Source organism: Dendropsophus ebraccatus, chromosome 9 (genome assembly GCF_027789765.1).
Source record: "Dendropsophus ebraccatus isolate aDenEbr1 chromosome 9, aDenEbr1.pat, whole genome shotgun sequence".
Taxonomy (NCBI): domain Eukaryota; kingdom Metazoa; phylum Chordata; class Amphibia; order Anura; family Hylidae; genus Dendropsophus; species Dendropsophus ebraccatus.
In genome coordinates, this window is record NC_091462.1 from 119,035,882 (window position 1) to 119,107,285 (window position 71,404).

Here is a 71,404-nt window from a genome sequence, read left to right on the forward strand (position 1 = left end):
CCAATTTTTCCTTTTTTTTCTGTTAAACCATATGCTATTCACTGACAAGTAGCATGTCCTGAAGGATTGGCAGGGACAGACCTTTGGCCGTCCGCAGCCGCAAACAATAGCTGATCAGCTAAATCAGCGCTCATTTGCATTGCCTTTATATGGCCCATCTAATGGAATGGCCAGGCCGCACGAACGGTCCCTATGTCGCTCACATAGCCATTTATACTGTCACGACGGGAGTCGTAGATCTGCTGTACCTCCGCTAGTGAATGCCGTAAACCGCACCAGGGAGCAGAGTCTAAGGGGCCGCTGGTCTTCAGCAGTGCCTGCTTCAAAGTGGGATGGGTATGCTGCAGCAGGCGACCCCTTGGTCACTACCCCTAGCTTGGCTTGCTAACGGAGGCAGGCGAGGTGCAGCTGGAGACACGTGGGCAAGCAGGAACACAGCAGGACTCACTGCAGGAACCGCAGACAGCAGAAACCACGGGCAGAAGCCACAGGCTGGAACAATAAAGAGCTGGGACCACACGCTAAAGGAAGCATGAAGAGGCTCCAACAGGGGAGGTCAGGACAGGTGTGTAATTTATAGGGGAGGTAATTTATATTGGTGCAACTAACCAATTAGGGACGCACTGTGCCTTTAAATTGAAGCAGAGCCTGTGCACATGCATTCCCTTGAAAACAGGGATGCGCACGCCGGACCATGCATGAGGAGGAAACACCAGGTAGGACGGGGGAAGACCACATGCGGCAGGGGACACAAGCACTGCTGCAGCTCAGAGGGACACGGAGCAGCACGTATCTCCTCTCGCAGCCGCACCCCCTCTTCTGGCTGCAGCTGCGGTGCCTCTCAAAGCTGCAGCCTCCCTAGTGTCCCCCACCACATGGGGTCCTTCCCCAGTGCTGCCTGGTGTCTCCTCCTCCCGCATGGCTGGTACAAATTTATTGTCCTGTTTGCACTGCTGGTAAATGATGATTTGAAAGGCTTTTTAAAAGTCTCTTCACCAATTAGAGACACTCCCAGTTGCATAAAAGGGATAGCTGGAGCAGGCCTGGGGGGTCAGTCAGTCAGTTTTTCCTATGTTCAGTGTTACTGTATAGAACTGCAGCTGAATCCAGAGCCAGAGAGAAAGTCTTCCTACCAGGAGCCTGGCCGCTGGCCAGTGCTCGTCCTGTCCCTGTACTGCTGTATTCCTAAGTCCCATGCTGTGCTAATCACCTAAGGTGTGCCTACCGCGGAGGTTTCAGAAGTGAATGCTGCAAGGTTCATTCATCTCTCAAGTCTTAAGTCAGGATTTGGAGATGTTGCATTTAGACAAAGGCCCCCTGCTCTGCCAATCCTACTCCTGGCTTGTGACTAAGGACGTCATCTTGGTGACTATGCTCCTGCATACTGTATGCCCCACGGGTGTGACAGCATTGACGGAGTTCCCTGTGAGTTCTGTTTTCTCTTGTCTTTTTTTGCAGTTTAGCCAAGACTGTACAGGGCCTTAAAAGTCAGAAAAAGTGGAGCAGTTCCCTCGTATAGTCCTCCTGAGTGGGAAGGGATGATCACTTTCCCATCTGAGGAGACTATTGCCACCTGTGGGTTTACGATTCTTGTGTCCAAGCCCCCTTTGGGTACTGTTCTGTTGCTTATCCGGAAGCATAAAATTTGACACCCCCTTATCTGCCCTTTATCTTCCCCTCTTACTTGGCTAAACATGGTGGACATGGTCATTTCGTAATCTTACTATGTAACTGGCTCCTCTTTCCCTCCTATAGATCTTGGCTCTCTGCTTTCACTACTTTACATGTTTCATCAGACAGACAGACAAGAAGACATTTCTTAACCAAAACACAAAAGGCAGAGACTGTAGAATTTGCATCTTCCACCCTCTTCTCGTACACAGCTTCCTCCTCTGTGAGCTGTAGAGCTCCATCTTCCTCTGATCAGCCCTGACTATGGATGCAGCTCCAAGGCTGGTCTGTATCGTCTATCTGGTGATCAGCTGGATATCTGGGACCATTCTCAATTCTTGGGTTGTCCTCACACATCTCCAGGACTGGAGAAGACCCAGAAGTGTTGGTATTTGTGACCAGATCACTTTCATCACGTCCGTCATCAATGTGGTCCTGCAGTTCTTCCTCACCATAGATGGAATGTTTGAGCGCTTTGATCTTTATCTTCAACTTCCTAAATATTTCTACTTATCTGTTTACACCTTCATCTTCTTCCTCTGTGACATTAGTTCCTGGCACACCACTTGGCTGGCCATCTCCTACTTCCTAAGACTGGTCAGTGTGTCTCATCCTTTCTTTCTTCGGCTGAGGTCCTGTTTCCCGTCCTCAGCCTTGCCCTTACTCCTCGCTTCTGTCCTGGGCTCCTTCCTCATTAATCTTCCTATTTATTTCACCACTCATGTTGACTTACTAAGATTTCCTACCAACGAGTCCTCCAGAGCCGACTACACAGAGGAGCTCCACCCATCCAGCATCCTCCTTCACGTTGTATTTAGCTGCTGTCTGCCCATAATCTTCACTCTCCCCTGCATTGGTCTCAGTGTCAAGTCTCTTCTGGGTCATGTGTGGAAGATGAGACAGAGCTCCTCTCAGTACAGCTTCTCTCCTCAGCTCCAGGCTCTGGTTCAGGCGGCCGGGACAATGATTCTTCGAGTAGTCGCAGAACTGACCTTCAACCTCATCATCACCGGTATCCTATCTACATCATACAACATGCCGCCGACAATGGTGACCATCGTATGGTTCTATATTATGACTTTCCCCACAGCTCAGTCTCTCATTTTAATAATGGGAAGCCCCAGACTCAGAAGCCAACTGCTCGGACATGGAGAACGCTCTACAAAGTGACATGATTCCTGGCTTTATATGAGCTCACTGGTACATCCACATAGAGATTTGCAATCCATCTCTTATATCTGAATTCTGTCTGCATTAAAATGATTAGAACTGATTCCTTATTGATTTTTGTTAACCCTTAAGCAGTTGCTTGGTCTGTTATGACCCTCATAGACGTTCAAAGTGACGGACTCTGTACTAAGAAACTGACTGTAGCTAGAAATGGGCAAAACAAACTGATCAAATACCAATTGAACCCGAACTTTAAAGGGGTTGTCCGGTATTTTTACATAACCTAGCATTGCACTGACCTCTGTGGTGCTGTATCCTCTATACCAGAGCTTCTCAAACAGTGAGGCGCCCCCTAGTTGTTGGTGAGGCCCAGCTCGGGAGCCAGTTTTTATACAAAAGTAACTATGATCTGCACAGTCCTCCAAAATCTCCATTTTAGCAACATTATAAATTTATTTCATACTTGCTTTATTAGTATATAGAGCTTGGGAGGCAGGTGAAAGGCGGCCCTAGCATTATTTTCAGCTTTTAAATGGACTTTCACTACAGATGGTGATGCCCAGGCGCCCTCTTGGTCAGTCTGGTGAGGCCCGGGCATTGCCTTGGTCTGTTGGGTGAGGCTCCAGTAGAAAAAGTTTGAGAAGCGCTGCTCTACACACACTTCTATACTTTATTTAGAGCTTATTGTGTTCTCAGGCTCAGTCACATGACCGCTCTGCCTGTGTTTTCTGTACTTCCTGTGATGTCACATGACCGCTCTTCCTGGGTTTTTTGTACTTCCTGTGATGTCACATGAGCGCTCTGCCACCCAGCTTCTTGTAGTCAGTAAGATGGAGATCATCCAGCTTTCCCAGCATCCTGTAGTCAGTATTGTAGCAATATGTATATGCTGTGTATGGCAGAACAAGTATGATGTGGTCACCCAGCTTTCCCAGCATCTTGTAGTCAGTATGATGGAGGTCACCCAGCTTTCTCAGCATCCTGTAGTCAGTATGATAGGGGTCACCCAGCTTTCCATGCATGGAGGTCACCCATCTTTCCCAGCATCATGTAGTCAGTATGATAGGGGGTCACCCAGCTTTCCCAGCATCTTGTAGTCAGTATGATGGAGGTCCCCCAGCTTTCCCAGCATTTTGTAGTCAGTATGATGGAGGTCACCCAGCTTTCCCAGCATATTGTAGTCAGTATCATAGGGGGTCACCCGGCTTTCCCAGCATATTGTAGTCAGTATCATAGGGGGTCACCCGGCTTTCCCAGCATCCTGTAGTCAGTATGATATGGAGTCACCCAGCTTTCCTAGGAGTATTGGCACCTCAGTATAAGCAGAGGTTGGGGAGATGAAGCATAGGCACAGTTGAAAACCTGGGAGAGCTGGATAACACTCTTTTTATTGGGGTAATATGCTGATACTGCTGTATGTAATATACTGGGGACACTAATACTTCTGTATAAAATATACTGGGGACAATAATACTGGAGACTGTAATGCTCCCTCTGTATTGTCCTTATTGTAAGGTCCATATAATGAGGACAATATAGGGACAATTCTCCCCCCCATGACAAACCACACCCACAATAGGCCACACCCCACTGAGGCCACACCCCTTTTTGTCAAAGCTAAAGTGTCACAGGAAAAAAATAATTTCTTATGTTGGCAACTATGCTGTAGTGTACATGTAATCCAGGACTACAACTCCTAACATGTACAGGTGTGCTGGGGTTTGTAGTCCTACTGTCCTATAGGACACATATCGCACTCTGATAGGTCACAGGGGAGGATGGACACCCAGGGATACAGGGGAGAATGGACGCCCGGGGACACAGGGGAGGATGGACGCCCGGGGACACAGAGGACGATGGACGCCCGGAACACAGAGGATGATGGACGCCCGGAGACACAGAGGACGATGGACGCCCGGAGACACAGAGGATGATGGACGCCCACTCTGATAGGTCACAGGTCAGATATCCCACTCTGATAGGTCACATTCCACACTCTGATCGGGGACACAGGGGAGGATGGATGCCCAGGGATACAGGGGAGGATGGACACCCAAGGTTACAGGGGAGGATGGACGCCCGGGGACACAGGGGAGGATGGATGCCCGGGGACACAGAAGAGGATGGACGCCCGGGGACACAGAGGATGATGGACGCTCGGGGACAGAGGATGATGGACGCCCGGGGACACAGAGGATGATGGACGCCCGGGGACACAGAGGAGGGAGGAGGTCCAGGGGACACAGAGGAGGGAGGAGGCCCTGGGGGACACAGAGGAGGATGGACGCCCGGGGACACAGAGGAAGATGGACGCCCTGGGACAGAGAGGTGACAAAAGGTCAGAGAAAATCACAAAGGGAAAGGGACAGATTACAAATTATTCCCTAATCTATTAAGAAAGAGATGTTGGACAACTGCTTTAAGGTTGTCTCCCCGGCCTGCTGACTACAATTACTTGGCCTGTTCCTCGCTTCCTCGCTGCCTCGCTCTGACCAGCTGCTGTTCACACTGGGACCAGACATGTGAAGCCACCTGGTGTCCTCTAGCCGCAGAAGTCCAGCATCCTGGAGCAGGAGAAAGGCCTTGAGGGTCTGTTACAACCACTCAGTACTGCCACCCTATGTCACCCCGATAGGGACGTAGTTCTAGGCTCTCTTCTACACTTAGTCCAGTTCAGTTCTGCCCCCCCCCCCCCCTCACACACACACACACAGACACACTCACACTTTGACTATATAGGGATGTTGTTCTAGGCTCTCTTCTATACAGCCCCTCTATTCCAACCATCTCTAGGGCCACAAGGACTTAGTGAAGTTGGGGGTTAGTTCATACCCTCAGCTATATCATGGACTGTTTGGGATTTACCATGCCCTATGGGCCCCAGCATAGTGGTTATATGTGACCTCACTCTATATAACAGTAGGTATTGGCAGCTCACTGGTTATTTCCATTATTGCTTACTCCCCTAGATTATAACCCACACAGGATAAGACATGAGACATCTCTCGACTATCTTAGCAGTTACTGTCGGCCTTGCAGGTGTTGGCATTTGTTAGGGCTTTAGGCTGGTGACCTGGGGGCGACCATGTGTGTTTATGGATTTTTTAGTGTAGCGCCTGTTTTACGTTTTTTCATTGCAGTTGTCATCTTAGCATCTGCTTTGGTATTTTCCACATTGGTGGAATAGTGAACATTAGATAAGTTATATGGATAATGTATAGGGGATGTGTTAGAGCTCATGTGAAAATAAATAAAGTAGTGGGCAGGTTTGTGGCCAGGAATGGGGGTTTGGTGGTGCATCACGCTGATCTAGAAGTGTCTTCGAATGAGTTCTTGTGTGCGGATGGAATTCACCTAAACGCCTTGGGGGTTGGATTTGTGGACTTTGGTGATTAAGGAGGCGATGGAGTAGGACCTTGAGTTGTGAAGGGATGATCATGGGTGAGGAGTCACCAATGTTCGCTTTGGCAGTTGTGGGAAGGGGATTTCTAGGCACCTCTAAAAGTGGGATACAGTTTTAGGTTGTGTGGGGAAATATTTTACCTGTAGTTAGTGAGTGAGAGATCCTGTGACCAAGGTCAGAGAGGGGAAGTTTTGGCTTCAATGCATTATGTCCATGGGTCAGATGGTTACGAATGGGGTAAAGTTGGTGGCCTCCCTGGTGGTTAGAGACTGTAGTTATTTGTATCTTCCCCCCTCTTCTCCTTCACAGCTTCTTCCCCTCTGCAACCAACCGCAGAGCCTTGTCTTCTTAGAATGAGCCTTCCCTATGTTTGTGGCTCAGGACATCATCTTACTGGTGTATCTGGTGATCAGCTGTATATCAGGGACCATTCTCAATTCATAATTCATAATTTACTTCCAGGACTGGAGAGGACATAGAAGTGTTGGTATTTGTGGTCAGATCACTTTCATCATGTCCTCAATGTGGTGCTGCAGTTTTCCCTCACCATGGATGGGATATTTTAACTCCCTAAAGAGATCCACTTATCTGTTTATACCTTCACCTTCTTCCTAGTTGACTTGTGACTCCCGGTGTCTGATTAAGGCAATTTTTGGTCTTATCAACATTTTCTACCCTCATTTTAAAGCCATTTTTGTGGCTCAAAGTTCAGATCCCCATTGACTTCATTGGGATTCTGGTCTGTTTGAAAGTTTGGGTAAAAGTCTAGGTCGACAAACTTTTTTTATTTGAGGTTGAATATCCATGGGTGCGCTCTAGTGATCACCACGATGTGTAGTAGGGTATATGTGATCACCACGATGTGTAGTAGGGCATATGTGATCACCACGATGTGTAGTAGGGCATATGTGATCACCACGATGTGTAGTAGGGCATATGTGATCACCACGATGTGTAGTAGGGCATATGTGATCACCACGATGTGTAGTAGGGCATATGTGATCACCACGATGTGTAGTAGGGCATATGTGATCACCACGATGTGTAGTAGGGCATATGTGATCACCACGATGTGTAGTAGGGCATATGTGATCACCACAAGTGCCTGGACGGCATGAGCTCTAACTGTTGCACTTAACAGCAGGCAAATCAGTGCTAAATCTTTGTTTGGATAGTCAAATCCTGACATAATTTTTTGCACAGCACAGAGTAACCAAGATGAATGTTCTCCTGTTACCTCCCGAAGCTTCATCCTTTTACATGCATCATCTGATCAGACAAGTATTAGACTGGGAAATGAACAGCTGTCAGACAAAGGGAGACAGTGAAGGCAGAAGCTTGGACGAAGGGATCTAATAATCGGTGGCATCAGTGGAGACGTGTCCTGTCCTCTCACATAGTGGAGAAGTGTCCTGTCCTCTCACGGAGTGGAGAAGTGTCCTGTCCTCTCACGGAGTGGAGAAGTGTCCTGTCCTCTCACTGAGTGGAGAAGTGTCCTGTCCTCTCACAGATTGGAGAAGTGTCCTGTCCTCTCACAGATTGGAGACGTGTCCTGTCCTCTCACGGGGTGGAAACGTGTCCTGTCCTCTCACAGAGTGGAGAAGTGTCCTGTCCTCTCACGGGGTGGAGAAGTGTCCTGTCCTTTCACAGATTGGAGACTTGTCCTGTCCTCTCACGGAGTGGAGACGTGTCCTGTCCTCTCACGGGGTGGAGAAGTGTCCTGTCCTTTCACAGATTGGAGACTTGTCCTGTCCTCTCACGGAGTGGAGACGTGTCCTGTCCTCTCACGGAGTGGAGACGTGTCCTGTCCTCTCACGGAGTGGAGACGTGTCCTGTCCTCTCACGGGGTGGAGAAGTGTCCTGTCCTCTCACTGAGTGGAGAAGTGTCCTGTCCTCTCACAGAGTGGAGACGTGTCCTGTCCTCTCACAGGGTGGAGAAGTGTCCTGTCCTCTCACAGATTGGAGACTTGTCCTGTTCTCTCACGGAGTGGAGACGTGTCCTGTCCTCTAACATTTTACTGACTCCTTTTTTCTCTCCTCTGATCTATAAGAGAGAGTTTTTCTGTAGAAGGATTCTTCGGCTTGGACACAATGATTTCTGCTCTGAGGATGTTCAGGTTAGCACTCATGATCCTCTCAGGTGTGTTTGGGACCTTACTGAACTTCTCCATTGTGGTTGTGTATTTCGACCTCTGGAGGAAGGTGGGTGATGGGTGCAGGTATAATGTCATCCTGTTGATCATCGGCCTTGTGAACCTCTCCTACCAATGTTGCCTCACCATCGATAATGTTTTCAAATTTTCTCAGATATATGAATTGTTTGACAAAAAGTTTTGTCTGTTGCTCTTCAGCCTCCAATTTGCACTGATTGGACTAAGTCTGTGGAACACAGTGTGGCTCTCTATACTCTACTGTGTGCGGCTGGTCAATTCCTCCCAATGGTTGTTCCTTAGGATAAAGGAGAAGTTCTTCTGCTTTCTTCCTCAGCTCATGGTGGGGTCCGTGCTTTGGTCAATATCCATTGCTTTGCCAATATTCTGGGAGACCAGCATGGAAACCCCCCAAAACAACACTGATTATATGACCATCTGCAGCTACAACATGAACGTCTATTATATCATCCCCAGCCTACTGCTCGGAGTCGCCATTCCTGTTTCCATCACCTGCTTCTCCATTGGCCTCAGTGTTCGGACTCTGGTCAGACATATTTTTAGCATGCGTAATTCCCACATCACGTCTCCGCAGCTCCAGGGACATTTCCAAGCTGTCAGGACATTGAGCGTACGCGTGTTCTTAGAAATAGTTTTCTTTATTGTGATTGTAATGGTAACGTTTACATCGCTGAGGTCTAATCCCACCATGGAAGCCATCTGCTGGGTCAACATCATGATCTACCCCACCTCCCAGGCTCTTATTTTAGTCTTTGGGAACCCGACCTTGAAGAAGAAGTTATGTGATTGTCTTATGATTTGGAAAAGACTGTAAAAGGTTTCGATTTTCAGGTGCACCAAACAATAGAGACTGTTAGTATTCTAAAGAGTAAGGGCTGGACTGTGACAGTCTCTATTGTTTGGTGCACCTTACAGTTCAGCCATGCGTTCCTCTAGTGTGAATACACAATCTTTCTACCTGTATTTTTGTGTAAATTGCGCAGACTGGATCCCGTCCTGGGGACATTTCTGCCTCTTTGCCTCACATTGTACTTTGTGCCGTTATTCTGCTTGTGCTGCATTGTATCTTATGATTGTTACTTATCATATGTAGCTGTCCTGTAGCTGTCCTGTAGCTGTCCTGTAGCTGTCCTGTAGCTGTCCTGTAGTTGTCCTGTAGCTGTCATGTAGCTGTCTTGTAGCTGTCTTGTAGCTGTCCTGTAGTTGTCCTGTAGCTGTCCTGTAGTTGTCCTGTAGCTGTCCTGTAGCTGTCCTGTAGCTGTCCTGTAGCTGTCCTGTAGCTGTCCTGTAGCTGTCCTGTAGCTGTCCTGTGGCTGTCCTGTGGCTGTCCTGTAGCTGTCCTGTGGCTGTCCTGTGGCTGTCCTGTAGCTGTCCTGTAGCTTTTCTGTAGCTGTCCTGTAGCTGTCCTGTGGCTGTCCTGTGGCTGTCCTGTAGCTGTCCTGTAGCTGTCCTGTGGCTGTCCTGTAGCTTTTCTGTAGCTGTCCTGTGGCTGTCATGTAGCTGTCCTGTGGCTGTCCTGTAGCTGTCCTGTAGCTGTCCTGTAACTGTCATGTAACTGTCATGTAGCTGTGTGCTGTGGTATTTTCAGAAATATATGATGCTGGGCACCTTGAAGCTCTTTCCATCCTGCTATCTGTAAGGACAGTTTTTTGATGGATCGCTCCTAGATCTGGTCTATATGATGAGTTACTGGAGACTGAAATAAAGCAATTAATGTTATTGTATTATTGTGCCTGATGCTTTCTACTTCTGGATTCTTCATAATCTTTGAGATACATAGTAACACAGTCCTTTGCTGCTCCGGTCACCACTTTAACCTTCCTCAGTCGGACCTCCTTCCATGACGGAGGGTCACACCATGAGTGATGTCATCGCCTGCCGCTACGTCAGGACTCAGCCGTCCTCTGTTACTCCTAGCTTCTTATGTTGCCTTTTATACTAGGTGACGGCCTTCTTAGTCAGTGACCGGCTACAGTGGTGTCCTGCTTCAGTCAATGATTGGATTCGCTGATGATCACTGATCAGACAAGCTCACCTCGAAAAGCAACAAGTGGGGGGCTGGAAGACATCACACTGGCTTCCCTGAGGGGGTGAGGTGGATCAGTATAACTATATCTATCTATATATTGGGTCTATAAATATTTGTTGGGGGACTGTCCGTACGTGGCCAGCACTTGCTTTGTCCAAGACGGTTTTAGGGGATACACTGAGACAGTCGAACATTCTCATTCCATAGACTATTGCTGTCTATATAAGTAAGAGGGATTGTGGGAAAGTTTATAAATCACTGCACAGAAACAGCAGGGTCACAGTTTACAGAGGAAACCAGGAAGTGATCAGATCCATGGGGGAGAAGAACAGTACATGAATGTAAGTTATTCTACCACCTTTGCTTTCTGGAGAAAAAAAAACCTTTAAAGGGAACCAATCATCGCAAAATTGGCCCTGACCCTATAAACATACCATAATATAGCCAGCAGCATTGTTCCCAGACAGATAAATATTCTGTTACTGTGTTACACATATGTGGTAAGAAGCCGCCACACCGTACGTTGTCCCTGCTGTGCTGTATGAGTGTGCTGTGGTGAGCTCTCCCTGGTAGACCGAAGCCACCATACCGTACACTGTCCCTGCTGTGCTGTACGAGTGGGCTGTGGTGAGCTCCCCCTGGTGGCCATAAGCCCCCACATCATACGTTGTCCCTGCTGTGCTGAACGAGTGTGCTGTGGTGAGATCCCCGTGGTGGCTGGAAGTCGCCATACTGTACACTGTCCCTGCTGTGCTGTACAAGTGTGCTGTGGTGAGCTCCCCCTGGTGGCCGGAAGCCACCATACTGTACACTCTGTCCCTGCTGTGCTATACAAGTGTGCTCTGGTAAGCTCCCCCTGGTGGCCGGAAGATGCCATACTGTACACTCTGTCCCTGCTCTGCATGTAACGTGAATTCTTCTTCATGGAAACATAATACATCCCCTGAAAATTTCCCCTAGAATTCTCTTGGGAATATACTTCACAGCTTATCACGGGTAGACCAAACATACTGTCTCTGTATGCTTTAGACTTGACTTTACTTACCTGACTTGAAGTAGTGGGAATGTAGACTGATGGCTGCTTAAGCGTTAGTGGGGCCTATCCAGACCCTAAGGTTTTCAGATATAGGGGCTTGACTAGGGGCTTGACTAGAGGCATTGTAGAGCCCAGTCGTAAACCCAGCTCCACAACTCCAAAGACGGGAAGAAACCTCTTACTTCTCTCCCCCCTTGAGATACGAAGCCCACCCCTGGACTATTCTCCCCCAGCCGTCCACCTCCCGGCTCGGAGGCTTCAAGCCAAAACTTTTGGCTACCACACTTTACCAACTCTCGGTTGTTATACCATAAGAGAGCCCCAAAATTGCGCCAGCCGCGCACAAAGTTGCTACCATAATCGAGATAGGGGAAGTCATACCCTGTGATGCCCCCTCCCATCCCTCACCAATTTACCACCAACTTCAAGGACCTCCCCCACCATCACGAGCAGGCCTTGACACCTCATGCCGCCTGCGAGTTGCCTCACACCACCAGCGCCCTCTCAATTCCTTCCTGGAGACCTAGCGCCCACAGAACCGATCCCACAACGTTTAGATGGACCCCTTCCCCCAACCAAAATGCCCCTCTACCATCTTCTAGATCCACATGCCTTACCGCCAAGCCCCCATTCCGGACCACAAAAGCCGATACAGCATGATTGACTTTTATGCAAGCCTTGTTTAACCTCTCCACCGACCTGGCCGTTCACCAGCACATCCGAGGGACAATCTCGGACCAAACTATGATCAAACCTGGAAACTGAACCCAAAGCCTCAGAAGATCATGCCGTATGTCCCTGATTAACTCCCGTATAGGGCGGACACCCAGATCATTACCCCCCCCCCCCCTAAGACGTCGGGGGCACGGTCCTGGACAGCAAAACGGTATACCTCTGAGAGAACTCTGTTCCAGACCATACCTCTGAGGCCCAGCCAGCGCACCACTGCAGTGTTTCTGGAAAACCCGAGCTGCTTTCCGTCCGGCCGTATATCCGCCCGCCAGGCCCCCCTAGCCACGAAGGAATGGCCCAATATCCACACCAAGCAGAGGCTGCCATCTGAAAAGAGAACCACAGCAACACAACCAAATCACCATTTTATAAAGCAAACCAAGAGACCCCCCCCCTTAACAACATTCACTCCTACCGCCACATAACCGTGATACTAACAACAGCAACTGTGGACGAACATAGGATCTGTACCTGCTAGATTCCCACCTCCCAATGCACCGGACCACATCAGCCTCCAACCTCCATCCAGCTGCTTTGGTAGCCGCCGATTCTGAAGGAGTGGGGCGCAAAACAGGCACAAAAAACTGCTGTGAATTGATACCGAGACAGGGACAGGGACAGAACAATGGTGACACCCCCCACCCCCCCACCTGGGTGTACCCGCAAGTAATCCCCTAAACAGCGGACCGGACACATAACTGCCCCCTGCAACGATCCCAGCGTAACACGCGGCCCCCTACCCAACTGATCCATTTTTTACTTCTGCAACCAAAACTCCAGTCTACCCGGATACAGCACCACCCGCCCGCCACCTTCTTACTAGGGGCCACCAACTCACCCACTCGCATAGCCCCAAAAAACGCAAGGGAGAATGCCACCCGAAATAAAACAGCTTCAAAAGGCGAGCTACAAACAGCATCGAGAACCCCACCCACACGCTCCAACAACTAAAAAGAAACAGGCCTTCGGGAATCCTGCATCACCCTACCCCGCCTAAAACCTCTAAGCGCTTGGCCGACCACAAAATCCTTAGTAATGTTCCTCATCCTTCTCAATTTAAAACCACAAGCCAGCCCCGCCATAACTCTATTCAGCCTTGCTACCGACCATCCTTCCCCTGACACATGCCCCAACCAACGCAGCAGAGCCACCACCCTCTCTTCATCACTATCCCCAACACCCAATGACAGCACCCATTCCGACCACAAACCCCAAGCCACCTCATAAGCCGCCCACGTACCCGACGACAAGGAATTACGAATCAATCCCCCTGCTGCTCGTAGGGCAATCTCCACAGATGCCCCAGGCACACCATCCCCAACGGCCGCGTCAGTGTACAAGTCACAGTCCGCATTCTCCACCACTCCAGTCAGCATCATGGATCGGCCATTATAGTGTTCAAGGAAAACAGCCAGGCCATCCCTATGTTCCCTGGTAAGACGCACAAAATGGTGCGCAGCTTTCACACCCGAAGTTGCCCCAGCCAACCTCCGGAAAAAAACCCGTCCCATAGGGATGATCCGGCATGCAAAGTTTAATTTCCCTAGCAATGACTGCAAGTCCCTGAGCAGGATCTTTTTGAGGCCACGCTCCCTTCTCACCTCATGCCTCAAGGACACCAATTTGTCCTCCGGCAGCCGACATTCCATTTTTTCAGAATCAAGAGTAATTCCCAAAAAATTCAGGGACGTTGCAGGCCCTCAGTTTTTTCCGGGGCCAGTGGAACCCCAAACGACTGAGCCACCCATTCCACGGTACTCAGCAGCATGTGACACACTGAGGAGCTAGCAGGACCTATGCACAGGAAGTCGTCCAGGTAGTGGATAACAGACTTCAACCCCGATCTGTCCCGTACCACCCACTCCAAAAACGAACTAAAAGTCTCAAAGTAAGCACATGAGATAGAACATCCCATGGGCAAACAACGATCGGCATAGTAAGCATCGTCCCAGTAGCAGCCCAGTAAGCCCACGCTGTCCGGATCGACAGGCAAAAGCCGAAACGCCGTTTCCATGTCGGTCTTGGCCACAAGTGCCCCTCGTCCATCTCACCCATCTCACGGCTTCATTGAAACATGTGCATACCACGGAGCAAAGCTCCGGGTCTATGCCATCATTAATCGACATACCCCTGGGATGAGAAAGATGATGGATGAGCCGAAATTTATTCGGCTCTTTCTTGGGCACCACCCCCAAGGGAGATACCACAAAATCTGCCACCGGCGGAGCAGCAAAGGGCCCAGCCATCCTATCCAATTCAACCTCCTTCCTCAGCTTGTCAGACACAACCCCTGAATGCAAATAAGCAGACTTCAAATTTCTAATCGTAGGAGGTACGTGTGCTGGGGCCAGAATAACAAACCCATCCCGAAAACCCCGTATCAACAAATCCGCCTTCTGCCTATGCGAGAATCTAAGTAGATGCAGGAGCATCGCGGCAAGAATCACCGGCGTCACCTCCTTTTGCAGCACTACCTCCTCCAACCCTCCCCTTGCCTTTTTTTTTTAAAACATCTCCCCGAACCTTGGGAAGAGGCATTACATGTCGAGCAGGCATGTTTGAACTTACAACTGGCGCCAAACTTACACTGCCCATCATTAAATTGCCAGCAGAAACCGGACTTCTTTCCACCCTGCTGGCCACTCTGGGAAGTCGAGGAAGTGGCTTGGCCGGCCGAGCCGGCCCCCGCTTGAAAGGGCTGGTCATACCTCACAGGAGCCATGACTCTAAGCCATTACCCTATATCCTTATGATAACATTTTATGCCTGACCGAATTGCCCTCCGCTGCCTGAACTGCTCATCATAACGGAGCCATGCCTGACCTCCGTATACCCGATGAGCCTTGCTGATAGCGTCCATGTAACAAAAAAGGGCCGAACTCTCCAATGACGCTCGCCATAATGGCAAACGCCTGGAGCCAATTCATAAAAGTTTGTGGAATAAGCCTCCACCTCCTCTTTTCCTCCTCTTCTTTCTTACTGTCTTCCTTCTTTCCCTTATCAAGATTAAATTTCTCTAAGGGCAAAAGGGAAAAAATTTCGACGTACTCATCATGCCAAATCTTTTCCCTTGCTTCCTGTTTCAAATGGGCGCCCAATGCGCCCTCGAAACAGACATGTACCTCGCCTCGGGCCCTGTCATCTAACTTAACCAGATCCCCTTCCTGCTCCTTTTTTTTGTCTGCACCCAAACGGCCACCCCACCCCGAGCGGGCCCACTCCCCAGACCAGCAGCCGAAGCTTCCGACCGTTCAGGTACCCACGTAGCAACCGGGTTACCCCCTCCCCCCAAAGCACTCCCCGCTTCACAGCAAGCCAACAACGCACAAACACAGCTAACCAATTCACCCACACTCTCACTCAAACTAGTCGCCCCTTCACCCGCTGCAGCTGCAGTCACAGACCCCGAACCTAGCAAGGAACTAACCCCCACACCCTGAGACATAAGAATTGGGGGAAACGGACAAGACAGGGACATATACTCACCAGGCTGTGCAGGGGCTGTGGGCCCGCCTTCCGACGAAGGAAACTCCAGACGACGATCCTCCAGCACCACAGGATCCACGTGGTCGGAAAGCAGCAGCTGTTCTCCCTCACGATCTGCGTCGTCACTGGCAGCTGGGCTCTGGGACACAAGTAGGCCCTGGGGATCAGCCAGGCCATCGGGCCGGTAATACTGTGGGGGAGGGGCTACACAGTCCTGCACCCCGGGTTCCTGCTGCCTGGCGCCGGATGTCATGGGCAGGGGAATGGGGTGGACTTCTGCTGCCACCTGGATCATCTGGCGTGAGGCAGGCTGCCTGGCCGGCACTTCACCAGGCACCCCCGCAGAGGAGCTGAGGGGAGACTATGCAGAGGTGGAGGCCGATCGTCCCCTGTGGCTGGAAGGAGGACTGGACATCACCGCTAGGCCCAGCTGCCGTGTCAGATTTCTCCTGGTCCGGGACCGGCGCCCGTAAGCGGAACGCTGGTTACCTGGAACCGAAGGGTCCCTTTTGGGGCTCTGTGTGTGTGGCCGGGATCTGGGCATGGCAGGTTCCGGACTCAGTCTGACGGGAGGCCGGGACCTGCGTGCCCTGCACCGAGGCCCTGGGGATGGGGGATCAGGGACAGAAGGCGCCTCAGCGATCAGACCTTCCAGACGCCGCTGCAGCAATCCTTGGTCACTGCCAGCAGCAGCCCGGAACTGCTCCAGGAGGGTATCGATCAACGCCATAGCTGCTCTGCAGGGGAAGGTAAGGGGAGGTGCAACTCACGGCTCCCACTCAACTGAGGCCTGAGATGCGAAGCCAGCCCTTTTATTAACTATCCCCCGCCCCCAGGCCCCCACCACGTTATCAGGTCCTGCCTACAAGCCCAAGTCATGCGGGCCTGCACGCAGGCCTGCTGCCACGCTCCGGCCCTTCTTTAGAGAATGAGTGTCTGCCCCCACCGGTATGAACTTCCACCTAATGCTGTCAGTTGGCACAGATAGACACAGATTTGGGAACGTAGGCCCCACCTTGTGGGAAGAACTAGCCATTAGGGAGACCCCTAAGGAATACAAAAAGTAAAGTATAGGTGTCTCTTGTGGTCCTATAAATCTCAAAAGATATAGCAACAAGAATATAAATAAGTCTGTCCTAAAAGTGCCTTGTGAATGGCCCAATACTTTAATCTAGACATATAAATTCACATAAAAAAAGCATACAGCACACCACGAGACCCCTGTGATAGTATTGAAATGATATTATAAATAAAAAAAAAAACAACAGATACTTAAAGGAGAAATCTGGGGGTAGGCAAAAAAGTTATTTTGGGCTGGGGGAACATAAAAAGAAGTCATATTCACCTGCTCTGGCATCCGCACAGTGCCTCATCACACTCCTGGACCCCAGCGGGATGTCTTTTCAGCTCCCCTCCAGCTATGTCACAACAAGATTGACAGATGCCCTTTCGGTTGTGTCAGCTTTTTTGCGCCATATTCAATAATGTGTCTGTTCCCTTTAGTAAATCTGGAATGTTTTTCACACAACAAAACTAAAATTCATGTCACCTATGGATGCTGGTTTCTTTTTTGTGGAAAAAATGGCGGCCTAAGGCCATGTATAGAGTTGAATAAAATTACCATCAAGGACACGCACCCACTCCCTCTGATTCTGGATTTTCGGAACCAGGTGGTAGGCGCCCTACGGTTATCCAAGATCGATCTCCTAAGTTCTTCATCGTACCCAACCAGGAAACTCTCGTCCGTTTAAGAAGTGACTGATAAACTGTGCACAGTTTGGGCAAGTAGTCTTGTGACTCTAAAACATGGCCAACAAAATCAAATCAGACATGCCAATCATAAACGACATCCTGGGCCTTATAATGGGGTTGGGGACAAGGTGTGGTTGTCTACAAAGAACTACGAAGACTCTGTGTTCCCTCAGCAAAGTTCTCTCCTCATTTCATAGGCCCCTTTCCAATTGCTGAAATAATAAATCCAATTTAATTCAGATTACAGTTGCCTTGTTTCTTGCAAATCCACCCTGTATTCCACAAATCTCTGCCCAAAAAAGATATCCCGCCTGCAATCTCAAGTCCTCAAACTCCTCCTCTGGTCATTCAGGGGGAATTACAGTTTGAAGTGGAGACGATTTTGTATTCCCGGAGGATCCGTAGTTCCTTACAGTATTCTGTGCATTGGAAGGGTTACAGTCCAGAGAAGTGGACTTGGGTGACAGCTAGGGACCTCCATGCCACTGGCTTGGTTAGGAAATTCCATTTACTGTATCCTTCCAAGACTGGTGGTTCCCGTGAGGGTCCAGAAGCCCCTCCTCAAGGGGTTGTGGTGGGGTCTGTCATCAGCCAGGCCGCATGCTCGGCTCCCGACACTGGCAGAGCTGACGGCAGGACTCCTAGACACGCTGATGGGGTGTCCCTGACAGCTGGTTGCTAGGGGCGCATCGGCAGCGTCCATAGCTTTCGTGCCGCGGCCCAGACTTCTCTGCATCTGGCCGGCACAGCTGATACCAGTCAGTTCTATGGTGTATCCTGGGGCCTGAAGTTTTAGCCCTAATCATGTCCTGGGGCTGGGTCTTTGGCCTCAATGAGACTATGACCCCTATCATGCTCCCTTGTCTGCGATAGAGCCTCTTTAGAGTGTGACTTATCTAGCGTTATATCCTGCTTACATATTCCCTCGTTTCTCTAACTTTGGCTTGACTTCATGACGTTTCTCCCCCACTTCTGTACGGCTACGACTGATAGTTATTGACCCGGATTGTTTACCTTGAGTATATTGGGGAAGATTTATCAAAGGGTGTAAAATTTAGGGCCCTATTCCACTGAACAATTATCGGCAGATACGGGCGATATTTGTCCCGTGGAATAGGAGGCAACGATCAACCAACCTCGTTCATGCCGGCTGATCATTGAATTTATTTGTCTTTCAACATGTTGAAAGACAAACGACTTATATATCAGCGATCTGCTGCCATCGCAGCCACCGCCGGCATATCCTTTTGCGCTGCCTGGATGATCAGCGATCACCCGGCTAGCCCCCCCCCACGCCCCCTTGTTTGCTCCTCACTGTCGGCCCGTGTAACAGTGCCTTTAGACTGGTGCAAACTGGCCACAGCAACCAATCACAGCTCAGCTTCCAGATCTGGTGAAAGGAAAGAGGAGCTGTGATTGGTTGCTGTGGCCAGTTTGCACCAGTTTAAATTTTACACCCTTTGATAAATCCCCCCCCTTGTGTTTTGTTTGTTCTGTCTTTGTCCCTTTGTTTCACTCATCTGGGTTAGGGACTGGACTTTCGCCCAGTTACCGCTGCTGCCTAGGGAAGATAATGGTAAGTAGGAAGGGACTGCGGGTTCCAATGTAGGGCTTCACCTGTCCTGTGTCTTTTAGTCCCATCCTAACATCCAGCCTATTCACTGTAGCCGCTAGTGTTGGACATGGGTCAGTCTGAGGGTGTGTAAACTATATGAAGTTAGGAGTAGGAGAGATTGACAAATTTGTCTTTTTGATTATATGACGATGGGAATCACACACTGAACTTGGAGGAGACAGCTAAGCCACCATGAGTGAATTCAAGAAGGACAGATGTTGGAGGTTACATCACGTAGGCTTCATGTGACTGGTATATAAGGAAAGAGAGTTGTTTGCATATCATCAGTCCATATGTCATGTTACATGTGAGTCACCTGAAATTCAATACTTTGAGGATTTGCATAGATTTTAATCCAAGTCTTATAAGAAGACATCCATGTCTGAACCTCATTATTAGTGAGGATTGTCAGCAGTCTTCACCAACCTTCTCTTATAACTGGATGAACAGAAGAAGATGGAACCAGATTCATCAGTGGTCTCCATAAGTGGTGGAGCAAGGAATCTCTGTACGCTGGACACCAGGGGATGTGATCAGAAGGTTATAGAAGGTCCATAAAGACTTTTTTTACACGTTTTTTTCTTTGAGAATTCTGGATGAGATCACTTTTTGCTCTCCAAGTGTAAAAGGTGAAGTATAGAAGGAGAACCTCTTGAGATAATGGAAGGGAATAGCAGTAATAACATGGCTTATGTCATTGGTTTAGTTCCGGAGATAACCATTGGATTATTCAACAACATCTTTATAGTATCCGTCATTGTCTTTGACTTCTACAAGGAGAAGCACATAAGCAGCAGCAATAAACTCTTGTTGTTTATTGCCATCTCGAATGTGAGTTACAACATTGTGATATCTGCCGGCTTACTCGACAAGTTCATTGCTCCTCAAGCCTCATCCACATTTGTCCTGTCTTCTATGTACATCATATTATTGCTGTACAGCATCAGCTCTTGTGCCTGGCTCAGTGCCGGCCTCGGAGCCTTCTACTTTCTCAAAATCTCACAGGCCAGACGTCTTTCCTGGGTGAAGACCCACATCGACTCCATTGTCCCTTGGTTGGTGTTGGCACTTGAGGTTGTTTCCTTCATTAGCGGCTTCCTCTGCAGTTTCCTTCTAATTTCTCCTCAGAACAGTTTCCGTAACGTCTTGGATGGCCCTCTGCTTATGATGAAGGTCCTAGAGAAGAACAGCTTGAAGCTCATCAATGCCACCATAGTGGTTACGTCCATGCCATTTATGTTCATTTTCATCTTCACTGTGTGCATTGTATGGACACTAAAAGAACACAGTCGGCAGATGGAGAGAAGTATGGGACCAGAGGACAATGGACGCCTGACGCCATACGAGGGGGTTGTGAGGCGAATGAATCATTTCCTATACTTCTATATAATCCTTTATATCTCAATGCTGATTTTGTACTTCTCTATTATCTCTAGATTCTGGATGTCTCTGTTGTTGATGTCATCTTTTACCCCTCTACAATCTCTCTTCCTCATTGGGATTGACATTAGACTCAGAGAAGCCTGGAAGGAGGTCACATTACGCTGTATGCTGCGGGCCCTTATGTGGAGGCAATAAGAATCATTGATTTAACAACAGGAAAGGGAATCTGTCAGCTCCCGGTTGCTCCTGACTCACTAATGAGTTGTACAAGTTATTTATTGATAACAAAAGGGGTGGCATTAAGATAACAACTGCATACCCCTTCAACTAGTTTCCCCCACTCATGGGCGTCACCAGGAGGAGGGCTTATGACCATGCGGCATCCTAATTGGCTCATATTTATAGGTCACCTTAATGACATCGCCAGATCAAATTACCAATTGCCAATCTAACCTTCTCTTAGTCCCATAATACCTGACGTCGTAGACATCAGCCAATTGTATACCACTACGGTAAGACGCCAATTACACCAGGGCCTATAAGCATTCATATTGTTGGGCAACATAGTGATGACATCATCAAATGCATCTAGAGTCCCATTGTTCCGTCGCTTCACTCACCATTCTTCAGTGGATGTAACAGGTGACTCAGATGTCTATGATGTCTGGTACTATGGGACTATGAGAAGGTTAGATTGGCTATTGGTAATTTGATCTGGTGATGTCATTAAGGTGACCTATAAATATGAGCCAGTAAGGGCACCGCACAGTCATAAGCCCTCCTCCTGGTGACCTCCATGTGTGGGGGAAACTAGTTGAAGGGCTATGCGGTTATTATTTTAATACCACCCCTACTCGCTCAGCTGTCAGCCAGTGTCTCTGCTGCCCGGCCTCCTGCTCGCTCAGCTGTCAGACAGTGTCTCTGCTGCCCGGCCTCCTGCCCGCTCAGCTGTCAGCCAGTGTCTCTGCTGCCCGGCCTCCTGCTCGCTCAGCTGTCCGTCAGTGTCTCTGCTGCCCGGCCTCCTGCCCGCTCAGCTGTCAGCCAGTGTCTCTGCTGCCCGGCCTCCTGCTCGCTCAGCTGTCAGTCAGTGTCTCTGATTGCAGATCAGTCCTCTGTAGGCAGGTTATGTTTGAAAGAAACACAAAGATATAGTTTCATCTCTCACCCAAATGTGTAGAAGCTGTTGTCTAGGGGTAACTCACCTGTCTAGACACCTGCCAGCAGTTCATCCTTTGGTTCAAATCCCCTAATGGGAATGAAATAGAGGTCTTTATTTTTTATTTTTTTCTTATTATTGTATGATTTTTAGAAGTGCAAAGAATTCCCTATCAGGTCCAAATTAGTTTTTTTTTTCTAAATACAATCATGAGTAAAAAAAAATATATGTGTATATATATATATATATATATATATATATATATAGTTACATTTTGATTTTTCTAATCATTCTATTAAAGAAACTAAACTAATTTGGACCTGTTTGGGAATTCTTTGCACTGTTAAAAATGATACAATAATAAGTAAATAAAAAACAACAACAACCTATATTTCATTTCCATCAGGGGATTTGAACCAAAGAAAGGCCTACTGGTGGTCTCTAGATAGGTGAGATACCCTTAGACCACAACTCCAACACAGGCCAGGAGATTCAACTATATCTGATTGCAGATCAGTCTTCTGTTGGCAAACACCGGCTGACAGCTGAGCCAGCAGGAGGTCGGCAGCAGGGATTATTCATAAAGAAGAGGGAGGAGGAAGCAGTGATGAGGTGGCCAGGGTGCCGCACAAATGCTAAGCCACAACTCCTCATTGACTCTTCATCACAGTAGACTGGAGATGTGATCACGCCCATGTGATGTGAGAACATGAGACGATATACCGGTGATGAATGACTCCACGTACAGTGTTTGCAGATACATGATATACCAGTGATGAATGACTCCAAGTACAGTGATTGTGGATGCAATGTTGTATGGAAATCCTCCATGGACTGACGTCAGCTGAGATACCTGAAACTGGCAATGTGATCCTCTGCTATTCTTCCCCTATAGTATCTATATCTTCACCATTTGCATTAATCCTCAGCCAGGTGACACTGAGAAGCCATATCATCACCACGCTTTATTTGTGTTTTCCCTTAATGATTTGTCAATGGCCGATAGGCGATGTCCATGAAAGCCGCGGATACTATCTGCCCAGACGCTAAAATCTTTACCGTACATAACATGAAATAAATATAAATGTATAGAATAAGCCGCAGCACTCACCAATAAGTGTCTATCAATGTGGCCGTACACGGTCCATACCATGAGCATGTACGGCCACGTAAAGTGGACACTTGCTGGTGAGGGCTGCGGCTTGTGATATACATTTATGAAGATTACTGGATTGCTCGGGGTCAGGGATGTGTCAGGGTTTCTCCAGGTGGGACCCCTACACTTGGTGACTGTGGTCGGCTAATGTGTGCCGTGCCAGCCCTGTGCTTTAGTGTGATGAAAGAAATAATTGAATGCCCCCCAATAAGTCATCCTTCCCTGAACTAAGGAGAGAAATACCCATACATCACTGTACAGGAACTGGTAGGCCACCAAAGCCAATGGACACGAGGCAAAGCTAACATTAGATCTACAGATGCACATTACAGTTTTGCATGTATTCAAACTCCAAAAACAGGAGGCAAATCCAGAATGAATACTTACCGGTGACAACATCCGAGTCATTTAGATAAAGGGAAGAAGAATATCCTGGTCAGGCGTCCAAAGCTGATACTCAGAGTCTTCAACCAAACCATCCAAGGTCATCACCAGCTTCACCACGTCTTTGAGTAACCACAGCCCAAGACATGGATTCTCCTAAAGAAAAGGCGTTCTTTGCTGTATTACTCCTGGAGGCCACCATCGGGGTCCTCTCCAGCCTCTTCATGATAATTTGCCTTTTTGTTAAGAAATTCTATAAGACTAATATGAAGACCTACAGCAAGATCCTGATCCCTCTCAACATGTCCAACCTGTGCTATTGCATTATTTTATTTTTGAACATTAACATTGGTTTCCTGTGGCCAGAGGTCTACGCCAAGACTTCCATGTACTACACCATCATGTACGTGACCCTGTACAGCATCACATCCTATCTGTGGCTAGCCACTGTACTCTGTGTCTTCTACTTCTTGAAAATCGTGTCTTCTCAGCCTGGTGTCCTCACAACCATGAAAAGGATTGATGACATCATCTGGTGGTTGATTGTGACATCAGAAGTTGTGGCACTTGGTGGAGGATTTCTATCATTACTTCTTTCTCCTTCACAAATAAACCAAGGGAATTCATCGATCACTATGTCTGACATGGCGTCACCCACCAGCACTCAGAAAGCCTTCATGGGCTATATTCTGATTCTCAACTCTCTGCCGTTCTCGGTAATAATGGTGACCACCATCGGCAGCGCTGGGTTCCTCAGAGTGTACAACCATCAGATTCAGAAGAACATGGCGGCTTCTGGAGAGACTCGGATGCGGGATTATCGGGTGGCCATCCACACCATGATAGGGCTTCTGGCTTTGTACGTTACCATCTTGCTCTGTAACATCCTCTTACTGCTGGACGTGTTTTCATACAAACACTTAGGTTACGACTTCTGTGTGATTTTCCTTTTCTCATGTGCCTCATCCCTGCCCGCTCTCCTCATCTATGGTAACCCTACACTGAGGGAAACCATCAGACAGATGTTTACTCACTGAATGATCCCTCCGGGCTCTGCCCCTAATGAAGCTGTTCTATCACTTCCATCTTGTTCTCCAAGTATCCAGCAGCTTTATCCTTGGGTTCCAAGAAAGAAGGATGGAAGATTGAGACATAAGGACACGTTTGGTTGACTAGTGTCTCTAGTCGGCTTCTCTGCTGTATATTAGGGATGATATATTAGGAGTCAGGTATGGTAATGGGATGAAAAGGAGAAACCTAGAGGGGAGATGAGTATATGGAGCTTACACTGAACACTTCTGTATCATCCGAATAAAAGTCATGATGTTCCTCATATTCCTGTAGTCCTGGATTTAGTCATTGGTATGGATGCTTCTTGTTATCTCTGACACTTTCCATTCTTCCCCATCTCGTGACTCATCACTTAGTCCTGTCTCTACCTCTTTGTTAGAAATGTGATGTCCGTGTAAGATTAAGACGACCACTGACTTAGTATCTCCATAGCGGACGTAACTCTCTAAGGCTGCGGCTTTCTCCCGTGCCCCATCCCCAGCCGCCAGTCATGTGGTCCTTCACCAGGTCCTTACCTCAGGACTTCACAACATCCAATCTGTATACAATTACATAGCTTTTCTGATTTCCTTACTATAGTTCTTGTGTCCACGTTCTATATAGACACACACACACCAGAAGGATAAGACCAGATCACTTGTATACCCTTCGCTTCAATCAGCCGTCAGTTGTGAATCCTTAAATTTATAGTGAGACGTCAGGCTGATCACCAATTATTTCCTAGCAGGTCAGATGATGAGCGATCATCCCGATATTCGGCTCGGATCCTGAATACGAACATAAAAAAAATTATCGTGATCGTGTTCGCCGAAAATTCACGAACAAATAGGAAACGTACAGTAGAAGCGTATGTTTCAGTCTACGCACAAGCGTACGGATTATCAGGTGCAAAGTGTAAATTACGCAGTGGTGTACGCATTTCATTTGTACTCATTTGCGTACAGATTGCTCACGTTTCAGTCTAGAGCTTCGCACATGCGTACAGATTACCAGACACAAAGCGTAAATTACACAGTGGCATACGTTCGCAAATTCGAATATGTTCGAAAATGATCGTCATAACTATTCCAATCATCTTTGATTGTGATTGCCGAACAGTTAGTGTCATGTTCCTACGAACATATGAACGTGTTCACTCATGAATACTTATTACACCGGGCGATAGCGGCCTGCTAGCAGCGAGGCTGGGACACTTGGTAATGGAGCACCACTCACCAGATTGGAGGCAAAGGAATCATCAGCCGATGCTGGAGTGTGGACAGGTACTTTATGTGGAGTGTGGACAGGTAAGTACTGTATACTGAGAGTAAAAATAAGGTAAGGATGGACACATCTCTATCTAGTGAGGATTACATACAAATCTATACATTTGAGGATTCTTCTGTCTATTTTCTTAATAACATTAATCGTGTTATATATCGATTAATCCACATCATGGTTGATCATGGTAGATGTCTGGGCGCTCGGTGCAGGACCAGGCAGTCATATAACACAACCATCATATAAACCATAGACACAATGGGGGGATTTATCAGGTACTCCAGTCTTACCTAAATCCCTGCCGCCCACGTCCCAGGCCAGATTTATTGAGAGGCATATACGGCTGTGCAGCACACCAGATCTTGAATTATCGCCATGCTTTACGCCAGCTTGCCACCCCCCTCCACACCTTGACGCGCTCCCCACTGGTTTGTTCCCCTCGCCATTTAACACCCAGTACACACTAATTACAGGAGACCTGTCAGGTAAGTAAATAAGCCCAAGACTAGATATGGACGGTCATCAGGAATCTGGGCATACCTTTATTATCTCTATAGTATTTCCAACGCCCAGATATACCCTTATTTGTTGTTATTTAAATAAGGCTGAAATAACCAGGGGACATACCCCAGAAAAGCAAGGGGGTGTCCCTCAGCGCAGCAACAGCCCAGGGGGCCTTTCTCAGTGCAGCATGAGCCTAGGGGTTGCCCCTCAGCACAACAAGAGCCAAAGGGTTGTCCCTCAGCACAAGAGCCAAGGGGTTGTCCCTCAGTGCAACAAGAGCCAAGGGGGTGTCCTTCAGCGCAGCAAGAGCCAAGGGGTTGTCCCTCAGTGCAACAAGAGCCAAGGGGTTGTCCCTCAGTGCAACAAGAGCCAAGGGGGTGTCCTTCAGCGCAACAAGAGCCAAGGGGTTGTCCCTCAGTGCAACAAGAGCCAAGAGGGTGTCCCTCAGTGCAACAAGAGCCATGGGGGTGTCCCTCAGCGCAACAAGAGCTCAGGGGTATCCCTCAGCGCAGCAACAGCCCAGGGGGCCTTTCTCAGTGCAGCATGAGCCCAGGGGTTGTCCCTCAGCAAAATAAGAGCCAAGGGGGTGTCCTTCAGCGCAGCAAGAGCCAAGGGGTTGTGCCTCAGTGCAGCAACAGCTCAGGGGTATTCCTCAGTGCAGCAACAGCCCAGGGGGCCTTTCTCAGTGCAGCATGAGCCCTGGGGTTGTCCCTCAGCGCAACAAGAGCCAAGGTGTGTGTCCCTCAGTGCTGCAAGAGCCCGGGGGTGTCCCTCAGCAAAACAAGAGCCCGGGGGTGTCCCTCAGCAAAACAAGAGCTCAGGGGGTGTCCCTCAGTGCAGCAAGAGCCCAGGGGGTGTCCCTTAGTGCTGCAAGAGCCCAGGGGGTGTTCGTCAGCTCAGCAAGAGCCCAGGGGGTGTTCGTCAGCTCAGCAAGAGCCCAGGGGGTGTTCGTCAGCTCAGCAAGAGCCCAGGGGGTGTCTGTCAGCTCAGCAAGAGCCCAGGGGGGGGGGTCATTCAGTGCAGCAAGAGCCCAGGGGGCCGTCCCTCAGTGCAGCAAGAGCCCTGCAAATGGCCCTGCAAAGATGAGCATCACCATCAGGCAGACCACCACCAGCATGCACCAGCACTATCCGGCTGACCACCACCAGCATGCAGCAGCACTATCCGGCTGACCACCACCAGCATGCACCAGCAGTATCCGGCTGACCACCACCAGCATGCACCAGCACTATCCGGCTGACCACCACACCACCAGTATGCACCAGCAGTATCCGGCTGACCACCACCAGCATGCACCAGGTCCAGCACTATCCGGATGACCACCACACCACCAGCATGCACCAGGTCCAGCACTATCCGGATGACCACCACACCACCAGCATGCACCAGCATATGTCAGCATAGCACCCAAATAGCTGGGATGAAGGCCATGCTCCTCAATTAGCACCTTCGGGTCACATGACTGCCTCCCACCTTGTACGTTGTACCCTCTGCCTCACTAACAATTTTTTAGGGGGTCACAACAAGCTCTTACCCACAGTAATGAGAGTCACAATAGGCTCTCAGAGAAAAATTTACAGCATATGCATGTCACCCTCCTGTATGTGTAATGAGGGGTGTATGTGTGTAATGAGGGGTGTATGTATAATGAGGGGTGTATGAGGTTCCCTCAGGTGTATGGGTGTAATGAGGGGTGTATGGGTGTAATGAGGGGTGTATGGGTGTAATGAGGGGTGTATGGGTGTAATGAGGGGTGTATGGGTGTAATGAGGGGTGTATTGGTGAATTGGTGTAATGAGGGGTGTATGAGGTTCCCTCAGGTGTATGGGTGTAATGAGGGGTGTATGGGGTGTATGGGTGTAATGAGGGGTGTATGGGTGTAATGAGGGGTGTATGTGTAATAAGGGGTGTATGGGGTGTATGTGTAATGAGGGGTGTATGGGGTTCCCTCAGGTGTATGGTTAGTATGGGTGTAATAAGGGGTGTATGTGTAATGAGGGGTGTATGGGGTGTAATGAGGGGTGTATGGGTGTAATGAGGGGTGTATGGGTGTAATGAGGGGTGTATGAGGTTCCCTCAAGTGTATGGGTGTAATGAGGGGTGTATGGGTGTAATGAGGGGTGTATGGGTGTAATGAGGGGTGTATGGGTGTAATGAGGGGTGTATGGGTAATGAGGGGTGTATGGGTGTAATGAGGGGTGTATGGGGTTCCCTCAGGTGTATGGGTGTAATGAGGGGTGTATGGGTGTAATGAGGGGTGTATGGGTAATGAGGGGTGTATGGGGTGTATGGGTGTAATGAGGGGTGTATGTGTAATGAGGGGTGTATGGGTGTAATAAGGGGTGTATGGGTGTAATGAGGGGTGTATGGGTAATGAGGGGTGTATGAGGTTCCCCCAGGTGTATGAGTGTAATGAGGGGTGTTTGGGTGTAATGAGGGGTGTATGGGTGTAATGAGGGGTGTATGGGTGTAATGAGGGGTGTATGGGTAATGAGGGGTGTATGGGGTGTATGGGTGTAATGAGGGGTGTATGGGTGTAATGAGGGGTGTATGGGTAATGAGGGGTGTATGAGGTTCCCTCAGGTGTATGGGTGTAATGAGGGGTGTATGGGTGTAATGAGGGGTGTATGGGGTTCCCTCAGGTGTATGGGTGTAATGAGGGGTGTATGGGTGTAATGAGGGGTGTATGGGTGTAATGAGGGGTGTATGGGTGTAATGAGGGGTGTATGGGTGTAATAAGGGGTGTATGTGTAATGAGGGGTGTATGGGTGTAATGAGGGGTGTATTGGTGTAATGAGGGGTATATGGGGTTCCCTCAGGTGTATGGGTGTAATGAGGGGTGTATGGGTGTAATGAGGGGTGTATGAGGTTCCCTCAGGTGTATGGGTGTAATGAGGGTTGTATGAGGTTCCCTCAGGTGTATGGGGTGTAATGAGGGGTGTATGGGTGTAATGAGGGGTGTATGGGGTGTATTGGTGTAATGAGGGGTGTATGAGGTTCCCTCAGGTGTATGGGTGTAATGAGGGGTGTATGGGCGTAATGAGGGGTGTATGGGGTTCCTTTTAGGTTTATGGGTGTAATGAGGGGTGTATGGGGTGTATTGGTGTAATGAGGGGTGTATGAGGTTCCCTCAGGTGTATGGGTGTAATGAGGGGTGTATGGGGTTTCCTCAGGTGTATGGGGTGTAACGAGGGGTGTATGGGTGTAATGAGGGGTGTATGGGGTGTATTGGTGTAATGAGGGGTGTATGAGGTTCACTCAGGTGTATGGGTGTAATGAGGGGTGTATGGGTGTAATGAGGGGTGTATGGGTGTAATGAGGGGTGTATGGGGTTCCCTCAGGTGTATGGGTGTAATGAGGGGTGTATGGGTGTAATGAGGGGTGTATGGGGTTTCCTCAGGTGTATGGGGTGTAACGAGGGGTGTATGGGTGTAATGAGGGGTGTATTGGTGTAATGAGGGGTGTATGGGGTTTCCTCATGTGTATGGGGTGTAATGAGGGGTGTATGGGGTTTATTGGTGTAATGAGGGGTGTATGGGTGTAATGAGGGGTGTATGGGGTTTATTGGTGTAATGAGGGGTGTATGGGTGTAATGAGGGGTGTATGGGGTGTATTGGTGTAATGAGGGGTGTATGAGGTTCCCTCAGGTGTATTGGTGTAATGAGGGGTGTATGGGTGTAATGAGGGGTGTATGGGGTTTATTGGTGTAATGAGGGGTGTATGGGTGTAATGAGGGGTGTATGGGTGTAATGAGGGGTGTATGGGGTGTATTGGTGTAATGAGGGGTGTATGAGGTTCCCTCAGGTGTATTGGTGTAATGAGGGGTGTATTGGTGTAATGAGGGGTGTATAAGGTTCCCTCAGGTGTATGGGTGTAATGAGGGGTGTATTGGTGTAATGAGGGGTGTATAAGGTTCCCTCAGGTGTATGGGTGTAATGAGGGGTGTATAAGGTTCCCTCAGGTGTATGGGTGTAATGAAGGGTGTATAAGGTTCCCTCAGGTGTATGGGTGTAATGAGGGGTGTATAAGGTTCCTCCGGCGAAAATCTTTTTCTTTCATATCAACTGGTGCCAGCAAGTTATATAGATTTCTAATTTACTTCTGTAAAAAATCTCCAAGTCTTCCAGTACTTACAGTTGCTGTATGTCCTGCAGGAAGTGGTGTATTCTCTCCGGTCTGACACAGTGCTCTCTGCTGCCACCTCTGTCCATGTCAGGAACTGTCCAGAGCAGCAGCAAATCCCCATAGAAAACCTCTCCTGCTCTGGACAGTTCCTGACATGGACAGAGGTGGCAGCAGAGAGCACAGTGTCAGACTGGATATATATATATATATATATATATATATATATATATATATATATATATATATATGTACTGTATACTGTGTTCCTTCAGAGTACCGCAATGCTTCTTCTATGACTGATAAATCCAGACAATTGACAGAGTTTTTCATATATTCAAACTCAGACTGAGAAAACGAGGCAAATCCAGAATGAATTTTACTGGTGACAAAGTCGGAGTCCTTCATTTGGATAAAGAGAAGAGGAATTTCCAAGTCAAATGCAAAACTCATACTTGGGGTAAACACAACCAAACCAACCCCCCGGAGCAGGCAAGGCTTGGAACACATCGAGCCGTCTTCATCTTCATCAGATTGAGGACAGATTGGGAAGAGGTTGTCTGTGAGTTGGAGCTCCTTGGAGTAACCACAGCTCCGGCCATGGATTCTAATGAGAAGGCGTTCTTTGGCGTGTTACTACTGGAGGTCGCCATCGGGGTCTTCTCCAGCCTCTTCATGATAATTTGCTTGTTCAAAAAAGAATTTCAAAAGAAAAATATGATGACCTACAGCAAGATCGTGATCCCTCTCAATGTGTCCAACATATGCTACAACTTTTTCTTATGTCTGAACTACATCATTGCTTTCCTAGGACCAGAGCTCTACAACAAGGCTTGCGTGTACTACACCATCACATACATGACCATGTACAGCATCATAGCCAGTGTGTGGCTAGCTGCTGTACTCTGTGTCTTCTACTTCACGAAGATCATCCCAGCCCAACCCGGAGTCCTCACATCCCTGAAGAGTCGTATCAATGGAGTCATCTGGTGGTTGATAACAACATCAGAGGTTGCGGCACTTGGCGGAGGATTTCTATCAATGCTTCTTTCTCATCCACAAATAAATCGAGGAAATTCATCGATAACTATGTTGGAATTGATGGAAATGACAAAAACTCAGGATGTAAAATTCATGATCACTCTCTTGCTTTACAACTCTCTGCCGTTCCTGGTAATCATGGTGACAACCATTGGCAGCGCTGGGGTTCTGAAATTATATGACAATCAGATTCAGAAGAACATGACGACTTCAGGGAAGACCCGTGTAAGAGATTATGGAGCGGCCATCCAGACCATGATAGGGCTCCTGGCTTTGTTCATCCTCCTCTTCCTCTGTAATCTCTCCATCTTGCTCAATGTGTTTGTGTATCCAGACTTTGGTTATTACTTATGTGTGATTTATCTTTGCTCTTCTGCCACATCCCTGCCCGCTCTCCTCATCTATGGTAATCCTACGCTGAAGGAAGCCATACTCACTAAGTGGTCCCTCAGGGCTCAGGCCGGGGAGTGATGTCCCCCACGACACTACAAACCCTTTGCAGCCAAAGACAATTGGGTCTCTCTTTAGACGCTTCTACCAAAAGGAAGAAGAAGACCATCCCAGGCACTGTCCTCACATAAGAAGTCTTCAGAGAGTGGCCCGCCTGTGGTGTCTCTTCTCTTTATCTACTTTGTAGATCACATGACATAAGCTTCATCTCCATCCAGTTTTTGTCACATTTCTGGTCTGGATTATGGCTGATCACTAGACTGCACGGTGATGTCCATTATTACGGATGAGCGGACTTTCAGTAAGATTGGGTTAATGTGAATTGGAACACTTGGCATTTGAACCCCGTTGCCTGAAATAGATGAATGCAGCCCTGGGGGTGAGCATTCCAGTACCTGTGAACCCAAACTTACTATGAGGTTGGTCAATGTGTCTTCTTTCTACTGGTAAGAGCTGAGGTTTCTGAGGACAGGTTGATGATAGAAAACTCCTGTCCTACCTTTCTGAGCCTCCTGTCCTCCCTTCTGGGCCCACTGTCCTCCCTTCTGGGCCTCCTGTCCTCCCTTCTGAGCCTTCTGTCCTCCCTTCTGAGCCTCCTGTTCTCCCTTCTGAGCCTCCTGTCCTCCCTTCTGAGCCTTCTGTTCTCCCTTCTGAGCCTCCTGTTCTCCCTTCTGAGCCTCCTGTCCTCCCTTCTGAGCCTCCTGTCCTCCCTTCTGAGCCTCCTGTCCTCCTTTCTGAGCCTCCTGTTCTTCCTTCTGAGCCTCCTGTCCTCTCTTCTGAGCCTCCTGTCCTCCCTTCTGAGCCTTCTGTTCTCCCTTCTGAGCCTCCTGTCCTCCCTTCTGAGCCTTCTGTTCTCCCTTCTGAGCCTCCTGTCCTCCCTTCTGAGCCTCCTGTTCTCCCTAACTTCCCTCTCATCACATATCACATCAGGTAGAATTTTCACAAGTTCAAAAAAAACCCAGACACCAGCATGAGATTGTATAGTATATTTCATGTCTGTACAGTACATACACACACATAGGTGCCCCATGTACAGCACTACTGTCCCGGTATATGGTGGAGCAGCTACTGACCCCATCGGGCACGAGAGGCCTGGTTTATGGAAACCTCCTTAACTATATCACTTCTGTGTATAATAATGTACGACTGAGGGACGAGGAATAATAAGATATGTAAACCGGCTACAATAATTCTCTCATCACTCCTGCTCTTCTTGTAAAAAGATCCCACCATATGCAAACAAGTAAAAGAGCGATTTGCATCAGTTTATTATGCACAGATGACTTGTTGGAACACAGTACTCAGTGTCCAGTACACATAACCCAGCATCTGGTAGACATCACCCAGCATACACAACACAGCCCCTGTCATCCAGCATACACCACACAGCCCCCGTCATCCAGCATACTCCACACAGCCCCCGTCATCCAGCATACACAACACAGCCCCCGTCATCCAGCATACACCACACAGCCCCCGTCATCCAGCATACTCCACACAGCCCCCGTCATCCAGCATACTCCACACAGTCCCCAGCATCCAGCATACACCACACAGCCCCCGTCATCCAGCATACTCCACACAGCCCCCGTCATCCAGCATACTCCACACAGTCCCCAGCATCCAGCATACACCACACAGCCCCTGTCATCCAGCATACACCACACAGCCCCCGTCATCCAGCATACTCCACACAGCCCCCGTCATCCAGCATACTCCACACAGCCCCCGTCATCCAGCATACTCCACACAGCACCCGTCATCCAGCATACTCCACACATCCCCCGTCATCCAGCATACTCCACACAGCCCCCGTCATCCAGCATACTCCACACAGCCCCCGTCATCCAGCATACTCCACACAGCCCCCGTCATCCAGCATACTCAACACAGCCCCCATCATCCAGCATACTCCACACAGCCCCCATCATCCAGCATACTCCACACAGCCCCCATCATCCAGCATACACCACACAGCCCCCATCATCCAGCATACACCACACAGCCCCCATCATCCAGCATAGTCCACACAGCCCCCGTTATCCAGCATACGCCACACAGTCCCCAGCATCCAGCATGCACCACACAGCCCCCATCATCCAGCATAGTCCACACAGCCCCCGTTATCCAGCATACGCCACACAGTCCCCAGCATCCAGCATACACCACACAGCCCCCATCATCCAGCATAGTCCACACAGCCCCCGTTATCCAGCATACGCCACACAGTCCCCAGCATCCAGCATACTCCGCACAGCCCCCGTTATCCAGCATACTGCACACAGCCCCCATCATCCAGCATACACCACACAGCCCCCGTCATCCAGCATACACCACACAGCCCCTGTCATCCAGCATACTCCACACAGCCCCCGTCATCCAGCATACACCACACAGCCCCCGTCATCCAGCATACACCACACAGCCCCCGTCATCCAGCATACACCACACAGCCCCCATCATCCAGCATAGTCCACACAGCCCCCGTTATCCAGCATACACCACACAGCCCCCATCATCCAGCATACACCACACAGCCCCCGTCATCCAGCATACACCACACAGCCCCCGTTATCCAGCATACACCACACAGCCCCCATCATCCAGCATACACCACACAGCCCCCGTCATCCAGCATACTCCACACAGCCCCCGTCATCCAGCATACTCCACACAGCCCCCGTCATCCAGCATACACCACACAGCCCCCGTCATCCAGCATACACCACACAGCCCCCGTCATCCAGCATACACCACACAGCCCCCATCATCCAGCATAGTCCACACAACCCCCGTTATCCAGCATATGCCACACAGTCCCCAGCATCCAGCATACTCCACACATCACCCATCATCCAGGGGAATCACAAGGAACCTCAATTAGGCTGAACATGGACCTTCTTGGTTTTTCCCCGCTCATTGTCTTCAGTCTTCTGGGCATTCTGCTCGGCATTATTTTAAACACTTTCATTGTTGTTGGGAATAAAAAGGTTTTAATAACTAGAAATCAGGTGAGCCCGTCCTACAGGCTGCACTTCTTCATGGGAGCGATGAACCTGCTATATCTCGGTGGGATCTCCTTGGTTTTTCTATTCTTTATTGGTTGTCCTCCTCTCTGTCCCACCATGGTGATGACTGACTTCCTACAGATCCTCTTGCCATCTCTCCTGTATTTGCAGTACTGGCTCATCGCCTGGCTCTGTCACTTCTACTTTATCAGCACAACAAACGTCCGCCACAAGGTCTTCATTTGGATAAAGAGAAGTTTTTCAAGGTTCCTCCCGCATCTTCTCCTAATGTCAGTGGTTTTGTCACTTGCCTTAAGTGTGTTGCTGGGCTCTGATAGACTAAGCCAACCACAACCATCGGAGAACACTACCCTGGGCTACAATCTCCACAATCTCACGTTCAATTTTTTGCCTATAATGTTGTCGACCTTCATAGGTTGCTGGACGCCCTTCATCATTGGTCTCATCTCTGTGGGGTTCACTGTTTCGTCTTTTCTCATCCACATTGGGAACATGAAGCAAAGTGTTGGGGGATTCACTGCCCCTCAGCTGGGGGTTTACACCAGGGCCATCTGGACAATGACTTTGCTTATTCTGATTTCTGTAGCTTATAATTTGTCAGAAATATTTGGTATGATAGGCTTTTTTAACCAGGATGACCAGCATTTGCTCAACTGGCTTTTTGGAGTGTCCTTCCCAACCGTAGAAGCCGCCATCATTATCCAGGCCAGCTCAAAGCTGAGGAAGATGCTTCACATCAGGTGGTGGGCCGAGAGCGGAAACATCCAGAATAAGTCAGCAAAGGACCAGAAGGGTAAATGATACCTGGATGAGTAGAGTAGTAGAGTTGACGTATCTTAGTGGCCTCTGGACAGGGACGGTTTTTTACATTGCAATAAAGAATATGAAGAATGAAGCTGTGAAGAGTTTCTGATCCTCACATATTATAGTGACCCCTTATTTCTAAGCCCTCCAGAAGGTTTATCCCCAGGTTCTTGGCTATATGATCTGTTCCTAATGGGGAGGTCGGGAGGGGCGAGAAGAGTTGAAGTTTGCGGGATTCTAAGAGGCGTGAATAAACAGGTTCAGGCACAAAACATAGCTTACCAAGATCTCCTTGGCTATAAATACAGATGATACCTGTCCGGGGGGAGGCCTTTTACTGGATGGATATCCGAAACACACCTAGTCGGAGAGAAGTTTCCCAACATGGCTGTACTTTAGTAGCCATGGTATACACGGACTCTCTTAAAGGGCTCTTAAACACTTTCTCTGTACCCCTTCTCAGACCTATATCTGTACATTTTGATCAGATCGCCCCTAAGACGTCTCCTCTCCAAACTAAATAATAAACTAGAAATAACAATAACAATCCTGATTCTGTAATCCCCCCCCCCCCCCCGCGCTCCCTTATCACCTCCTCTGATCCCACTCCATGTCAGCCATGTCCTTCCCTATATGCAGGGTACCTGATAGAGTAGCAGAGTCAAGAAGTACACAAAGAGCAGAGAGTGTGGAGAAGCACTCATCTGGAGGGGTCCTGTTCAGGTCTATAGGAATACAATGTGTGGAGAGGCACTCACCTGGAGGGGTCCTGTTCAGGTTCAGGTTATATAGATGGGTCCATAGAAATATATTGGGTGGACACAGCACCATTTATATAATGAATAAAAATAGTGTAAGAAATCTACAATCTACTAATTTAGTTATATAGAAATATAAAAGTTTTTTTTTATTTAACGAAATCGAACAAATAAATGGATAAAAGCAACAGTGAAATGATTATTATCCTTATTATGACACATTTCAGAGGATGGACCTCCTCCCACAGATACAGCAGGACATAAAAAGCATAAAAAAATGTCCGCTGCATTTGTGCAAGCATGTATAGGAACTATGAGTGTGTATGTGCTGGTGGATGAGTGTGTGTGTATGCTGGTGGATGAGTGTGTATATTCTGGAGGATGAGTGTGTATATGCTGGTGGATGAGTGTGTGTATGCTGGTGGATGAGTGTGTATATGCTGGAGGATAAGTGTGTGTATGCTGATGGATGAGTGTGTGTGTGTGTGTGTGTGTATGTTGGTGGATGAGTGTGTATATGCTGATGGATGAGTGTGTATGTGCTGGTGGATGAGTGTGTGTATGCTGGAGGATGAGTGTGTATATGCTGATGGATAAGTGTGTATGTGCTGGAGGATAAGTGTGTGTATGTGCTGGTGGATGAGTGTGTATGTGCTGATGGATGAGTGTGTATGTGCTGGTGTATGAGTGTGTATATGCTGGTGGATGAGTGTGTGTATGCTGGTGTATGAGTGTGTATATGCTGGTGGATGAGTGTATGTATGCTGATGGATGGATGAGTGTGTATATGCTGGTAGATGAGTGTGTATGTGCTGGTGGATGAGTGTGTATATGCTGGTGGATGAGTGTGTGTATGTTAGTGAATGAGTGTGTGTATGCTGGTGGATGAGTGTGTATATGTTGGTGGATGAGTGTGTGTATGCTGGTGGATGAGTGTGTATATGCTGGTGGATGAGTGTGTATCTGCTGGTGGATGAGAGTGTATATGCGTGTGGATGAGTGTGTGTATGCTGGTGGATGAGTGTGCATATGTTGGTGGATGAGTGTGTGTATGCTGGTGGATGAGTGTGTATATGCTGGTGGATGAGAGTGTATATGCGTGTGGATGAGTGTGTATGTGCTGGTGAATGAGTGTGTGTATGTGCTTGTGGATGCATGTGTGTATGCTGGTGGATGAGTGTGTGTATGCTGGTGGATAAGTGTGTATATGCTGGTGGATAAGTGTGTATATGCTGGTGGATGAGTGTGTGTATGCTGATGGATGAGTATGTGTATGCTGATGGATGAGTATGTGTATGCTGGTATATGAGTGTGTGTATGCTGGTGGATGAGTGTGTGTATGCTGGTGGATGAGTGTGTGTATGCTGGAGGATAAGTGTGTGTATATGCTGATGGATGAGTGTGTGTATGCTGGAGGATAAGTGTGTGTATATGCTGATGGATGAGTGTGTATATGTCGGCGCATGAGTGTGTGCTGGAGGATGAGTGTGTATATGCTGGAGGATAAGTGTGTATATGCTGGTGGATGAGTGTGTATATGCTGGTGCATGGGTGTGTGTATGCTGGTGGATGAGTGTATATGCTGGTGAATGAGTGTGTGTATGCTGGTGGATGAGTGTGTATATGCTGGTGCATGAGTGTGTGTATGCTGGTGGACGAGTGTGTATATGCTGGTGTATGTGTGTATGTATGCTGGTGGGTGAGTGTGCACATGCTCGTGGATGAGTGTGTGTGTATGCTGGTGAATGAGTGTGTATATGCTGGTGGATGACTGTGTGGGTATGCTGGAGGATAAGTGTGTAAATGCTGGTGGATGAGTGTGTATATGCTGGAGGATAAGTGTGTGTATGCTGATGGATGAGTGTGTGTGTGTATGTTGGTGGATGAGTGAGTATATGCTGATGGATGAGTGTGTATGTGCTGGTGGATGAGTGTGTGTATGCTGGAGGATGAGTGTGTATATGCTGATGGATGAGTGTGTATGTGCTGGAGGATAAGTGTGTGTATGCTGGTGGATGAGTGTGTGTATATGCTGGTGCGTGAGTGTGTATATGCTGGTGGATGAGTATATATATGCTGATGGATGGATAAGTGTGTATATGCTGGTGGATGAGTGTATATATGCTGATGGATGGATGAGTGTATATATGCTGATGGATGGATGAGTGTGTATGTGCTGGTGAATGAGTGTGTATATGCTGGTGGATGAGTGTGTGTATGTGCTTGTGGATGAGTGTGTATGTTGGTGAATGAGTGTGTGTATGCTGGTGGATGAGTGTGTATATGTTGGTGGATGAGTGTGTATGCTGGTGGATGAGTGTGTATATGCTGGTGGATGAGTGTGTATATGCTGGTGAATGAGAGTGTATATGCGTGTGGATGAGTGTGTATGTGCTGGTGGATGAGTGTGTGTATGTGCTTGTGGATGCGTGTGTGGATGCTGGTGGATGAGTGTGTGTATGCTGGTGGATAAGTGTGTATATGCTGGTGGGTGAGAGTGTATATGCGTGTGGATGAGTGTGTGTATGCTGGTAGATGAGTGTGTATATGCTGGTGGATGAGTGTGTGTATGCTGATGGATGAGTATGTGTATGCTGGTATATGAGTGTGTGTATGCTGGTATATGAGTGTGTGTATGCTGGTGGATGAGTGTGTGTATGCTGGTGGATGAGTGTGTGTATGCTGATGGATGAGTATGTGTATGCTGGTATATGAGTGTGTGTATGCTGGTATATGAGTGTGTGTATGCTGGTGGATGAGTGTGTGTATGCTGGTGGATGAGTGTGTGTATGCTGGAGGATAAGTGTGTGTATATGCTGATGGATGAGTGTGTGTATGCTGGAGGATAAGTGTGTGTATGCTGGTATATGACTAAATGTATGCTGGTGGATGAGTGTGGGAATGCTGGTGGATGAGTGTGTATATGCTGGTGCATGAGTGTGTGTATGCTGGTTGATGAGTGTGTATATGCTGGAGGATGAGTGTGTATATGCTGGAGGATGAGTGTGTATATGCTGGTGGATGAGTGTGTATATGCTGGTGCATGAGTGTGTGTATGCTGGTGGACGAGTGTGTATATGCTGGTGGATGAGTGTGTGTATGCTGGTGGATGAGTGTGCACATGCTGGTGGATGAGTGTGTGTATGCTGGTGAATGAGTGTGTATATGCTGGTGCATGAGTGTGTGTATGCTGGTGGACGAGTGTGTATATGCTGGTGGATGAGTGTGTATGCTGGTGGATGAGTGTGCACATGCTGGTGGATGAGTGTGTATGCTGGTGGATGAGTGTGTATATGGTGGTGAATGAGTGTGTGTATGCTGGTGGATGAGTGTGTATATGGTGGTGAATGAGTGTGTATATGCTGGTGAATGAGTGTGTGTATGCTTGTGGATGATTGTGTATGTGCTGGTGGATGAGTGTGTGTATGCTGGTGGATGAGTGTGTATATGCTGGTGCATGAGTGTGTGTGTATGCTAGTGCATGAGTGTGTGTATGCTGGTGGATAAGTGTGTGTATGCTGGTGGATGAGTGTGTATATGCTGGTGAATGAGTGTGTGTATGCTGGTGGTGAGTGTGTATATGCTGGTGAATGAGTGTGTGTATGCTGGTGCATGAGTGTGTGTATGCTAGTGCATGAGTGTGTGTATGCTAGTGCATGAGTGTGTGTATGCTGGTGGATAAGTGTGTGTATGCTGGTGGATGAGTGTGTATATGCTGGTGAATGAGTGTGTGTATGCTGGTGGATAAGTGTATATGCTGGTGGATGAGTGTGTGTATGCTGGTGGATAAGTGTGTATATGCTGGTGCATGAGTGTGTGTGTATGCTGGTGGATGAGTGTGTGTGTGCTGATGGATAAGTGTGTGTAGGCTGGAGGATGATTGTGTGTTTGCTGGTGAATGCGTGTGTGTATGTGCGCTCTGGGGCTGAAGCCTGTAGTTTGCTCCTTCTACCACTAGGTGTCACACTGCTATTTGCATATCTGAAAAAGAAAGTGCTTAAAGTGTCACTGTAGTTTATAAAAACTTTTGACACATCAGAGAGATAAGTCAAAAATTTTGATGGGTCGGGGTCTGAGCGTCTACACCTGTACCAGTCGTGAGAATAAGCGGGGAGAGGACCATGCTGCAGAGCGATCCACTCCTTCTCTGTGTTAGGCTCCTAATGATAATGGATCTCTATGGAGCCTGACTCTTGTTTCCTTACACAGAGCAGGGAGAGGAGGAGCTACAGCGCGGTCAAAAAACAAAACAAACTATTTTTCTAATGTTTTTCCTTAGCAAATGTTCTTCCTTTTGTAGTTTAGCCCCTTTGTCTTCCTGTAGTGTTGACAGCTTGTTGCCTAGGTTCCCGACCATCGTTCTCTGCTCTTGGAGTGGACATCAATCGGATGGTCAGAATTCTCTGGAGAGGTAAATGTGGTGTCCCACCACAGGTGTTTCTAGTCTGACACCTGTCGCAAAAGCCTTATCCTCTAGAGCAGTGCTTCTCGAACTGTGAGGGGGGCCCTAGTTGTCGGTGAGGCCCAGCTGAGGAGCCAGTTTTAACAAAGTAACTATGATCTGCACAATGCTTTTGCTGTTTGCAAAAATTTCCATTTTAGGCATATTATTAATTTATTTTGTACTTGCTTTATTAGTATATAGAGCTTTGGAGATGAGTGAAAGGCGGCCCTAGCATTATTTTCAGCGTTTAAATGGACTTTCACCACAGATGGTGAGGCCCGGCATCCTCTGGGTCAGTCTGGTGAGGCCCGGCATCCTCTCGGTCAGTCTGGTGAGGCCCGGCATCCTCTCGGTCAGTCTGGTGAGGCCCGGCATCCTCTGGGTCAGTCTGGTGAGGCCTGGCATCCACTTGGTCAGTCTGGTGAGGCCCGGCATCCTCTGGGTCAGTCTGGTGAGGCCCGGCATCCTCTCGGTAAGTCTGGTGAGGCCCGGCATCCTCTGGGTCAGTCTGGTGAGGCCTGGCATCCACTTGGTCAGTCTGGCGAGGCCCAGGCATTGCCTTGGTCTGTTAGGTGACACTCCAGTAGAAAAAGTTTGAGAAGCACTGCTCTAAAGTGAGGTGGTGATTAAGTTTTATGTAAGTTTCACCACCAGATGTCAGTGTTCATAACTCTGTATGTATTGCACAACTGTTGTCACTATAGGGTTACTGTTTTGTTATGTGATTCTGAGAACCAATGGGAGATGCACTTTCCCTTCTACCTATCCTCCTTCCTCTGCACACTCTCTTCTCCACCACTCACAGGGACTCTTACACACCCTGTAGGAAGTAGTCACTTGCGGATAGGAAGTGTAGTGTCACTTAGAAGTTTCCCTCTGATTTTCTGAGGAGTAAGTGACACAGATCAGGCATCCCTGCTGAAGTTAGCCAGGGCCTGGCGGCAGGCCTGTATTTAGAGTTCATGCTGCCCTAGGCACTTTGCATGCCGAGGCGCCCCCCCCCCCCCCCGGCGAACTAGTGCCCCCTTCCCCTCGGCACTGGCAGGTTACATGCATGGTATATACCCTGGCACAGCTGGCAGGCCGGCACTCCAGCACCCAGTACTACTGAGCTGCACCCCCCGACTGTCAGTAGTACTGGGGTGCCCTTTTGCTTGATGCCCGCTCTTCTCATCATCAGACGTGATGGAGGAAGGAAGGAGGGCGGGGACTTAATTTGGGGACAGCTTCTGTCCAGTGTCGGACTGGGGCACCTGGGGCCCACCAATATAGAACCAGTGAAACGCGACATGCTGACCCGCTCCTTTCCTGGATTTATCTGTATCTGTGACAAATCTCAGAACACCCTCCATTTATACAGCTCTCAGGGTATGCTGGGAGTTGTAGTCTCTGAGAGGACAACCTTGTAATGACTGTGTGCAGAATCTCCTGGTGGCTGCAATCTGTGGGTGACAACCATCAGCCCTGAAGGTCCAGCAATACATCTGTCTACACTGTACTACAACTCCTAGCATATCCTGAGGGCTGCAGACTGTCAGTACATGCTGGGAGTTGTAGTGCATGCAGCTGTTAGGTCCTAGGAGGCTTGGTGGAAGATCAGAATACAGAGATCTGTGGGGTCAGTGCAGGGAAGTGACCCCAGAACATCACTAATAGGGGATAGAACAAAAACATCTACTCCTATCCCCTATTAGTGATGTTCTGGGGTCACTTCCCTGCACTGAGCCCCCACAGATCTATGTTTTCCTATATGTCGTATAATGCACCTAGGACCCAACTAGAACAGCTGCAGGCACTACAACTCCCAGCATATCCCGAGGGCTGCAGACTCAGTAAATGCTGGGAGTTGTAGTGCCTGCAGCTGTTGTAGTTGGGTCCTAGGTGCATCATACACTGGATGCTTTGTGGGAGATCAGAATACATAGATCTGTGGGGGCTCAGTGTAGGGAAGTGACCCCAGAACAGCACTAATAGGGGATAGGGGGAGATGTTTTTGTTGTATCCCCTATTAGTGATGTTCTAGGGTCACTTCCCTGCACTGAGCCCCCACAAATCTATGTATTCTGATCTCCCACAAAGCACCTAGTGTATAGGACCCAACTACAACAGCTGCAGGCACTACAACTCCCAGCATGTACTGAAAGTCTGCAGCCCTCAGGATATGCTGGGAGTTTTAGTACCTGCAGCTGTTGTAGTTGCATTCTAGTTTAAAAGTTTGTGCTAGTGTACTGTAGTGACCGCAGGGCTGTCAGTACACTACCGCAAACCATACACTGACCCATTTAGACCCCAATGGTACACAGGCTCTGCACACTATAGAAGTGATTACAGTGCAGTTACTAATGACTCACAGGTGACGTCTTCTCCGATTGCCGTTGCTCACTTTTTTCTTTCTTCTCCATCTGGTGCAGCCATCATGATGACTTCTCCGACCACAACTCGTCTGCAGGCGGGCAGAGCAGGGTGACTGGGGAAGGGAGGCAGCTGGGGGTAACTGGGGAAAGGAGGCAGCTGGGGGTGACTGGGGAAGGGAGGCAGCTGGGGGTGACTGGGGAAGGGAGGCAGCTGGGGATGGCAGGAGGAACAGCTGGGGTGATAGGGGGAGGGGGAGAAGCTGGGGAGTAGCTGGAGTGACAGGGGGAGCAGGAGAAGCTGGGGAACAGGGGGAGCAGCTGGGGCGATGAAGGCAGCTGGGGCAATGGGGAGAAGCTGGGGCGACAGGGGGAGAAGATGGGGTGGCAGGGGGAGGGGGATAAGCTGGGGTGACAGGGGGAGGGGGAGAAGCTGGGGAACAGGGGGAGCAGCTGGGGCGACAGGGGGAGGGGAAGCAGCTAGGGGTGGCAGGGGGAGAAGATGGGAGGGCAACTGGGGTGGCAGGGGGAGAAGCTGGGGTGACAGGGGGAGAACCTGGGGCGACAGGGGGAGAAGCTGGGGAACAGGGGGAGCAGCTGGGGCGACAGGGGGGCAGTCGGGTTAACAGGGAGGGGAGAAGCTGGGGAACAGGGGGAGAAGCTGGGGCGACAGGGGGAGGGGGAGCAGCTAGGGGTGGCAGGGAAAGGCGGAGAAGCTGGGTAACAGGGGGAGCAGCTGGGGCGACAGGGAGGGAGAGCAACTAGGGGTGGCAGGGAAAGGGGGAGAAGCTGGGTAACAGGGGGAGCAGCTGGGGCGACAGGGGGAGGGGGAGTAGGGGGAGAAGATGGGAGGGCAGCTGGGGTGGCAGGGGAGCAGAGGGACCAGCCGGGGGGGGGGGGGCGCAGAGAGACCAGCTGGGGGGGATGCAGAGGGACCAGCTGGGGGGGGATGCAGAGGGACCAGCGGGGGGGGGGGGGGGATGCAGAGAGACCAGCGGGGGGGGGGATGCAGAGGGACCAGCGGGCGGGGGGGGATGCAGAGGGACCAGCGGGGGGGGGGATGCAGAGGGACCAGCGGGGGGGGGGGGGCGGGGGATTAGCCGGCCGGCAGGGACAGAGGCAGGCTGGGAAGGAAGGTCCCCCTATGCAGGGCCGGCGTGAGCTTCCTGCACAGACTGTCACACAGGCCGGAAGCTCACATTGCAGCCCCGCGATGCCCAAACTTCCCTGCTCAGCAGCGTGCGTGTGACGTCATCACGCCGCTGCTGAGCAGGGAAGTTCGGGCATCGCGGGGCTGCACTGTGAGCTTCCGGCCTGTGTGACAGTCTGTGCCGGAAGCTCACGCCGGCCCTGCATAGGGGGACCTTCCTTCCCAGCCTGCCTCTGTTCCTACCGCCCGACTGTCCCCCCGCCACCCAACCACCCCCCCCCCCCCACCCCCCCACCCCCCCCGCCGCACCACCCGGGCGCGGATGTCAGCGGCGGGGCGGCGGAGGGGGTAAAAAAAAATAAAAATTAAATAAAAAAAGAAATGTGTCCTGCGGGTGCCGCCCCCCGCAGGGCGCCGCCCTAGGCACCGGACCACGGGTGCCTAGTGGCAAATACGGCCCTGCCTGGCGGTGGACAGACACACGTATGGAGAATGCTGAGACTTTTTTTCTACAAGCTATAACTACAGACACTATGCAGTGCTAAACAGCTAAAGAGGACAGGTCAGAGATCATCCCAGCCCACACCGAGAACCCCTCTTAACAGTGCAGGGGGGTATCCTAGGACAGAGGAACTGACCTGGATAGAGCAAAGCAACCCCATAAAGGTCTATGAACTCTATCTGGCAGTGCAGGTGACACCGGGACACGCTCGGACACTTAGCTTCGCTAAACTTAACTTCTCTAAACTTCTCTACTCTTCTCAAAACTCAACTGAGCCAGCACTGCTACTCTACCTCAGCACTTGGATATCTCCCAGCGCAGATACAGTGAGCTCAAGTCTGTATCACAGAAGTTATCTATTGAAAAGCTATTCTGTATTGCAAGAGACTTTCAATAAAAAACACTTTATTTATTCTACTGGACTCAGTGATCATTGCACCAGCACCTACACACGCCGAATACACCCTCCTTGGGTCATTTTCCACTTTCTGTGGGTGGCGGTACCAACAATCCGGATGGGTCATCTTCCCACTCTGGACCACTGTGACAAGAGCCCAAGGGACCCATCCCAACTAGGCAGGTCACCGACCATTGGGGATCTATATAGCAGCCACACACACTAAACGCGGGTATTACATCACACCTGTGTGCTGAGTTGGCACTGGCGTCACGACTAGTGTTGATCGAACTGTTCGAGAAAAGTTATGTTTTCTCGAACTGAACTTTTTACTGTTCGAGTTAATGTTTGAGTTCAAGTTTGAGCGCCTTTTTGCCAGCCAATCAGTGCAGAGCACATAGAAGTGTCAGAAACGTCATTGCTGAGGTTTAGGGGTCTCATTGGCTACTAAAATCACATGACCATCTCATATATATATCACGTTGATGTGTTCTGGGCGCCAGTTTCTGCTCGCTCACTGTGCTGTACAGAATGCTCTCTGTCTGTCTGTCTGCTTGCATGCTGCTATTTAGCTTAGTAAGTTACTTAGTGGGGTGTTTAGCAAGCTCAGGGACTTAGGAACAAGCTCAGGGACTTAGGGACAAGCTCAGGGACTTAGGAACAAGCTCAGGGATTTAGGGACAAGCTCAGGTATTTAGGGACAAGCTCAGGTATTTAGGGACAAGCTCAGGGATTTAGGGACAAGCTCAGGGATTTAGGGACAAGCTCAGGGATTTAGGGACAAGCTCAGGGATTTAGGGACAAGCTCAGGTATTTAGGGACAAGCTCAGGGACTTAGGGACAAGCTCAGGTATTTAGGGACAAGCTCAGGGATTTAGGGACAAGCTCAGGGATTAAGGGACAAGCTCAGGGACTTAGAGAGAAGCGTAGACTTAGTAATATAGCATTTCCCTCTCCATAGACAGCAATACTCAGGTTTGGTAAAGCTGGGTGACCGCCATTATTTTCTTATTCACACTCAGGGCCCAAAAGTCTATTTTTTTCAGTTTTTATTGCTGAATAATAGTATAAAAAAACTCTTCCCATCTGTCATACGCATCAATCATACATAGGAGTTGCTTAGTAAAAAGTTTATTTTTGTCAGTTTTGGGGGTGAAATACCATTCAAATATACCGTGTGTTATTGCCATACAGATATACAGTATATATATATATATATATATATATATATATACCGTGTACAGATATACTGTATATATATACCGTGTCATTTTCACAGGGGTATCCCACCAAAAAATCCTTTTTTTTGCATTAATAAATAGCCCACCCATAGATTTCCATTAGGGATGAGTGAACCGAACCGAACCTGGTTTTCTGTGAAAATCAAGATGTGTGACGTCACCCCACAGCACCAGGAAGAGCCTCAGCGCGCCAACAGCTTCTCAGTGTGTGGCCAGACTTCACAGAGAGAGGAGCTCCGTATCAGATAGAGAGGGAAAAGAGATAGATAGATAGATAGCCAAACAGATAGATAGATACAAGGAGAGACAGAGAAGAAATAGAAAGTGTTAGTGAGAGAAGCAGGAGAGAGGAAAAGAGAAAAAAAAACTGGAATGGAAAGATCCAGTGAAAGCTGGATATAGAAGATAAGCTGATACATAGGGAAAGAGGCTGAGAAATCAGGAGATAGGGAGAGATAGGGAGAGATAGGGAGAGATAGGGGGAGATAGGGAGAGATAGGGAGAGAGAGAGATAGGGAGAGATAGGGAGAGATAGGGAGAGATAGGGGGAGATAGGGAGAGATAGGGAGAGATAGGGAGAGATAGGGAGAGATAGGGAGAGATAGGGAGAGATAGGGAGAGATAGGGAGAGATAGGGGGAGATAGGGAGAGATAGGGAGAGATAGGGGGAGATAGGGAGAGATAGGGAGAGATAGGGAGAGATAGGGAGAGATAGGGAGAGATAGGGAGAGATAGGGAGAGAGAGAGATAGGGAGAGATAGGGAGAGAGAGAGAGAGATAGGGAGAGATAGGGAGAGATAGGTAGAGAGAGAGAAAGATAGGGAGAGATAGGGTGAGAAAAGAATCAGGACAGGTGGCATTGAACCAGATCCTGTCCCGTGACTGAGAGAACACGCTACACGTTGCTTCTCTGCTGGCTCCCGTCAACCCTGTTATAGGTGAAGTAACCTATAGCAGTAAAACTTATTGAAGCCCTCCATAGAGTGTGACGCTAAGTCAGCGCCCCACAAAACCTGTCCATTTCTGCTTTGCTGGGTGCCATCAACCCCGTTTAGCCGCAGCAAAAAAAAGTTTTAAAAAAGTTATTAAAAAAAAAAAGTTTAAAAAAAATACAAAATATTTCAAAAAAGTAAATAAAAAAAGTTTGTTTCTTATAAGCTGTTATAGGTGAAGTAACCTATAGAAGCCATTTTTTTTACTCTCCTTTCATTTTCCCCCACCCAAATAAATATGTCCAAGCGTCTTACTTCCAGCACTTCCCAGGCAAGGACTGCAACAGCAGGCGGTGAGGGTAGAAGAAGTGACAGCACCAGGCCCGGTGGCAGCCGGGGTAACAGGCATGGCAGCAGGGTGCAGCTACCCAAGACACCCACTGGTCATGTAAGAACCACACAGCCAGCTGTTCTAGATTGGCTTACCCAATCCTCGAGTTCCACCGCCCAAAGCTCCCAAATGAGGAACCGTGACCCCAATACCACTTCCTGTCAGGATGCACCATACACTGCAGATCCCATCATGCAGCATCCTCTCACTGGAACTCAGGCCTCGTCAGCCTCAGTTGCCAGCAGCAGCACAGTCTCACTGCCATGTACACCCCTAATGAGGCAGCAATCCCTGACCGAGTCCATGGCCAAACGTCAGGTGTACTCCAGCAGCCATCCCATGGCACAGAAACTGGCCGGACACCTGGTTAAGCTGCTGGTGCTTCAGTCCCTGCCCTTCAACCTTGTGTACTCCCAGCCTTTCAGGGATTTCATGGCGTGTGCGCACCCAAGATGGCGAGTCCCCAGCCGCCACTACTTCTCTAGCAAAGCTGTCCCATCGCTGCACAGTTACGTGAAGTAAAAGGTCGGCGACTCATTGGGACTCTCGGTGTCCAAGACCGTGCACCTGAGTGCTGATGTCTGGTCCTCTAATTATGGGCAAGGCCAGTACGTTTCTGCTCATTGGGTCAACATCCTCCCAAGAGACCATCAGGAAGTTGGCCCATTCTTGCCACTGTCACCTCCATGGTGCTTTAGGGGGCCAGCAGCGGGAAGCAAAAGTTCTACCTCCACCACCACTGCAGTCCAACCTGCCCCGGTGTCTTACCACCAATATCAGGCCTGGCGCTCTCAGGCTGTCCTCCATTTGGTGAGCTTGGGTCAACGAAGCCACAGTGGGCAGGAGCTCCTCCAGACCATCAGGGAGGAGATATCTGAATGGCTGACCCCACACCTACTAACTGTGGGAAGTGTCTCTGCAGTTCAGCGGGGAGGGCTGACTCATACCCCTTGTATGGCACATGTGATCAACCTCATAGTGCACAGGTTTCTCCGATCATTCCCTGCACTACAAGACCTTATGAGGATGTCACGTAGAGTGTGCAAACATTTCAGCCACTTCTACGCTGCAAGGAACACCCTGCTCAGAATCCAGAGACAGCGCGGTATGCCCCAACATCGGCTAATCTGCGACGTGCCAACCCGCTGGAATTCTGCCCTCCATATGCTCGACCGCCTGTAAGAGTAAAGGTCAGCCGTAACAGACTACCTCATGGGGCAATCAGGCAGCTTCACGCCACACTGCGACTTCGAAGTAACACACTGGCAGTTAATGCGGGAAGTCTGCCAATTGCTGATCCCTTTTGAGGACGCGACTCTCTTTGTGAGCAGGCAGGACTATGGGATCAGCGACATCATCCCACTCCTCCATGTTCTGGAAAGTGCGCTGAAAACCATCATCACGAGGATTCCCAGGCCACAACTCCAAGGCTGAACATCGCCTTGAGCCCAGAGCTGGATGAAGTGCAGATGGAAGTTGAGGAGGAGGAAGATGTCTACGCCCAGCCATTCCGCACACCACCACCTGGTTTCTCTGCCTCTCGATCACAGGAGGAGATGGAGGATGAGGTGGTAGAGGAAGTGGAGGAAGACCCCAGCAGACCCTGGAACTATACCGAGGACAGTGGAGAGGAGAAGCGCTCATTGTCCTTGGTGCAGATGGCAAGGTGTCTGCTGGAGTGTCTCTGGAATGACAGCCGGATTGTTGACATCCAAAGGAGGGACCAATACTGGCTGGCCACCCTGGTGGACCCTCGCTTCTGCCGCAAAATGGCTGAATTTTTTCCGCCATCACAGAGGGAGGCAAAACTGGTGTTCTACCGGGACCTACTCACCAGTCAGTTGGTCTTAACTTACCAGCGAGACCAGCCAGGTTTCCCGACAACATCCCGAACCAGCGCGCTCCACTCCCACCACCACTAGTGGAGGCGTGAAAAGTCGCTCCAGCCTACAATCCCTGATGAGCGATTTCATGCAGCCAGCTGCTAAAGAGGGGACACAACACCAGACTCATGACTGGACCAGCATGAGCTCAGCCCTCAGGTCACTGCCTACCTGGATTGTACCCTGCCCCAAAGTGTCACCGACCCCGTGCAGTACTGGGCAGAAAAACTGGACATTTGGCCTCAACTGGCAGAGTTTTCTTTGGCTCTGCTGTCCTGCCCAGCCAGTAGTGTGGCGTCAGAGAGGGTATTCAGTGTGGCAGGTAACATCATAACACCACAAAGAACGAGGCTCTCTTGCCACAGTGTGGAGACGCTGACTTTTTTTAAAATGAATCGTGCCTGGATTACATCGGATTATACCACCCCCCCTGCTTGATATGAATGACTAAGTCATCAGTTACCCATCTTGCATGGCAAACCGTGTGTCCAAGAAATTATACTTAATATCATAAATATGTGCCCAACGTAAAAATCCTTAATTTAACTTGTACTTGTAATGTTCCCTCTCATGCAGTCACGCGTGGAATAAGGCTGTCTATGGGGTATATATCACGGAGGCTGCTGTCCTTCAACTGTGATATAAAACACCTCCACAAACAGTTGCTGAAAGGCAGGTTAACTTGCCTTATTTACGGGGCCTTTACAACAGGAGACTTTTTTGGGGTTCTCTGCTGCCAGGGGCGTAGCTAGGATTCATGGGGCCCCATAGCAATAAAACTGTATGGAGCCCCCCTCCCCTACACACTATACAATGTATGTATGTTATATAGAGGAGAAAGCCAATGTCTGCTTGTTCTGTCCATCCACCGTATTTAACTTTAACAGCCTATTAGGAGCCTCATGGTTATATACATAGGGGCAGGAGCAGACTACCTTTTTCTTAACCCCTCATGTACTGCAGTGTGTAAGTGACCCAGTGTTCTCTTACATGCTGCAACACAAAAAAGGATTAATAAGCTAAAGACAATTAGCTCTCTCCTTCACTACTCCTGCACTGATAACCTCTGACTTCTGTTCTCTGAGCTCCTGCAGAGGTCAGGGGTTATCAGAGCAGTGAGGCAGAGAGCTAATTGTCTTTAGCTTATTAACCCTTTTTGTGTTACAGCATGTAAGAGAACACTGGATCACTTACACACTGCAGGACATAAAGGGTTAAGCAAAAGGACACAGGAGGCTCTTATCTTCCCTGTACATTGGGCCCCTCCCCACAGGGGCCCCATAGCAACTGCCTTCCCTGCCTCTATGGTAGCTACGCCACTGTCTGCTGCCTAAAATCCACAGCGCATCATTGGCTGATTTTTTGCCACCTTCAGTACTATCGGGCTGGACGCAAATACCCAGTTCAGCGCAGTACTGCGTATGTCAGGTATGTCAGCAGACCCGCAGTCACATGTGAAGGTACCCATAGGGTGAGGATTTTTGGGAGTGACCAAAGCGAGGGGGGGAGGTCACTCCCATACCCCATCAGGGTTTTTTCCCCTACCCTAAGTCCAGGCAATCAATAACTTTCTGTACCCTTACTTGACCCAGAAACGTATAAATTGCCCGGACTTATCCTTTAAGCCAGCTGGTGAAAGCACTAAAAAAACACAAAAGCATACATCCATTCGGTTGGGCGCTACACCCGGTTAGGACATCAAACTGGTATTACAAAGATATATATATATATGTGTGTGTGTGTGTCTTGCCAACAGCCATAGGCCCAGATTCAACAGGTTTGACACCAGAGTAGTTGCGTCAATTTGTAAAGCAAGTGCCAGTGAGGTGTCAATTTCATGAAAATTGGACACGTATTTTTGGATAGTGGAGCTGGGGTAAAGCCTTCTTGAATCTGTGCCTTTTTAAATGTCCTTTCTTCACCTCATGCGTTCTGTGGGTGAGGTTCTCTGTATATTTTACCGTATCCGTATCCTACTAGACTAGGTGTAATGTTAGAGGGGGTGTTTTTTAACGTTGACTGTCCTGTGCTGAACTCTACATCAACATTTTGTCATGTTTAAAGAATGATTTTTACAATCGTGCATATTCTTAGCTTCAAACTTTAGTTCTCTGTACTAGGCCCTTCTGGGTCCAAAAGAATACTACTCCTACTAGTGCCCCCACAGTCAATTGTCTATTTGGAAACATAACTGGGCGCAATCAAGAGCTGCTGAAGCTGCCTCCTCAACTTGTCTGTTCTCAACAATACTGGCCTGGGTGCAATCAAGTGCTGCCTCCTCCTGCTGCTCAACTTGTCTGTTCTCAACAATACTGGCCTGGGAGCAATTAAGTCCTGCCTCCTCCTGCTCCTCAACTTGTCTCTTCTCAACAATACTGGCCTGGGTGCAATCAAGTGCTGCCTCCTCCTGCTGCTCAACTTGTCTGTTCTCAACAATACTGGCCTGGGAGCAATTAAGTCCTGCCTCCTCCTGCTCCTCAACTTGTCTCTTCTCAACAATACTGGCCTGGGTGCAATCAAGTGCTGCCTCCTCCTCATCCTCAACCTGTCTCTTCTCAATTATACTGTCCTGGGTGCAATCAAGTGCTGCCTCTTCCTCCTCCTCAACTTATCTCTTCTCAACAATACTGACCTGGGTGCAATCAAGTGCTGCCTCCTCCTGCTCCTCAACTTGTCTCTTCTCAACTATACTGGCCTGGGTGCAATCAAGTGCTGCTTCCTCCTTCTCCTGCTCCCCAACTTGTTTGTTCTCAACAATACTGGCCTGGGTGCAGACAAGTGCTGCCTCCTCCTGCTCCTCAACTTGTCTCTTCTCAACTATACTGGACTGGGTGCAATCAAGTTCGGCCTCCTCCTCCTGCTCCTCAACTTGTCTGTTCTCAACAATACTGGCCTGGGTGCAATCAAGTGCTGCCTCCTCCTGCTCCTCAACTTGTCTGTTCTCAACAATACTGGCCTGGGTGCAATCAAGTGCTGCCTCCTCCTGCTCCTCAACTTGTCTGTTCTCAATTATCCTGGCCTGGGTGCAATCAAGTGCTGCTGCCTCCTCCTCCTGCTCCTCAACTTGTCTTTTCTCAACAATACTGGCCTGGGTGCAATCAAGTGCTGCCTCCTCCTGCTCCTTAACTTGTCTCTTCTCAACTATACTGGACTGGGTGCAATCAAGTTCCGCCTCCTCCTCCTGCTCCTCAACTTGTCTGTTCTCAACAATACTGGCCTGGGTGCAATCAAGTGCTGCCTCCTCCTGCTCCTCAACTTGTCTGTTCTCAACAATACTGGCCTGGGTGCAATCAAGTGCTGCCTCCTCCTGCTCCTCAACTTGTCTGTTCTCAACTATCCTGGCCTGGGTGCAATCAAGTGCTGCCACCTCCTCCTGCTCCTCAACTTGTCTTTTCTCAACAAAACTGGCCTAGGTGCAATCAAGTGCTGCTGCTGCCTCCTCCTCCTGCTCCTCAACTTGTCTCTTCTCAACAATAATGGCCTGGGTGCAATCAAGTGCTGCCTCCTCCTGCTCCTCAACTTGTCTCTTCTCAACTATACTGTCCTGGGTGCAATCAAGTGCTGCCACCTCCTCCTCCTCAACTTTTTTAATTTTTTTATTATTATTATTATTTTTTATTCACTATTTTTTTTACTATCTTTGCGCTTTGATTTTTTCCACTTTTTTTCATTGTAATAGCAACTGCAACTAAACGAAACTATACCCTATGACACTCCCACTATTGTAGCTGCTATTGTTCAGCCGTTATAGCAAGGATCATTTTAGGTTCGGTTCATATAAATCCGAACTTCACAAAAGTTTGTCAGATCGAACAGAACCAAACTTTTCAAAAGTTAGCTCATCCCTACTTTCCATCTTTCCAATATCAAAGCTGGGTGACCGTCATTATACAAGATGCTAGGAAAGCTGGGTGACCTCCATTATACTGACTACTATACAAGATGCTGGGAAAGCTGGGTGACCTCCATTATACTGAGTACTATACAGGATGCGAGGAAAGCTGGGTGACCTCCATTTCACAAGATGCTAGGAAAGCTGGGTGACCTCCATTATACAAGATGCTAGGAAAGCTGGGTGACCCCATTATACCGACTAATATACAAGATGCTAGGAAAGCTGGGTGACCGCCATTATACTGACTACTATATACGATGCTAGGATACCTGGGTGACCCCCATTATACTGACTACTATACAAGATGCTGGGAAAGCTGGGTGACCTCCATTATACTGACTACTATACAAGATGCTGGGAAAGCTGTTGACCTCCATTATACTGACTACTATACAAGATGCTAGGAAAGCTGTTGACCTCCATTATACTGACTACTATACAAGATGCTAGGAAAGCTGGGTGACCCCCATTATACAGACTACTATACAAGATGCTAGGAAAGCTGGGTGACCTCCATTATACTGACTACTATACAAGATGTTAGGAAAGCTGGATGACCACCATTATACTGTCTACTATACAAGATGCTAGGAAAGCTGGGTGACCTCCATTTTACTGACTACTATACAAGATGCTAGGAAAGCTGGATGACCACCATTATACTGTCTACTATACAAGATGCTAGGAAAGCTGGGTGACCTCCATTTTACTGACTACTATACAAGATGCTAGAAAAGCTAAGTAACCTCCATTATACTGACTACTATACAAGATGCTAGGAAAGCTGGGTGACCGCCATTATACTGAATACTATTCAAGATGATGGGAAAGCTGGGTGACCCCCATTATACTGACTACTATACAAGATGCTGGGAAAGCTGGGTGACCGCCATTATACTGAATACTATTCAAGATGATGGGAAAGCTGGGTGACCCCCATTATACTGACTACTATACAAGATGCTGGGAAAGCTGGGTGACCGCCATTATACTGAATACTATTCAAGATGCTGGGAAAGCTGGGTGACCCCCATTATACTGACTTATTTACAAGATGTTAGGAAAGCTGGGTGACCAACATTATACTGAATACAATACAAGATGCCAGGAAAGCTTGGTGACCGCCATTATACTGACTAATATATAAGATGCTAGGAAAGCTGGGTGCCCACCATTATACTGACTACTATACAAGATGCTGGGAAAGCTGGGTGACCTCCATTATACAAGATGCTAGGAAAGCTGAGAGACCTCCATTATACTGACTACTATACAACATGCTAGGAAAGCTGAGTGAACTACAACTGGTGCCACTGCTGTCTCAACTCTGCTACGTCACTACTGCCAAAACTCTGCTACGTCACTGCCGCCTCAACTCTGCTACATCACTACCTTACTATCTCAACTGTGCTATGTCACTGCCCCCTCAACTCTGCTACATCTACTCTGCTAGATAACTACCTTAGTACCTCAACTCCACTATGTCACTCTCTCAACTCTGCTACCTCAGTTATCCATTGAAAGGAATGAAGTATTTTACCCTCCTAATTTTTTTTCTGTCATTCTTAGAGCTAAATTTTCTTCACTAAGTTGTTCCATGTATCCAGTTTATTTTTCTGGATTGTAATTCCAGCTTCTCCTCACCTGTATAGGTATTACACCTCCCATTGACTTTAATGGGGTTCGTGTTCGAGTCGAACCTCAAACCGAACACCACTACGGTTCACTGTTCGATCATAACTAGTCACGACTATACCACCACTGGCTGCGCTGTATTCCAACCACCGACATAACGACAACATGACGATGCGCCATCTCCTCGCTTCCCCTGCAGCCCCCCCCCCCGCAACCGATTTAGGAAGTGAGAGGGAAAGGACACAGGGGTGCCAAGAAGAGAACACCTCTTTAACAATTCTATACAATTATGCACAAAAGTTCTGTGTATGTATTAATTAGAGATGAGCGAATAGTATTTGATCGAATAGCTATTCACTCGAATACCGCAGTATTCAAAAGATTTGAGTTTAATCAAATATGTGATCGAATATTCGCATCTAAATTAACTTTACTGAAACAGCTAAACAATTATTTAGCTATTTTAATAAAGTTTACTGCTCCCTGAGAAAGCAGGGAATCAATATTACAGGGATCGGTATTACCGGGGTTAGCGATCCCCGGCAATAATGCCGATTCCTGAAATAGTTAATATTTAATTAATAAAACACATTTTGGTTCTAATAAAGTTATTTTTGTTGTTCAATAGCTTAATCAAAACAAATCCATGCTTTTGCAATTAAATATACTGTTAATAGAAATATAAATATATAAATAAATGTATATATATATATATTTATTTATTTACAGTATATTTAATTGCAAAAATATGGATTAGTTTTAATTAAGCTATTGAACAACAAAAATAACTTTATTAGAACCAAAATGTGTTTTATTAATTAAATATTAACTATTATAGGAATCGGCATTATTGCCGGGGATCGCTAACGAAGAGCCACGAAGTGGGACATCTTGGAGAAGCGGTCAGTAACAACCCAAATGACAGTGTTACCTGCAGATAGAGGCAAGTCTGTGACAAAGTCCATGCCTATATGGCACCAGGGGCGGTCTGGAACTGGCAAGGGCTGAAGTAGGCCGGCAGGTTTTTGACGGGAGGACTTGTTTCTGGCACAGATGGTACAGGAAGCCACAAAGTCCTTGACATCTTGGAGTAGGATAGGCCACCAGTAGTGGCGGGAGATCAGTTGCCCGGTCTTTAGAACTCCCGGATGCCCGGCCACCATAGAGGAATGACCCCATTTCAAGATCCGTCTTCGAAGAGCAGGGCACTCATAGGTCTTACCGGGAGGCAATCTTTGAAGAGTGGATGTGGCGACTGGCACTAGGCGATCGGGAGGTATAATGTGGCGAGGAGAGTCCTCTTGTCCCATGACGTCAGATGCTCGGGAGAGAGCATCGGCTTTCACGTTCTTCTCAGCCGGACGGAAATGGATAATGAAGTTGAAACGTGAAAAGAAAAGCGACCACCTGGCCTGCCGGGGATTGAGACATTGGGCCGATTGGAGGTAGAGAAGGTTCTTGTGGTCCGTGTAGATATTTACCGGATGCCTAGCCCCCTCTAGGAGATGACGCCACTCCTCCAGTGCCAACTTAATCGCCAAGAGTTCTCGGTCGCCAATAGTATAGTTCCTCTCGGCAGGGGAGAGTCTTTGAGAAGAACCCACAGGTTCGGGTTTTGCCTGATGCTTCCCTTTGCGAGAGGATGGCTCCAGCGCCTACTGAAGATGCGTCGACCTCAAGTGAAAACGGCTTGGTGGCATCCGGGCGAACTAGCGCAGGAGCAGAAGCAAAGGCTGACTTTAGGCTAGTGAAGGCTTGCTCGGCCTCAGGTGGCCAATGCCTAGGATCCGCCTTCTTCTTAGTGAGAGCCACGATGGGTGCGACCAGGGTAGAGAAGTGTGGGATAAACTGCCGATAGTAGTTGGCAAATCCTAGGAGGCGTTGGATAGCTCTGAGTCCCACAGGACGTGGCCACTGGAGAACAGCTGAGAGCTTGGCCGGATCAATTTGTAGACCCTGGTCGGAGACGATATACCCAAGAAACGGAAGACTGCGCTGATGGAAAATGCACTTCTCTAGCTTGGCGTACAGATGATTGGCCCGTAGCCTTCGTAGGACCTGACGTACTTGTGTCACGTGAGTCTGCTGGTCAGGGGAGAAGACCAAAATGTCGTCAAGATAGACAATGACGCAGACATAGAGGAGGTCTCGGAAGATGTCGTTAACGAATTCCTGGAAAACCGCTGGGGCATTGCATAGGCCGAATGGCATGACCAGGTATTCGTAGTGCCCATCTCTGGTGTTAAAAGCGGTCTTCCATTCGTCTCCTTCACGAATACGGATTAAATTGTACGCTCCCCTGAGGTCCAGCTTAGAGAAGATTTTGGCTCCACGGAGACGGTCAAATAGTTCAGGGATAAGTGGAAGAGGGTAACGGTTCTTGACTGTCACCTTATTTAGGCCCCTGTAATCTATGCATGGGCGAAGAGAACCGTCCTTCTTCTGCACAAAGAAGAATCCTGCGCCAGCAGGGGACGTGGATTTACGAATGAAACCCTTCTGTAGGTTCTCCCGGATGTAAGAAGACATGGCCTCAGTCTCGGGCATGGAGAGAGGGTACACCCGACCTGGTGGAGGAGAAGTTCCAGGAAGGAGGTCTATGGGACAATCATATGTCCGGTGAGGGGGTAGAGAGTCCGCCTGTTTGGCAGAAAAGACGTCAGCCAAGTCTTGGTATTCTGCCGGTAGGCCGGGTAGGGGCTTGACGGAGTCAGGTGAGGTCACAGAGCACTTGGGCTGAAGAAGCTTCAGACACCGGTTAAGACAGTCCAGACCCCAACTGAGAATCTTCCCGGTTCTCCAGTCTAGCTTAGGGGTATGTAATTGCAGCCAAGGTAGACCCAGCAGGATGTCGGAAGAGGAATGGCGCAAGACATAGAAGGAGATCTTCTCCTGATGTAAAGCGCCCACCTGGAGGACTAGAGGTGCAGTCTGGTAGAGCACAGCTTCAGCAAGAGTCTCGCCCGTGACCGAGGAGATAGACAGGGATCGGGTTAGCTGGATCACGGGTAGCCGCCATCTTTGGACCAAGGTAGCTGCAATGAAACTGCCCGCAGACCCGGAGTCGATGAAGGCAGTGGTCTGGTGAATTTGTCCTGAGGGTGTCTGGATGGAAACTGGCATAGACAATCTTGGAGAGGTGGCATTCACACCTAGGGAGGCCTCTCCTACTGGACCTAGGTGCGAACGTTTCCCGGACACTGAGGACGTTGGGGACATCTCTGCCGGAAGTGATCAGAGCCACCGCAATAGAGACAGAGATTCAGCTCTAGTCGGCGAGCCCTCTCATGAGGAGTCAGGCAAACTCGTTCTACTTGCATTGGAACCTCAGGAGTCGACTGGGGTACAGGAGCAACAGGATTCTGGAAAACTGGTGCTAGGCGGTGATGGCGACGGGGCAGGCTTAGTCGCCGTTCTTGCCGGACCTCCTCCTCTCTCTCGTGGCAGGAGCAGTAGGCAGGAGATAATGCAGGCAGAGGTCTGTAGGCGTGATCGCAGGTGGCGGACAGGACTCAGGAACAATGGGAAGGCAGCGGGCAGGAACTAGGGACAAGGACTGCGGACAGGAACAAGGAACAAGGACTAAGGTCAGGAACAACAGGGAGCTGGGCCAAACGCTAAGGGAAGCATGTAGAGGCTCCAACACCTGTAGTGGGGCAGTGCTGGAATTTATAGGGAGTGATTAGTGCAACTTCCAATTAGGGGCGGACTGGCCCTTTAAATCTGAGACAGCCCGCGCGCGCCCTAGGAGGCATATACGGAGACAGGAGCGGGGCGAGGTAAGGCGCCCCCCGGGGCCGAACAAGTAGCAGTGCCGGGTCCCTGCACAAGGACCCCGGCGGCTGCATGGGGCAGAGAGAGGTCGCGGCGGCGGCCCGGAGCACGGGACGCCGCCGCGGCCGTGACAGCAGTTATAAGCCCCTCTCCATCCGGCCCTGCACACCTTAGACCTAGTAAAGAAACAAAAGAGTTGAGGCAGTTAGGGGTTAAGTTTAGGTTGGGGGGGGGCAAGACAGAGTTGCTAGGCTAGTCTTCCTATAAGTGGTGGAGGGGTGGAGAAGAAGCGAAGTTCCAGTTGCCATCGGGCCCGATTCAGCCTCCCGCCCTAGTTATAGTCTGTTGTGGTGTATGGGTGTAAGGGTGGGGGGCTTTTCATTTTTTTTATTGTCATGACAGTCTGTGGTAGGGAGGTCTTGAAGGGCAAATCAAGGTGGAGTTATTCTACGGGGGGGGGGGGGGGGGGGGGGATGGTACTCCCCCACTTCTTGACTGTTAATTGTGGAGGTACAGTGTGGTTCTCACTGGGTTAGGACCCGGGGAAGGGAAGTGCCATTCCAGTTACATAGCAGAGTTGCTGGATGGTCCTTGGACAGACCTCCCTAGACCGGATTTATATTGTTTTTTCTGTTATTTACTTTGTTCATTTTTGAAGCATTTTAATAAAGAGGCTGTCATGGCAGGAGAGTCATTGGAGTTAATGGGTAAGGAGGGGGAGTTTGCTGGTGGTGTAAGTAAGATGGGTTTAATAAAGGGGGGGGTTAAGGATAGCCGGATGTGAGTTCCAGCGATGTGATGTTTGTTTTTTGTATAATAAAAATTGTATACTTGTGTAATTGAATACTTAGGCAAATGGTCATGCAAAAGAAATGGAAATAGAGAAAGGTGTGACATCAGGAAAATGTATAAAATAGCAATTATAGTCAGGTGAGCGAGCCTGCGGCTGCAGCTGCGGCGCGTAGATCACTCTCATAGACACAGCTGCTCTCGTTGGAGCCCTGGACCGGAGCAAAGACCGGACACACCAGGATCTTCTCACATCTATGGCTCTAAAGACAGATTCCCTGGCTGTCCTGGCGATATCGCTCCTGGAAGCTGTAGCCGGGATGCTCTCCAGTTCTTTCATTGTGTTTGATATTTTAAGAAACTTTTCTAAAGGACAAGTGATAAGCACCAGAGATAAGATCCTCATGGCACTGAGCGTCTCTAATCTGGCGTATCCCATCATGCTGTTCACCTCCATCGTTTGTGACGTTTTCTCGCTTCCATTGAATGCCTACACTGATGTGCTCTTGTACACGCTGACCTTGTACTGTATGAGCTCCTGCTCCTGGCTGATGGCTTGTCTCTGCTTCTTCTACTACATCAAAGTGGCGCACCTCAGGTCCAGATATCTCTCCAGGTTGAAGGACCACATTGATGTTCTGATCCCATGGATGATAGTGGTGGTGGAGGTCATATCTCTAGGTGGGAACTTTATGGAGCTGTTGCTGGAGACTGTCACCTCAACCAACACCACGGATGATGAATTATCACCCGGTGGCTTTTATGATGTGATGTACCTTGGTAACTTTGTATCCTATCCACTCATGATAGTCACCTTCACGTGTATTATGGCTTCTGTCATGATGCACATTCACAGGATGAGGAGAAACCTCTCCACTGCTGGGACCATCAATCTGGAGGCTCACCAGGGGGTTGTGAGGACCATGCAGTATCTGGTGGCTTTCTACATAGTCTTCTTTCTGCTGCTGGTCGCCGATTATCTCATAAATCTTCCAGGTGTTTGGAGGGATTGCACGTATAAGATCATCCTGCTCACATTCAGTCCAGTGCAATCTGTCATCCTAATCCATGGAAACCCAAGACTTAGAGAGTCCTGGAAGCAGATGTGGGGCTGTGGTGGGCCGACGGATCCACTACGTGTTTGATGAAGTGTCAGTCACGTTGTGGTACAGGAACAAATAAAGGAAAGGCTCAGTGTTGTAGTGAGCCCACGTTATATTTTATCCAAAAATGTCATATCACCTGGTGGAGTCATTGTTGGAGCCGCCATGATGCCGGTTATATATGAGAGTCACCAACCTTCCTGGAATGGGAAGGAGATGGTCCAGATTTTCAGAAGAGCTGGTGGCCACATACTCCCCTCGCCCTGTTCCTGCACTTCTCTCTGCAGATCCTCAGATGTTGTTTGTAGCAGATATAACACATGGGGTAGTTCTCGGGTATCAGCAAGCGCCTATATGGTGCTGCTTTGTAGCTTTACCCTTAATATGGTCAAAAAGACACCCCCAAAAAATGTGTATATGGTGGGTGAATGATGGGGGCCTGTGGGGGGATTACTACAGTGAGGTGGAGACAGGATAAGAGGACAAACACCACTCCTGGGGTCTATATACAAAGGGGCTGGATGCTGGGGTCTACATACAAGGGGGCTGTATCCTGGGGTCTATATATAAGGGGGCTGTACCCTGGGGTCTGTATACAGGGGGGCTGTATCCTAGGGTCTATTTACAGGGGGCTGTATCCTGGGGTCTATATGCAAGGGGGTTGTTTCCTGGGGTCTTTATACAGGGGGGTTGTATCCTGGGGTCTACATACCTGGGGGCCGTATCCTAGGGGCCTATATGCATGGGGGCTGTATTCTGGGGTCTATATACAATAGGCTATTGCAGTGTCCCAGAACAGGCTGTCTGTTTCTCATATTAAGTCTACTTTATTATTATGGTCCTTCAGCTGTGCCACCCTCGTGCCCTAACCATGACCACTCTACATCCCACGGCTGCCTGCAATACAATCACAGTCACATGTCCACAGTCACATGTCCAATATTGGCGAATAGAAGATGTAGAAGATGGAAGGTCCTTAACGATTTTGTCTCACTGACATGAGTAAGATTGTCATGGTAACCGAGCAATGATCTTTACCATTATAAGTAGCAGAGTTCAGTCAGTAAAGAAGTAGAGCCGATACCCGCATGACGTAGCAGAGTTCAGTCAAAAAAGTAGCAGAGCTAAGCCGGGCATGTAGGAGAGACGTTACCGCACTACATAGCAGAGACGACACATGCACTACGTAGCAGAGCTGAGGCAGCCATGTAGCAGACCCTATACCCGCACTACGTAGCAGACCTGAGGCAGCTGTGCAGCGAAGCCGATACCCGCACTGCGTACAGAGCTGAGGCAGCCGTGTAGCAGAGTCGATACCTGTACTACGTGGCAGAACTGAGCTAGCCGTGTAGCAGAGCAGATACCCGCACTATGTAGCAGAGCTGAGTCAGTGACGTTAGCAGAGGTACCAAAGTCGCTCATAAAAGGGAGGTAACCAAGTAGCTCTTGAAGGGATGGGACCCAAGTCGCTCTGGAAGGGACAGTACCCAAGCTGCTCTTAAAGGGATGGTACTCAAGTGCTCTTAAAGGAACGGTACCCAAATTGCTCTTAAAGGGACGGTACCCAAGCCGCTTTTAAAAGGGACAGTACCCAAGTCGCTCTTAAAGTGATGGTACCCAAGTCGCTTATAAAAGGTCAGTACTTTAGCTGGTCTTCAAAGGAGGGTACCTAAGTCTCTTTAAAAGGGACAGTACTTAAGCTGGTCTTAAAGGAACAGTACACAGGTCACTCAAAGCGTAAGCACCAAAGTCGCTCCTTAAGGGACTGTACTAAAGTTGCTCTTAAAGGGACTGTATAGTTAATCCCTTTCTCCTGCCCAGTGACGCTCCAGACAGCATGTGCGGTTGCCACTTGATTTCAGGTTAATGATAAACAATGTCATTTGTTATCATTCATCATTAATCATTAAAAATCGCTTTGTCTATAAGACCCTAACAGTATCCCGACCGCTCCCACCTTCTGAACACGAAAAAGAAACAGAATACCAGCTCTGCAACCATACAACAACCAGTAGATCTGGAAGCAGGAGTTGTACCAGGACACAGCTGGAGCATTTTATTGTGATGTTCATTATATTTGCACGCTGGGCACTCTGTCCGTCCTTCATTCACATGAATGATGTATGACTTTCTGTATATACTGGAAATGTCGCTGCCATAGTAGTTGTCTTACATTAAAGGGTTTTTTTTAGTATAAACTTGCTTGTCCCTATCTAGGATAGGGGAAAAGTATGAGAACATGGGAAGTGGTGAGGGGATCCAACCTCCGTGCCCCCGGGGATCTATAGATCTGCATGTCAGCTCCTTTGTTATAAATGGAGCCATGGCTCGGCGCATGACCCGCAACTCCATTCATTCTCTATGGAGCAACTGGAAAGAGGCAAGTGCTTTACTGACCCACAGCTCCATTACTAACAAAGGGGTCAGGGCGCCGATCTAGAGACCCTGAGGCGCACAGAGGCCGGACTTCCAGTGATCCTGTGGATAGGAGACAGGTAAGTTTAAGTTGGAAAACCCATTGAAGACCAAAGCAAGAAATTTGTATTGTAATTTTAGCTATAGACATTCAGACTAAGACTAAGCGTCCTATCAGACCAAGCAATTTTTAACAATTAACGATCGATCTTGTTTATCCTTGGCCTGAAATCGGTCACCATTTATTTATTTTTTTATTGAAAATATCTTTATGACAATCAGTCGTCGTCAAGCATACATAAACTGCGACGCAGCTCAGCCCAATAAATAAGACAATACATACTCAGCACCATGGTACAACATACAGCACAGGTTCCCTACGCTATACATCATACCACCCGATACACTAACATTCCCGCATACCTTAACAATCCTATAACAACAAACAATAAAGCAATACAGACAAGTGATGGGGTAAGGGGGGTGGGAAAGAGGGGGGTAGGGAGGGGAAATCACAGGCCCGAAGCTTTATTGAAAGACAACACAACACAAGGGGAGAGGGGGAAGGAGAGGGGTATCAATCCTCTTCTTCCTGGTCCGATCTGTCCATGATGGAATAGTCTCTGAGCAGGCTGTGGACCAAAATGAGGCGGTTCCTGGCAAGCCATATAGCGTCCTTAAAACAGTTCATAAGGCGCCAGGCCTCCCGGGTTGCCTCATCGCCGAAATTCCCAGGGAACAGGCCGTACAGCACCGCGTAGTGCGTTAGCCTGTTCCTGGGCACACTATCACTGAGTTCAAGTCCCAGGGCGTCCAACAGGACCTGAGCAAACGGACACTGCCAAAAGAGGTGCAAAGATGTTTCCTCCACGAAGGGGCACCAGGGGCAGTACCACGTGTTGCACAGGTTGCGGGCATGCATGAATGACCTCAAAGGCAAGTCCTTGTGCCCGTTGGTCAACTTTGCCGAAGCCACATTAGTCCAAACAGTGGACAGTTTTTGGCTTCCACAAGTCGGGCTTGAGTCCCTCCAGTTGATGTTCCCTCACAAACCTGACGACATCTCCGTAGAACCAGGGAGTGTGCCAGTTGTAAGGGATGGAGCTGTCCCACTTGTCCCAGCTGAGACCCCTCCAGAGGGGGAGGAGGAACAGGCGAGACATGGACCTGCCCGCAGAGCCATTCTTCTGTTGCAGAGTCCTCCACACACAGTCACATACAAAGGCTGCCCGCAACAAGGTAGGGATATCTGGAACACCTTTTCGCCCTTGCGGGGTTCCTTGTACATAACGGAGCGCTTCACTCTGTCCATTTTGGAGCCCCAGATGAAACGAAAACACGGTCCTGGTGATGGCCCTGTAGACACCATTCACCGTTCACCATATTACACAGAACGATAGTTATTACTATGATCAGTTACTTCATCTGATCCCAGCAAATGAAGGAACGATGTGCAATTACACTGAACGATTAGTGGAAGTACAGTGAACAAATGCGGAATTACAGGGAACGAATGCGGAATTACAGGAAACTAATGCAGAATTACAGGGAATCAATGTGGAATTACAGGATATGAATGCAGAATTAAAGCAAACGAAAGCTGAATTACAGAGAACGAATGCGGATTTACAACAAATGAATGTGGAATTAAAACAAATGAATGCGGAATTACAGGGAACGAATGCGGAATTACAGGGAACAAATGAGAAATTACAGGGAATGAATGCGGAATTACAGGAAACGAATGCAGAATTACAGGGAATCAATGTGGAATTACAGGGAATGAATGCAGAATTAAAGCAAACGAAAGCTGAATTACAGCGAACGAATGCTGATTTACAACAAATGAATGTGGAATTACAACAAATGAATGCGGAGTTACAGGGAACAAATGCGGAATTACAGGGAACAAATGAGAAATTACAGGGAAAGAATGCAGAATTACAGCAAACAAATGCAGAATTACAGGGAACGAATGCAGAATTACAGGGAACAAATGTGGAACTACAGCGAACAATTTCAGAATTACAGGGAACAAATGTGGAACTACAGCGAACGAATGCGGAATTACAGGGAACAATTGTGGAACTACAACAAACGAATGCAGAATTATAGGGAATCAATGCGGATCTACAGGGAACAAATGCGGAATTATAGGCAAGAAATGCGGAATTACAGGGATAAAATGCGGAATTATAGGGAGCGAAGGCGGAATTACAGGGAACAAATGCGAAATTACAGCGAACAATTAGTGACCGAATGTGGAATTATGATGAATGAATGTGGAATTACAGGGAACAAATGCGGAATTACAGCGAACGAATGGGGAATTACAGGGAACGAATATGGAATTACAGAGAACAAATGCGGAATTACAGCGAACGATTAGTGACCGAATGTGGAATTATGGTGAATGAATGCGGAATTACAGAGAACGAATGCAGAATCACAGGGAACAAATCAGAAATTACAGGGAGTGAATGTGGAATTACAGGGAAGGAATGCAAAATTACAGTTAATAACTGTACCAAAGTTGCTCTTAAAGGGACTGTACCAACGTTTCTCTTAAAGGGACTGTACTAAAGTCGCTCTTAAAGGGAGGGTATCAAGAGTTAAAGCTTCTCTTAACCCCTAGGCGACCCTGGACGTACAGTACCTGTACGTCCTGGGCCGCTTAAATGTGTTCAGAGCAGGGCCGCGCGGTGGCCACGCTCTGAACCACCGGGGTCCTGGGTGCAGCATGTATCCCGGGACCGTGGCTATTAGCGGGCACGGTCCGATCGCTGTGCAGGCTAATAAGGTAATAAGATGCAGCTGTCAAGGATGACAGTTGCATCCGATTACCTGATGCAGCCGTTCCCTGGTGTCTAGTGGGGTGGATCGCTCCTCCGGGACAATGTCCGATCCACACGTCCGACTAGGGTTGGGGTCTGTGCCGTAATGGCGCTGATCCCGGATTGGCACTCGGTTGCTTTTGGCTGCAGCAGCCGGAAGTAATCCAGTGCCTATCTCATTGATCTATGCTGCATATGTATAAAACAATAATCAGCCGAATCGGCCCTATCCGATTTTCTTGTGATAAACACAACGAACAGCCGATGACAACAATCATTGGCTGATCCTTGATATATGTTCGGACCTATAGTTGTTGGGCGCAGCCGGAGGCTGACGATATGCAAAGTGCATACATTACCTGTCCATGTTGCAGGACTCCTCTTGCACTCTGCTTCTCCCCGGGTCCCGCACGCTCCAGTTTCAGAGCAGCCTGTCTGAGCTGACAGGCTGCTCAACTAATCACAGGACGGGACTGCCGCGGCCAGTGATTGGCTGAGCGGCCTGTCAGTTGAGACAGGCTGCTCTGAAGCTGGAGCGTGCGGGACCCGGGGAGAAGCAGAGCGCAAGAGGAGTCCTGCAACATGGACAGGTAATGTATGGAGTTGTCCTTGCGGCCCTTGTTAAATGATTATCGGGCCGTGTAATAGGCCCAGTAAATGAGCGTTGATCCAGCAGATCAGCGCTCATTTACAGTTATTATTGGGCCCTGGTTGGCCCGTGTAATACTACCCTAACAGAGAGATATAGGGAGAGAAAGGAGAGACTAACATAGGGACATAGGGACAGAGAGGAGAGACTAACAGAGATATAAGGTCAGAGAGGAGGGAGAGATTAACATAGGGATATAGAGACAGAGAGTAGAGACTAACAGAGATATAGGGTCAGAGAGGAGGGAGAGACTAAAAGAGTGATACAGGGACAAAAATGAGAGAAGGGAGAGACTAACAGAGGCATAAAGGGACATAGAGGAAAGGAGGGAGAGACTAAGAGAGTGATAAAGGGACAGAGAGGAGAGGATAGACTAACAGAAGGATATAGGGACAGAGCGGAGAGACTAACAAAGCGATTTTGGGATAGAGAAGAGAGAGCAGGATGGCAGCAGGCAGTTAGAACAGAGCAGGGAGAGACTAACAGAGTGATATAGAGACAGAGAGGAGAGACTAACAGAGAGATATAGGAACAGAGGAGAGAAGAGACTGATAGAGTGATATAGGGAAAGAGGAGAGGAGAGACTAACAGAGAGATATAGGGACAGAGAGGAGAGGGGAAGAGAGACTAACAGAGAGATATAGGGACAGAGAGGAGAGGAGGGAGAGACTAACAGAGATATAGGGACAGAGGAGAGGAGGGACTAACAGTGTGATTCAGGGACAGAGAGGAGAGAAGAGACTAACAGAGTGATAAAGGGACAGAGAGGAGAGTGCAGGATGACAGCAGGCAGTTAGAACATAGCAGGGAGAGACGAACAGAGGGATATAGGGACAGAGAGGAGAGGAGGGAGAGACTAACAGAGTGATATAGGGACAGAGAGGAGATGATAGACTAACAGAGGGATATAGGGACAGAGCGGAGAGACTAGCAAAGTGATATAGTGACAGAGAGGAGAGAGCAAGATAGCAGCAGGCAGTTAGAATAGATCAGGAAGAGACTAACAGAGCGATATAGGGACAGAGAGGAGAGACTAACAGAGATATATAGGGACAGAGGAAAGGAGAGACTAATAGAGTGACATACTAAAAGAGAGGAGAGACTAACAGAGAGATATAGGGACAGAGAGGAGATGATAGACTAACAGAGGGATATAGGGACAGAGCGGAGAGACTAGCAAAGTGATATAGTGACAGAGGAGAGGAGAGAGAAGGATAGCAGCAGGCAGTTAGAATAGAGCAGGAAGAGACTAACAGAGCGATATAGGGACAGAGAGGAGAGACTAACAGAGAGATATAGGGACAGAGGAGAGACTAATAGAGTGATATAGGGAAAGAGAGGAGAGGAGAGACTAACAGAGAGATATAGGGACAGAGAGGAGAGGAGGGAGAGACTAACAGAGATATAGGGAGAGAGGAGAGGAGGAACTAACAGTGTGATATAGGGACAGAGAGGAGAGAAGAGACTAACAGAGCAATATAGGGAAAGAGAGGAGAGGAGAGCCTAACAGAGCGGTATAGGGACAGAGAGGAGAGACTAACAGAGCGATATAGGGACAGAGAGGAGAGGAGAGACTAACAGAGTGGTATAGGGACAGAGAGGAGAGACTAACAGAGAGATATAGGGACAGAGAGAAGAGAAGGGAGAGACTAACAGAGTGATACAAGGAAAGAAGGCAGAGGAGGGAGAGATTAAAAGAGTGATATAGGGAGGGAGAAGAGAGACTAACAGAGTGATATAGGGACAGAGAGGAAAGGAGAGACTAACAGAGGGCTATAGGGAACAAGAGGAGAGAGAGAAATAAAGAGAGATAGGGATAGAGAGGAAAGACTAACAGAGTGATATAGCGCCATAGAGGAGAGGATAGGAGAGACTAACAGAGCAATAAAAGGACACAGAGAAGAGGAGAGAGGGACTAACAGAGGGATAAAGGGACAGAGAGGAGAGACTAACAGAATGATATAGAGACAGGGAGGAGAGAAGGAAGAGACTAACAGAGATATAGGGGCAGAAAGGAGAGGGGAAGAGAGACTAACAGAGTGATATAGGGACAGAAATGAGAGGAGGGAGAGACTAACAGAGGGATATAGGGACAGAGAGGAGAGGAGGGAGAGACTAACAAAGGGATATGAGGCGGAGAGGAGAGACTAACAGAGTTATATAGGGATGGAGAGGAGAGACTAATAGAGGGATATAGGGACAGAGAGGAGAGGAGAGAGAGACTAATAGAGCTATATAGGGACAGAGAGGAGAGGAAAGACTAACAAAGGGATATAGGGACAGAGAGGAAAGGGGAGATTTACAGAGGGATATAGGGACAGAAAGAAGAGACTAACAGAGTGATATAGGGACAGAGAGGAGAGGAGGGAGAGACTAACAGAGCGATAAAGGGAGAGAGGAGAGACTAACAGAGCTATATACGGACAGAGAGGAGAGAGACTAACAGAGCGATATAGGGATGGAGAGGATAGGAGAGACTAACAGCTATATAGAGACAGAGAGGAGAGGAAAGGAAAGGAGGGAGGGAATAACAAAACAATATAGGGACAGAGAAGAAAGAAGGAGAGGAAAACGCAGTATGGCAGCAGGCAGTTAGAACAGAGCAAGGAGAGACTAACAGAACGATAAAGGGACAGAGAGGAGAGGAGAGAGGATAGGATCGGTTGGCTGATTCTGGGGGATTGTTTGTTGGAGCTGCCAACCAAGTGTCCAGTTTACCAAGTAACTGGGAGCCTATAGGAATTTACTGGGACCAGAGAAGACACAGTCTATAATATTTACTTACTGGGCACTGTACTCTCCTTTAGACTGCTCAAAACTCCTATAGAGTTATACCAATTTACTGGGATCAGTGACTGGAGCTTCCGTCTTACCTATTCAGTGCTCGCGCTCCACTCCTACTGTGTTATACAAGTTGTTTTTTTTTAGACTGGCTGATTGACTCTTTTTTTATTGTGATTTTCAAATTTTTGACACTTTTACAAGAACATGCGTTAATAAGTTTACCCTTCTGTAATAGTCTCAGTATTGTAGCTACTATACTGTAGTTTGGTTGTTTTATTGAAATTTGTTAAGATTCGATTTACGGACATTAAAGAATTTGACCCGAAATTCGCATAAGCTGATTTTGCCGTTACTACGGTCCTTCACTCCATCTGATCCCATCATATGAAGGAACCATGCAGAATCACAGCTAACGATTCGCAAACAATTAACTAGGATTTTGGTGTCTGCAGCTAACAAACAGTTTCTCGTTGGTCGTTTGGTCATTGTCTGAATTTAAAAAAGACGATTATTGTTTCAATTTGATTGGTGTAATATGGCTCTTACTCTATTGCCAGTAGATGTATCTAAATGTTTGACACATGTGGACACTGTGAACCTAGACCCGCTGGAGCTATATGTGAGGAGATAGCATGGTATTGGTAAACCTCTGACATCAAGGCTCTGGTCACAAGGACAAGACCAGAGAACACTCATTTTATTATATTATGTCACCAGAAGGTATGGAGCAGGACACTGTTGGGACCAGTGCTTGTGCTTTCATTCAAGCTTCAGATATTTTCCATTTTTACTTTCATATTCTAAGAACTAAGCCTGTTTTTTACTTGTAAAACAAGGTATGAAAGTACTATGCAAAGCTACACTTCTCCTGGTAGAGCCTTGCCCATTCCAGCAGATTCATTACATAGAAGTTAGCATTTCCTTTGCAAATGACTGTCCCTGGTGCTCATCAATCTGGACATAGAGCAGATGAGTCTTCCAGGTCTTAGTCACAGCTCGGGGTAAGTCGAGAGCTGCAGGGTTTGCATATTTCCTTAACCAGGTGAATATCCTTGGTAGCATCAAAGATAACTACGTCACGCTCACAATTCATCCATAGTCAGTGCTGGCTGTGAAGACACATGGTAGAGAACTGAGAATTAAAAACAGTTGGGGAGATGTAGTGGGCGGTGAGCTTGGCTCTTCATGGTGGTCTTTTCATTGGATTATGCAGGATCGCTACCAATCTGGACTGTAAAATTGCGGGGGGCACCAAGGCACAAGACTAGTCATTTCCCATTAGTGCTAACGGCTGGCCTATAATTACTGGTGGCAATCACTCCTATACCTGACTGGACCATAGAATATCAGCCACAGTTTGGTCTCCTCCATTTACTCTGAATAGTTAAATGTGATTGTGAGTTTGATCACATTTTTTGGAGGTTTCACACCTGATTGGAGGTCACACACAGGAGGCATTAAATAAAGAGCTGAGATGGCTGCCATCGGTTCCTGCACCAGGGTCAATCAGAGCCTTGGCCGGACTTCTCATTGCCTGGTCACAGAGATGGACATGAGGTCCGTGGTTGGTCTCCTCTTCATCTCTCTCTTCACATTGGCTGGGGTGGGCACAAGCTCCTTCATCCTGTTCACCATTTGTAAAGACTATATCAGAAAACAGACTATGGACACAAAAAACAAGCTCTTGTGTGCGCTGAGTGTCTCCAATTTTTGCTTCTCCACCATGATGCCTATTACAATCTCAGCCAGGCTTTTTGATGTTAACTTTCGTACTTTCATGAAGGTTGTGGTGAGTTCACTGACCCTGTACAGTAGTGCGTCCTGTTCGTGGCTGACCACCTGCCTCTGCGTCTTCTGCTTTATTAAAATTGCACATTTCCAGTCCCTCTGTCTCTCTGTGATGAAGATGAAGATTGATGCTATCATGACACGGGCCATAGCGGTGGTGGAGCTCACTTGTCTATGTGGAAGCCTGCTCAGCACCATGCTCTGTGACGTCCTCCAGGCTCCCATCATCTACAGCTCCAATAGGACAGAGACTGCAGCATTCCC

At 48.5% G+C, this 71,404-nt stretch overlaps 7 protein-coding genes across 7 annotated transcripts; all 7 read left to right on the forward strand.

Annotated features, from left to right (window-relative positions):
* The first annotated feature begins 1,935 nt into the window (after window positions 1-1,935).
* Window positions 1,936-2,841, forward strand: LOC138801932 (taste receptor type 2 member 9-like). Its single transcript, XM_069985028.1, has one exon. The coding sequence runs from the start codon at window positions 1,936-1,938 to the stop codon at window positions 2,839-2,841; it is 906 nt and encodes a 301-aa protein (XP_069841129.1).
* A 5,494-nt stretch (window positions 2,842-8,335) lies between these two features.
* On the forward strand, window positions 8,336-9,229 carry LOC138801933 (taste receptor type 2 member 40-like). The gene has a single exon (XM_069985029.1). The coding sequence runs from the start codon at window positions 8,336-8,338 to the stop codon at window positions 9,227-9,229; it is 894 nt and encodes a 297-aa protein (XP_069841130.1).
* A 10,520-nt stretch (window positions 9,230-19,749) lies between these two features.
* LOC138801934 (taste receptor type 2 member 39-like) lies at window positions 19,750-20,643 on the forward strand. Its single transcript, XM_069985030.1, has one exon. The coding sequence runs from the start codon at window positions 19,750-19,752 to the stop codon at window positions 20,641-20,643; it is 894 nt and encodes a 297-aa protein (XP_069841131.1).
* Window positions 20,644-23,290: 2,647 nt separating this feature from the next.
* Window positions 23,291-24,181, forward strand: LOC138801935 (taste receptor type 2 member 13-like). The gene has a single exon (XM_069985031.1). The coding sequence runs from the start codon at window positions 23,291-23,293 to the stop codon at window positions 24,179-24,181; it is 891 nt and encodes a 296-aa protein (XP_069841132.1).
* Window positions 24,182-30,473: 6,292 nt separating this feature from the next.
* On the forward strand, window positions 30,474-31,613 carry LOC138801936 (taste receptor type 2 member 40-like). The gene has a single exon (XM_069985032.1). It carries the CDS (start codon window positions 30,474-30,476, stop codon window positions 31,611-31,613), a length of 1,140 nt encoding a protein of 379 aa, XP_069841133.1.
* Window positions 31,614-34,717: 3,104 nt separating this feature from the next.
* Window positions 34,718-35,422, forward strand: LOC138801937 (taste receptor type 2 member 4-like). The gene has a single exon (XM_069985033.1). The coding sequence runs from the start codon at window positions 34,718-34,720 to the stop codon at window positions 35,420-35,422; it is 705 nt and encodes a 234-aa protein (XP_069841134.1).
* A 24,402-nt stretch (window positions 35,423-59,824) lies between these two features.
* On the forward strand, window positions 59,825-60,712 carry LOC138801938 (taste receptor type 2 member 39-like). The gene has a single exon (XM_069985034.1). The coding sequence runs from the start codon at window positions 59,825-59,827 to the stop codon at window positions 60,710-60,712; it is 888 nt and encodes a 295-aa protein (XP_069841135.1).
* The last annotated feature ends 10,692 nt before the right edge of the window (window positions 60,713-71,404 follow it).

Excerpts from the sequence above, each read along its gene's own strand:
- LOC138801932 (XM_069985028.1), top strand. The coding sequence starts at position 1,936 with ATGGATGCAGCTCCAAGGCTGGTCTGTATCGTCTATCTGGTGATCAGC.
- LOC138801933 (XM_069985029.1), top strand. The coding sequence starts at position 8,336 with ATGATTTCTGCTCTGAGGATGTTCAGGTTAGCACTCATGATCCTCTCA.
- LOC138801934 (XM_069985030.1), top strand. The coding sequence starts at position 19,750 with ATGGCTTATGTCATTGGTTTAGTTCCGGAGATAACCATTGGATTATTC.
- LOC138801935 (XM_069985031.1), top strand. The coding sequence starts at position 23,291 with ATGGATTCTCCTAAAGAAAAGGCGTTCTTTGCTGTATTACTCCTGGAG.
- LOC138801936 (XM_069985032.1), top strand. The coding sequence starts at position 30,474 with ATGAATTTTACTGGTGACAAAGTCGGAGTCCTTCATTTGGATAAAGAG.
- LOC138801937 (XM_069985033.1), top strand. The coding sequence starts at position 34,718 with ATGGTGATGACTGACTTCCTACAGATCCTCTTGCCATCTCTCCTGTAT.
- LOC138801938 (XM_069985034.1), top strand. The coding sequence starts at position 59,825 with ATGGCTCTAAAGACAGATTCCCTGGCTGTCCTGGCGATATCGCTCCTG.